This window comes from Vidua chalybeata, chromosome Z (genome assembly GCF_026979565.1).
Source record: "Vidua chalybeata isolate OUT-0048 chromosome Z, bVidCha1 merged haplotype, whole genome shotgun sequence".
Lineage (NCBI taxonomy): Eukaryota > Metazoa > Chordata > Aves > Passeriformes > Viduidae > Vidua > Vidua chalybeata.
Window position 1 is genome coordinate 25,418,215 of NC_071570.1, and position 71,927 is coordinate 25,490,141.

Consider the following 71,927-nt stretch of genomic DNA (forward strand, 5'->3'; position numbering starts at 1 on the left):
GGCCTTTATGTTCATTACAAATTTTTATTTATCTTAGCGGCTTTTTTTCTGACAAAGATTAGATAAACAGGGTTAGGCTGACAGATGAGTAGATGGGTTCAAGCCAGAGATGAGCAAGTCAGACAATCTGCTGGAGACCATGTGAACTTCATCACAATGTTCATCATCCCGTGCTGAAAGGAGCCCTCAAGGCCACAGTCCACAAGTTATGGAGATGGCTGCCTGACATCATGTTGGTTGTGGTTTTCAGGCTTTATTCCATTTGTTGCCATGCTGATAGAAATCTTGAATAACTCCAGTTGGAATGTTACTGGGATAGCCTAGATTTGCATCTCTGGAAAGTGAGCTCGGCTCCTGTTCCATGGGGAACTTGCTAGACAGTGAGGGAGCATGTTCAGACTCCTCATCTATTTACTGTCTGCTCCTGATAAAAAAGTAGTAACTAGTGAACTACACATAGAAAAAGCAAGATTTTTAAAAATAATTAATAAAATTGTTTGCATAAGAAATTATTACACCCAAAAATCAAACTCAAAACTTCTGAGAAGAAAAGTATTTATTAAGAGTTTGGAGTTTTGATGGATTTTTGTTAGTATTACAGCCACATAATAAAACATCTAAATTCTTATCAACTCTATATGTTTTTGTTTGCTTCATAGTATTTTTTTAAGCATGTCTCACAAACTATTTGAAGAGAATTAAGTTTTTTGTATCCATAATTTGACGGTAAAACTGCTTTGGAGTTTCTGTGCAATATCCTAGACCGGTAAAACTGCTTTGGGGTTTCTGTGTGATATCCTAGACTGCTTTTCTGAGGAGAAATATAATGGATTTTGTTCATTGATAATCCACCTGGTGATTTATCATTTATGATTATAGGTCATAATACATTTTTGTTGCAAGTATCAGGCATTTCAAAATGCACGAATGCCATCAAGGCAGCTTAAGCACCAAAGGACATAGAGGTACCATGGTGTTAAAATCCTAGTTTAGGTTCAAGATGAATTCATGCTGTTCAAATTGGATAAAAAATCAGAAATTAACAGATGAATCTCATTGGAATCACAAAGACAGAGGAACAACATGGAAATGAAACAGCACTGAAGGAAGATTAGATGTGTTTTAAAAAGAAGGACAAGTACAGGGCCTTGTCTCTTCCTGAAACTAAAAATAATCCACAATAAATTCAAGCTTATCTGAATCAGGGAACTAGACTAAGGGAAAGAAAGCGAGAAGGGGCAAAGACCACATAAGCATATGGATAAATCTAGACAATATGTTCAGAAAGAAGGAAGGAAAGAAGAAGTAGAAAAGAAAGAAAAAAGAAGAGAATGAAAGAGAAAAAGAGAGATGTGTGTCTGTAGGATTTCAAATGTCTGGGAGACTGAGAAAAAGATGGTGAGTAAGGTTTTTCTCCCAGGGAACAAGATAAATTTTATAGGAATGTTTTGTCCAAAGGGATAGGAAGCATGCCTTAGTTTTTGCATAGCATTTTGCTCAGAACTTATAGCATCTCCCACAAAGTCCTGCAGATATTTCTAAAATCTCAGAGTTCTATTTGTTCTCTGGGCTTATCTAAACTTTGAACTTTGCCCAGGCTAATCACTAGGGTGCCACTTGCAGGTTATGCCTCATAGGTATCATTCCATGAGCAGCTGGTGTGTGACTATGAAACCTTTGCCGTGATACATCAAAATTCTATCACACTCAGTGACAGAAAGACTGAGAGTTCAAAATGTCACTCCCAGTCAATGCTACAAGCAGCAGCTCTCAAGATACTGAGGTGCTTAAAATAATTGTAGATGTAAGACCAGCTGCCAGATGTTGTGCTTTGAATTATAATTTTATACTGAAAGTGTTCATACCAAGCTATATATTATTCATAATTTGAAATATTTGTTTTACAGATTTGTATGGTTAGTTTTTTTTCTGTCTTTCAAAGGAAGCCTGAAAGGCTCATTTTTATATCTGAAAATGTACCCAAAACTTGTGAAAGAAGTCCCTGTCTTCAGGCAATATAGTGTTGTCTTCTCTCCCATTTTCCACAGTGGTTCAGTCTTTTCTTTTTGATGTGGTCTCTGGCACCTGAAAAGCAAGTAAGCCCAGACCAAATGTGCCAGCATTTTAATACCTCCAGCCACCATCTTAGTACCTACAGCTGAAAGCTGGGGCTGGAGAATAGGCAGAGGAGTGTGAGGGACATCCTGAATTACATTCCTACACATCCTGACTTGCAATTCTGAAACCAACAACACGGCAGTTAACCAGAAATCTTTACCACCCGAGTCAAATAACATCCAAAAAACTAGGATTTATGCACATGTCAGAGACTGATTGCAGCTTGTCAGACACTCCAGGCTAAGTGATTTTAGAGCAATTTCTTCAATTACCAGTCTTTTTGTTTGTGTGGACCACCATGGGGAGACACTTAGAAATCTCATTACTCCAGTAAGGACTTGGCAAACCATACATACTTACATATATACATATATGAGCAGGCACACACATGCACAAGAGAAAAAGGACTGTAATGCTTGAAATTTCCTACTTTATTGCCTGAATTACTTTTTTCATACTGGTTAAGCAGACACTGTGCTGGGTGGTTAGTGATTATCATTTTTCTGCAGTGTTAGGGTACTTGACATTTTAATTCCCCAGAGACTTCAGTTAAAAACAAATAGGTCTACCTGCAGTCCACATCTGATTGCCAGATGGTCTTCTTGCCTATGGAGCTCCCATCTCCAAGTGAATTCAAATGACCTCACGCATACATCTTCAAACACTGCTATCTGACCACAAAAATGTATGGAAAACGCAACATCTGTACGTGTCCACATCTTAAATTCCTGTTGTTTTAGAAAATATATTGCTTGTCACCCTAAAGTCTAAAGCCTGTTAATGATCTTCAGGAGGAGATGTAAATGGTAGCCTATGAATTTAGTGGTTGTTTGTTGTATTAAACTGTTTAATTTCAACTAAAGGTCAAAAGATAGAAAGCTATTCATATGAGTCCACTGAAGCAAACAAATATATCCCCATTAAGTACTTCAAATGGTCCCCAATGCACAGCATTGTCACTGTATGTCTTTACATTGTGCGTACTATTATTCAGCTGATGTGTCCAAACACTTAAAATAAACTTGAGATATTATAAAGCCATCACTAAAAGTTCAGAGCTGTTTTTACCTGTGTAACAAAGGTTTATCAAGCCACACAACCTGTAAGATTCGGATTGGTTCAAGGGGATACCTTGTCATATCAACATCATTGTACACATAAACCCAATGAGAGGGTAAACACAGGTCCACTCAAATGACTGGATGAAAAAACAGATGGAATATCACAAACATTTTCCAAACTGCAACAGACTTCTAGGCCAATTAAATATGGTTAGCTTTGAATAGGAGAGGAAATAGTTTTCTTTGCTGTTAAATGTCAAAAAAAAAAAAAATCCTTGGGGCATAAAAACCCAGTTCATTTTTGGAAACTAGCTAAAATTAATCAACCCTGTGTGAACTTTTAACCAAAACAAAACAACAGATTAAAAAATAGAAATATATAGAAGAATATCAGAAAACGGAAGTTGGACAAAAGAGATTTTGAGTTATGTGGTACTTACATTAGTAAGAGCTTTTTCTCAAGATGACTTAACAAATCAGTATGGGAAAACATTTGCACTTTTTGCTTAGCAGAATATGAAGTTGAGGATAAAAAGGGTCGTTTTATTATTGCTACACTCTTTTAAGCTTAAATACAGTCATGCAAAGCCAGGCTGAGATATTTTTTCATTACAATAGCCAGTGTGCAGCATTTAGATTTTCAATTTTTTTTTTTTGGTTGAGTTTTTTGTTTGTTTGTTTACAAAGCAAACTTAAATTTTGGCACCTGAAAACTGTAATTTGCCTTCTGTGAAATTCATTAAGATGACTGGTTACCAAGGAGAAGATGCCAGTTTAAATTGTTTGTGCCTTCTACTCTAGTGGGACTAAATTTTAAAAGGGAAGAAATCACATTTGAAATCCTTCAAATAGCAAACCACCCCAAGCTCAGGCATCCCAAGTTTCCAGCACTGATACATATTTAGCTCCTTTGAAGGAGAGCCTTCATCACACAGCAAAGTCAACAGTGGCCATCAGGACATAAAGAAAACATTGGAGAAATTTAGTTAATCTATCCTAGTAGACGAGGTCATGACAGGACCACGTGCATAAATAGCAGAAGTATTATTTTCAGATGTAGATGTTCTAATCAGCAATGGACCAGCTGGGAAAAGATTTCCTTCTAAGTCCCCCAAATAAATGACCGTTTTTGGCTAGGGAGAGTGTGAGCTGGGATATCATCCTTTTCTATCACTGTCAGCTCAAGGGAAAGTGGGAGCAAATTTCATACCGAAGACACAAAGAAAATCTCTTCTACTATAGCTGAGGGGCAGTAGTGCATAATGGCAGAAAGAAATTAGAGAAACTGCTTTTGTACTTGCATTTGTTTTCATTCTTACTCACTTTTTTGCCCTGAAGGTGACATATTGAATATTCAGCCTGCAGTTTGCAGTGTGGCTTTGTGATACTGAACTTAGATGGGTTCCTTCAGCCTGTGCAAATGAGAACTGCCCATTTGTCCTGCACTTTAAATCCTTGATAGTGTAGAGATTAACCACTTACTCTCTAAGTAATAAATGCAGTCAGACTAATGTCCCAGAGGGTTTTTCAGTTATTCTGTGTCATCTGACATTTAAAAGTGATTTGGCTTACATTCCCTTCATATTCTGGACTTGTAGCAGTAACCCACAACCCACAAAACATTTCCGTTCCCTTGAAGCCACTATTGCAAACACTTTTTGCACCGCTTTTCAGATGTGAAAAGAGGATGATATAATTGAGCCTGTTTTTAAAAAAAATCAAACTGACATAATATTGCTAGTAACTTGACAGCTTTATATAAAGCCTTCCCTTGAAAACCCAAGCTGATCACACTGTTGAAGACAAGCAAAGGTTAGGGAGAAGGTTTAGGCTCTAGGACTCCTAGACTCAGCCTTTCAGAGGTTTGGTCATATTTAGCTTGTCCTTTGACATGACCCAGGCTTAAACAATAGCTTTGTGGATATCCTAAATGGCCACATCTTGCCAGTTGCTGCCAAATTAATGAGCCCATGTCATTTTTAGTTTACAGTTCAGTCATAAAGCAGCCAAGTGGAAAATGAGGCAGGGACCATTAAGGAGTGTCACGCAAATTTTCAAAGGGTATAGTCCCTAAGTCCTCACTGACCCTTTCAGAAGTCTCTAATCATTGTTCACTCTTCTCCCCTTGATTTCTTCAGATCCTCTAAAGATCCCCCTCACTGGACAAAAGAGGCTGGTCAGAGAAACTAGGTACTGGTGACTCCATGCAGAAGACCTGAGGAGAAGTAAAATGCAACCTGCACTTATGATTTGCACAAAAGTTTAAGCAATCTGAGTGGTCACCTGAATTCACCAGCTCCCACCAGGGGCATACATACATGACTGTTGCATAGTTATGCTGAGCATAAGTGTTTAATAGCTTGAAGGGACAGAAGCAAAAGGAAGCTTTCATGTTTAAAGATATTGTTTCAAAAATGCCAGAAAAATGCTTGGAGAAAAGAAAAAAAACATAATAACCATAATTTTCTACTGTCTTACATTATTTACAGGCAGGAAAATTTGAATCAATGAAACCTAGCATCTCATCTGCACCTCTAAAACTCTTTTTTATTCTGTGGCTTAATCAAAAACGCAAAACTCAGTTCAGAATTGCAAAGCTTTCTGTTTCAATCCTACAAGGATGCATATGTTGTACAAGTGGTTTTACATGCTTTCAACCTGAAACCACACAAATCTTGCCAGCTTTCTGGAGTGACTTAGGAATTTTGAGCAGCTCTTCCCTGTCTCACTCAGCTCCTACCTGTGGTTTACCTCCTCATGACAGCTGTAACTGGCAAATTTCCTCATTCTTAATCCATCGTCTTCCATATCTTTTGTCCCCGTTTCTCATCAGCTGTGGACTTCATTCTTCTATTCCACGGCCTGGGCTTCTACCTTGGAAATGTCTCAGCTTCTCAAAGCTCAACTGTTGTATTTTCTTGTGTGTGGCCTCGCCTGGATGCACAGGATTGTCTCCTTTGCAATTGTCAGGGATCAACGTTCACATTATCCCCGGGCAGCCTCCATGGTTCCCTATTCAACTCAAATTTGTCCTTGTTGTTTTTAAATCCTGCCTCAGACATGCCTCAGGCTCTCTCATACAATTTGTCTCCCTCTGTTCCCCTTCTTGCTCTTCCTGATTGTCTAGCACTTGGTTTCCTGTGTCCCTCCAGGAGCTATGTCTATTCCTTGAAATTTTTACTAGGACTATTCAACTGAAGAAAAAATGGTTTGGTTTCATGCTGCATTCACACCCTTTTGGCTCAAGTATAGAGGGTGAATTTGCTAGCAGGAGTATTTGCAGATGCAGCAAACTTGAAGAATATAGATCAGAATATTCTTGGAATATGAATACAAGTATTTGCAAAGAAAGTCAGTTCTAGGAGGTATGTTCTTCCAATTGGGAAGCAGAGCGATTGTCACATGACCTCTGTGCCCATCCAAAATTTGAAACACATTTCACATTTTAAAGACAGAATTTTCTCACGGAACCTCTTGCAAACCATTTACAGACCCTTGGTTAGATTGTGGTGCTGCACCACATGCCCTAAATAGAGAGCAGTTCAAGGCCACACAGGAAGAGCCAAAGAGATTGAGCCTGTCTAAGAAATAATTCTTCCATAGGGTTGCTCTCTGTGTGTGGAGGTGAATAGTTGATATTAGCTTGTAGGAACAGAAATATTTAGGAATACAGAAATCAGTCCTCAGAATACCCCTAGTTGGGGTCTTGGGGTACATTTCAGGTCATCCTTTTCTCAACCTGAGCAAGCTTCTCCCAAAAGCAGGTATGGTCTTGCTCTCCTGCTCCAGCCAGAAGCCTATTCCAGCACCACACCCATCTTAATTTAAGGAAACCTCTTCAAGTTCCCAAGCTAGCCTTGTTCCTAGCTATTTCAGGTACTTGCGTGTTTCTGATAACACCATTAAGCTGTCATTAAGCTGTTTTTTCCTTCTTAAATACCAGCCTATGTGGTTGCTTAAGCAGCATGCAGAGCCTGTCTCAGACTGTGTCATTGGACTAAATGCTGCTGAGCAATTTTAGTTTTCTCTTGTAAAATCAGCTCTTGTTCCCCTAAACGCATTCCAGATCAGCCCTTCTTGGCCTCTGCTCCTATTTGAATCCTTCTTTCTGAAACATAGGTGTTCAGATAGGCACATTTTATTTCAAGAGCCTCATAAGTGTCTGAGAGATCAGCATACACTGTTACCACACTAAAGTTATTCATTTTTATACCATGACCATATCTATTTTGTATTCCTGCTATTTTCAAATTAAATTTTTTTATAGCAAAATCCATGCTACATAGCAGTAAATGCATGATCTTAAAACTTGCACTAATGACTGTTAATTTCTATTACTTCAAACCCAATGTAATTCAGGTTTTCATTTATAATTCTGGCTCGCTGCCATCCTCTCTCCTTTTGTGCTGATAACAAAACATTTCTATGCTTTCTACGAAGTCACTTTCTCTACCATTAATTAAATCCTTAAAAAAATTTAGCTCTAGATTAATTATTTAAGAGCTCTTTCCATAAGCCTTAGCCAATGAAATGCTCCTTCAGTTGTCTTGTTGATCTTCCACAAGTTCCAATATCTTCTTTATATAAACTGTTAATTTCTCATGTAAGACTATGTGATATGTTTTACCAAAGCTGATATAAGAGAGATCATTCTTATTTCTTTGTTTAACAATGTAGTTAACAAGGAAAAAGTAATTATTTTAGTCTTGCTTGTTTCACCTTTTTCTAACTCAAATCCTATTTTTCACTAACTTTCATGTGTGTAACTATATTTGTCCTAGAACTGGCATACTGCTGAGGTCATACTAAAAGGACTAGTTTTCCAGCTTGCCACTTTCCTATTTCCTGAAACAGTATGTACAACATTTGCTGTCCTCTAAGCAAATCTACCAGATTTGATTTAACTCATTTATTCAGGATCCCACAAATTGCAGTCTCATCTTTTAATTCATAAAGGACTCAGGAAAAAGTTATCCCTTTCCAAACACATTGTGCTCTCTATATCATGCTTCTTCTCAGATATTGCAAGCTTCCATGCCCATTCCCTCATTCTTAATTGTCTGCCCTGTTCCTCTGTCAAGAAAAAGGTCCCACAGAAATAGAGGGAAAACTCTTAGTTTCTCAGACCCCATTTGGAGGATCCACACCCCTTACTCCTTAGCCATACATGGTCATCTTTTTTTTTCTTTCTCATCTTACTTCCTCCCCTTTCACTTCCTTTTACCTGGTCATTGACGTCAGCTGTTTTTATCCACCCCTGTACTTCTGGTGCTGGTACTTGCCTCCTCACTGCCTCTTTAAAGCTGGCACAGGACCTGAGCACAATGTGCCAACCTCATTCAACAAAATGTGTCCCAATACCTGTGACCAGGCACCATCTCATCATCTTCCTGGTTTATCCAACCCTTTCAGAAACTCTGGTAAAGTAGAGCACAACTCCTGCAAGCAGGTGCTCTTCAAGGAAGACGATCTCTGCTGATTCAACACTATTGCACAACTGTGAAGACAATCACAATCTTCCTTCCATATGGCTGCCTTCAAAACATACCATGAGCAATAGAAAAAGTTGAGACAAATTAGATTGTCTGCATGAGCTATATCCTGAGAGAAAAAAAGAGACAAATAATTTGTATGAATAAAACAATAGTTAAAGTTACTCACTCTGGTGTGCGAAAGGTCTTTTTCTCCCTTTCTCTTTACCTTTCTTTCTTTTTCTTCTTTCTGGCTTTATTTTTCTTCAGCTCCACATTTTCCCATGACTATTACTGTTCCCTATATTTCCCTACAGCTGTTAAAAAGCATCTTAGAACACCATCTCAGATGCTTCATTCTGAAGTCATGAAGCCGTAAGGCTCTGCCACTTGCTGCAAGATACCAGTCCAAAGTCACTACAGAAAAGTTCTGGTACTGGTTTCACTTAACCTCTCCAGTGAGGTGCAGGGAATAGTGATCTCACTTGAATCCTTCACAGCAGTTATTTCTCCAGACCTATCATAGTCCATAGAGAGAAATGGGGGCAAGGAAGATCAGAGTTGGGCTGCTCAGAAAGCAGACAAACTGGCTTTAGAAAGGTGTCCAGGACCAACAAAAGAGATACTGAGGTACTGCAATAGTATCTACCCCAAATAATTTTGATTTTATTTGGAGCAGGGAAATTTAGATTACTACTGAGGTACCAGCTTTCTGTGTACTGCTACTGCTATCGTGTCCTACAGAGAAACCCTCTCTCATCAGTGGCTTAACTTGTCAAAGGGATGAGCACATGTTCTGTTGGCTCTTCCTGCACCACAGCAGAATGAGCAGTGGAGAGCTGTAACTCCTTAAACAGCTTGAGTGGCCAGAAGAGGAAAAGAAAAGCACAAACCCAAAAATACAACCATATCTATGTTACAAAATCCTTGGTGAAAGACTGACCTTTGCTTCATTTGAAGCCATAGACATCACTCCTACTAAAGACATCATTCACAATACAGGCCTGTAACCCTGACCAAACATTTCTATCAGTGTAGGTGAATTTTTAGATTATGCCCATATCCAACAGGATGCAAATCTTGGTTTAGGCAGTTATAGATGAATTATTTGAAAGGCAGATGCATTTCTAATGGCAAAAGCTCACATGCGAAGTCACTGAAGAACTGTTTATTATATTCTAATCTCTCATTTAGTGGGTCTTTTATCCCTCACCTTCTGACCTTGAGCACTCTGCACAGCAGTTCTGAAGCAGCCCCAATTAGTTACTTAGAACATAGGCTGACATGGTCAAATGGCTTGGCATTTACAGACATTCAGCCATAACCTGAGCAGCTAGATTTGCTTTAATCCCATAAAAAGTAGTCAGGAATACAACTGTGCCAGATTATCAGCTGAGACAAACTAGCTCAGTTACTACTGTGTTACTGGGCTCAATGATGCTGTGCTCATTGAATCCACTGAAGCATTTGTCCTCAATATATCCTAGAGAAACAGTTTTTCATAAAAATAATCAATGCAAAACAGTGTTGTCATTGGAAAGTCTGGAACTGACGCAGATTAGAATTACTCAAGTTCTTTGAGTATATATATAATACCAGTGTTTGAATGCCAGGGAACTACAGGCCAAAGAAACTGTTTCAAGTTGTATTTGGTAAGCATGGGATTTTTCTTTAAAGTACATTAGTCAGAAAAGTTCAGTCAAAAGTAATATGTAAGATTATTAGCTCTTGTGCAGGGATTTTCTCATTTGTGTTGGCTCTTCAAACGCTTTGGGAGCAGTATTGAGCCAAACACTGAACAGCTGAAGATGGTTGTGCTGGAGGCAGGGTTTTTTCCATGCCTTCTTCACTGTGCATCCGCTTGCTATTGGAATCCCACAAGAAACAAATTCCATTCTTACAATCATAGTTTTGGGAAAGCAGTTCTGCAAAAGGGAGGGGAAAATATTATGATGAAGCCTCCTTTTTCCAGCTTTCTTAGTATTAGAGACAATGGACCCTGTGGTGTCTCATATGGTTAAACAAGGGAAGGGACACAGCAGTAATGAATAGCATTGTCATGCTAAAATAATGTTTCTAATGCTCAAATTCCAAGTTGTGAAATGGTCACAGCCTTAAGTTTGCCTCTTGAATATATTGTGAGAAAGCCCCCAATTCCCTGCTTATTAATCCTGTCACTGAAACACATTCATTAATGCATGAAAACATTATTAAAGCAAAAAAATATCAGTATGTGAGGCCCCATAGATGGCCCTTACAAAACTAATATCTTGGGCTTATATAAGTGTGAGCAACCTGCAGGGGCCAGACAGCTCAGGGACCAGCAGAGGTTCTTCAACATCATCCTGAGACTCCCAGTGACCAAAGGACCCACAGCACTAGAAAGGTCTAGAGCAACCATGAAATTCAGAACTAGCTGGACTGCTTGTAAAAACCACAGAGACTGGACGACCTTTTGAACACAGAGCAACCTGTGTAGCCTAACAGCTGAGATATCTAGTTGAGTGCCTCACAGATGAGTCTGATTCACATTAGGTCCTCCACAAATAACCTGGTAGCTGGAGCTTCACATTTAAGTATCGTTTTGTTCCCATATCCTTCCCTAAGAATGAGTTGCAAGATACAAAACTGTGCGGACACTTTACTCTGACTGGGTAAACCTTGTGTTTTGTGTTCTCATGACTTTATCAGACAGATGGGTTGGAGCCTAACTTACTTCAAGTATAACAGGCACACTAGGAAAGACAAGCTATGGCAGACATGTCTTTCCAGGCAGTGAAAGCAAAATAGCTAAATTCATCTTCCTGCCTCTGATACTATGCTCTTTCCATTTCATTTTCATACCTCATATCCCAAGTAACTTTGAAATCAAATTCATGCTCACATATGACAAATATATTTTATTGATCTTTCCTCTAGACTGACCCAAGGCCAAACTGCTATTCATAAGCAATACTGTCAGCACTTCAACAAATGGGAAGAGGCAACAAGTACCTCTTAGTTTGAGCTCCCTCTCCTTCCTTCTGGCAGTCCACTTTCAGTTCTACTGGCAGTCAGCTTTAAGCTTCATTGACCTCCTGAATGGTCTGTAGATGTCTTTCAGAAGGAAGCCCAAGCAACCACCTTGAACATGGTTTAGGCATAGCAACCTCTGTGAATTTATTCTGTACCATGGTCTCCGTTAGAAACATTATTTGGCTTTAAACACAAAAGAACTTGGAAGTTACTTTCGTCATATTAATTTTATTTCAAATCATGTAGCTCTAGAACTGGATTTATGCCTCCTGTACATCAATGTCTCTCGAAGTACAGCTGAAGCCAAAGCTACACTTCAAAGCAAAGTTAAAGGTGCATGTGAATGCATAAAAATGTGTGTGTTTTGCCTTTTTCCCCCAACTTTCTCAGCTTACTGTGATGACGACACTAGCACCCCAGTGGCAGGTCAGCATGCTGCAGAGCAGTGGTTCAGAGCAGATCTTCTCACCAGGTGTGCAGTGGGGTTGTACCATCCAGTTGCAATATCTGCAGCAAATTATCCTCCAATTCTGAGCAGGGAGCTACATCCTCCTTCAGTACCTTCAGTCTGTGGCTTAGACCTCTGGCTTGCCTTGTTATATTTTTTAACCTACTCTCTAGCCTGCTGATGAATGAATGAGTTTCCCAATGAATATTGGAAAATTCTGAGCAAGCTGCCTTATGTCATGATTTCACAAACTGCTGGCCAGTCTAACACAGAAATGGAGACTGGAAGTGAAACTGCTGGAGTAAGAGCCTATAAGAAATACAGAGAGAAAGAGAGAGAGAGGGAGACAGAGGGAGAAAGAGTAGGTCCTCTCTCCCTGTTTTACTAAGGTCTTCTTTTCCTTTCTTTTCATGGATTAATGAGAAAGAGCAGCTGAAGGGAGTTGCTAAAAATTTGTGTTCTATAAACATTAAAAAAAAATCCCTTTTTTACTGCACTCCTTCTCTGTAGTGACCAGTCCTAGTTACAGATCTGAAATTACTGGACTTGCACAAATGCACAATGCACAAATAAGACTGTCAGTGTATTCTGAGGAAAGTTAATGATTATCATGTTTATAGCTTGAGTTAAAATGAGAAAGCCATAAAGACAAACTTCTGATAAGGTAGTACCCATATCTGGTGAACTGTGAGTTTTCTACTGGGCACCAAGGTCTCCAGTCTCATTACTGAATCACTTGCACAAACTGCTTATGATGTTGTTTAACCTAGCAGGACTACATATGAAAAGTGTCTGTAGGAACACTAGCATAACTCCTTGCTTTGTTCAGCTGCTAATGTGCTAGACCTCCTCTTGGGTGTAACTCTAAAGGAGTGTTATTTTTTCCTTTTTTTCACTTTGAAAATCCAACTGAGTCTATACAACAAGAAGGCAGCATCTCTAAATTGCACTATGCAGCAATGTATACACACTGGTGCAAAACAAGTGTTTACTTTGGCTGTTGGAATATATGGTCTTTCACGAACAGCATGAGAAATGGAAGAACCTGCCATAAGCCAAAAGGGACCTTTGTCTTCAGATCCCAGACCTTCAGCAGTAACCTGTGCCATTGACTCTACAACTGCAGTTGCAGTACCCATCTGTTTTGTACTGTGTTGCCACAGGTGTAGACTGCTGTTGTTTCTGACCTTTTACATATGCTTATCTAAACAACTGGACAATTATCTTTTTGTTTCAATAATGTTGTCAAGCCTGCTATTTACCCTGCAGATAGAGCTTCATATAGCAAGAAACTCATGTGAAGCATTTCTGAAGTATCAACAAGGTTATCCAAAACTTAGCATGATCACTCTTGCAGTCACTGGAATTGGATTGGAACTCAAGCCTTGAAACACAGAAGACATTGGAGAGGTAAGATCCATTTTGCCGGCAAGAAAGAGAAACAACAGTCAGCTGGACAGTATCTCCTCTATTGCCCTAAAAATTATGGCTAACTCATATAGGATGAATGGTTACAGACAGTAAAAGAAAAGAGTGAGGAATAGATGCGAAGTTCAGATAAAAGGTGTAATTGCATCACGCTTCAGGCAGAAATTAAACCCTGTGGTATTTTTGCAAACATTGGCCTGTGTACAGCAAAAGGATGAAAGCTCTAAACTCCAATTTAGATACTTGAGAGGTCTCAGATACTGCCAATAGTCAAGAGTTGCTGGTGGAATATTCAGTCTATTTCTGTGTGTTAAATCTGGAAAGGAAAATATCTCAAGTAACATGGAGATAAAATGGAATAAGCAAGCATTACTTCATTCAGTAAAGCTCTGGAAAACAAAAGGACTGCCTTGGGAGATTGTGGGTAAGGAGATATATTAAGCTTTTACATTTTATAAGATAATAAAACAACTATAAAAATATTTTCTAGTGCTGCTTATACTATCATAGTTCTGAGAAAAAATAATATCTTGATTGCATGGGCACCGTATGGAATTGTGTATAGAGCTTGTGCTTTGCTGGTCAACGCATTGCAATGAATGTCTGGGTTTAATTACTTTGTTCATGTGTTTTTTTGATATTAATCTACAAGTAAGGATTGCACTTTAAAATAGGTTTCACACAAAAACTGAGTAGAACTGCATCTATAATTGGAGGATTCACAATGGTTTTGTATTTTTTTGCTTTTGGCGCAGCTGGGAACTAAAAGTATCTTAATTGGCAGAAGTATCTTAAGTCTCTCCAAATGTGGAAGGGTTTATTACCAATTACTATTTTTCAGTTTCTAACCAACTAGTGACTCTCCAAAAGTAATCAGAAAGACAAATGCTGTCCCCATATTACAAAATCAGCAGAAGTAGAAAGAACAAGCCCTGGACTCAACAAACAAGTATTTTTCTCGTGATTTGATGAGTAAAACATGACATCAAGCAGCAGTCCAACAAATTCCAAGCATGTGACTTCCAGCCACCTGCTAGGAGCTGGTGTGGGGCTAGTGAATATGCAGTTCTTGCTATCTTTTGTGTTTTGGATTGCCATCACTGCAGAGATAAATTTGGAGCTCTACAGAATCCTGTCTCTTGGGCATTGCTAACACTCAGAAGTGGAAAGGGCTTTGAGAAGTGGAGTCACCAGAGTGGTTAAATATCACAAAGAAAGGCCTGTCATAGGGAGAATAGGAAAGTCTGCAAGGTAGGCATGAGACGTGCATAGTAACCAAATTAGCCAATCCTAAAGCAGCAAATTAAGAAACAAAGAAAAATAAATTGCAAGAAAACATGCTGTGATGGTGCATCCTCCCCCCACAGCCCCCAGCCCATCCCAGTGCCACATTATGATCTGAGAAATGTTCATTAGACTTTAGCCTTGATGAACAGTGCCTGGGCTCAGGTTCTCTTGAGCTTATTAGAAACACTGTTCCCAGAAACTTGTGTTTTCTAACAAGCTTCTGATTTTTTAATGAATAGTCTTGGACACTTATTTTTTCTTGCCTGAATAACAACCCAAGTGGAATAATGTTTTTGTTATCAAACTTTCAAAGTTACCAACCTGAATTGTAGGCAGGATGGAAAATTACTCTGACTAAACCTCACTGTCTTGCAACGCTATAAACAGCAGTCCAACATGAGACCTCTTGAGCTTTTCTGGACCACAGCAGATTGCAGAGCAGGGCCTCTCAGAGACAGCAAACTCTTAACTTTGCCATACTCAGAGGACTGCTGAATGACAACGATGGATGACACCAGGATGCCTCAGGATAACCTTCAGAAAAATGTGAACATGGGGCAGAAAGACTCTCCAGGGAAAGTTTTGGTATTATGCTCTGCAAGGGATGCTCTCAGAACCTTTTGATGACCTACCTTGCGTCACCTCTTCTTTTCAGTTATTTTCTAAATTGTGACATATTTCTGTTGCTTTACAACTCATAATGGAAGGTAGCTAGCTTGCTGGCAGTAATTTCAGAGAAAATGAGTTCTAACATCAGTGGCATTAACACTGCGTAGTCTTCTGATCTCAATAAATTTGGCTCCTTTTGATATGTCTTGTTGCCAGGAAGTTGACCCATCACAGTTCCAAATTTATAAATCTTATTACCAAGATATTCTAGTAAATATATATTCATACTTATACATGCAATTATATATTTTTAATTTATATATTTAAAAATACATAAAGTTAGCATAAGCTCATATATACAGCAAAGCACAATATACAGCAACACTCAGCCACAGGCATTTTTTAAAGACCTGTGCTGTCTGAACTAATCTCTCTCTCTACATTGCTGTTTCTCTGCCTATGGAGCTAGAGACTTTCTGAAGGAATTATGGAAGACCCCTGTAATACAAATAATTATCAAAGTAATCTGGCTGAGCAAAACTGTTTAAAGGATGGCAAGCTGCTTCACACTGTGCTACATTATGCTTTACCAATCAAATGCCTCGGTAGTTAATTCATTGAGCTCCACATGGATTAAACAGGCTAGAGTGCACTTATCCTCTCCTTATGAAAAGGGAGAAGACTTGATTCAAATGTTGATTTGCAACATGTCAAGAAATGTTTTCTTCAATTAAATAATCTCATATTAAAAAGAGTTCCATGCCAGAAAAACAAACAGCGCAACTTTTCTACACATACACAGCAGTTACATGCAGGATACAATCTTATGATTTCTGTGAGGCAGCTCTTGAAAGCCAGGAATTAATATTTAAATCAGAATCACAGGTACAGAAGTATTAGGCAAATTTTGGGTTCAATTACAATTGACTATACATTATAGTCAATTCCTTTCTAGTGGATCTACACAAGTTTAGTAATCGTAATTGAGAGAAAACATGTCTTTCAAATTGATGCACCTTAGTGAAGAAGAATTAATCCACACACTTTGCTCCACACAAACTTCAGTATTAATACTCCTTTTATACAGCTGAATTCCTCACAAAAGTTTTTTTTCCCTCTGGTCTGAAACTAATTTATTGGAATAAAAATCAGTAATTACTACTAAAAATAAGAGGCATGTGTTCTCTGGTCATTACTACTAAGGAGATCAGAGATACAAAGATAATGACACTCCTAAAATGGATCAAACAAAGTGAGAACTCCATCATTGTCAGACAAAAGAAAGGTACAGAAGAATAAATGTACTATACGGTTTTATCTCATCTTCAAACCAAATAACTAGGGGCTGAGTACACACATCCTGAAGTCTATGTAGTTACGGCAGAGGTGATTTTTGGCCTTCTGACAGGGAGTTTGCATTAGATAAGCTAGACCTCAGGAATATATTTTCACAGGGCTTTGTGATGGCATAGCTGAATTATGAATAATTACTGACATCTCATCTGAGATCCTAAGCAGCACACCATTATGCAACTCATTGGATCTCCTGGGAAATTGGCACTAAGTAGCTTTGCTTCTCTCTGCAGTTTTGCTCACCCAGCTGCAGTAGCTGGCATGCAGTGGTAGAAGGCTGGGCTCCTTACTCTGCTATGACACATGCAGCAGTGGAACAGAGCCCCAGGAGTGTGACCTAGAGGTGAGAGGACCCAGGCAACTGGGGAAGCCCATACATGGTCCAGGTTGTCATTTGGTCCCTTCATCAAGCTTTTAGAGAGCACAAGCTATGGTGGGGTTGCTGGATTTTTTTACCGGGAGGAGGAGGAATTTTTATTTTTGTGGGGACACATTTACAACTTGAGATAGTGAGTCAGCACCTTGTTTCACATTTTTTCAAGAAATAAAACCATCTATGATTTTCTGTTACTTATAATGAAAAGAACAAAATAATTGTTCAAAATGTAGACAACCTAAATATCAACTATACCTATTGATTTGCCCTCAATGTCAAATCAGGGGAAAAACATGCCAGAAAAACTGGAAATCTGCCAGGTACTAGATACCCCACCAACCAAATCTAATAAACTCTGTTAGAAGCTTTAGAAGATGGTAGTCTGACTCACACCCTATTGCTCTGAGCAGAAACTCAAAGGTGATGCTGTCCTTTGCAGAGTCAGTGACAAAGGTCTGTGATACACTGTGATTCACTGCTGCTAGCCTTACACCACCTCATCCGTGGTGTGATCCCACTGAGTCCAGATGTCCTGACAGAATATTATGCACCTGCTGATCTGATTAGAGCCTTCATTCATACCCACTCAGTAAACACAGCCTAGGAAACAGGCTCAGACATGGTCTGAGCATGCATTGACACCAGCTTTGCAGATGTGTTCTAGCACACAGGCAATGTCCTCTAGGAAAAAGCCTGATGGTGATGCCCATATGGAGGATGAGATATTGTGACCAGCACTGACATGCTGTAGAAATTGACACTTTACTCCCATATTCACCAGTTCTGGAGTTTGTACTGATGTTTAAACATGGATGGGTAATAAAAGACCTTGGACATGGAGGAAACTTGAATTCAAGTGCAGGAAGAGGCTTACATTCACTTGACAAGCTAGAAGTAGTGAAGTGGCCAGGCCATTCTACAGCAATGAACACAAGTATTAGTGAGAGCATCTAATCAATTAAATTATTGCATAATAAAAAAAATTACTTGATTACAAAATTACAATGGATTTTTAAATTTGGGTTAAAAATTATTTTTAAAAGTTTTAGATTTTCCTGGCACTGTGAAATTTTTCTGTTTTAAAAAGGGCTAGAAACTTCTTAATGAGAGAAAAACAAATCCCTGCTGGTGACTGGATTCAAGTAGGTACCACTGTCTTGCACAGGTAATATGTCTGAAGTAACATCTCTTCTTGATTCTGCTTTGCCTCCTATCAGAGGAGGCTTAGCAAAGTCAGTAGGTTTTCTTCTTGTCATTGATTCGCTGGGGATAAATCTTTACTTTACCTTCTGTGCACAGGCTTTAATTAGCTCCAACCTTTGCCACAGAGATGCTGCAAGGACTAAATGCAGCATCACATGTAAGATCTAAATAGTATCCCATTAACCAACTGGCAGAGAACAGGGCAGGCAGTAATGAGTAAGCTCTTTCACATTAAATTCCTGCTTCATTGCAGATGAGCTGTTGGGTGCAGTAGGTACAGTCCTGTGAAGTTCACCACATGTGCATGCATACACTTTCCATTTCATTTGCAATGCTGACACCCTGTTCCTACAGTTTGCAGAGATTGGGATTTGTTTCAATGGTTTTAACTGGGCCACTGCTTGTTCTCAGTTTCCTGTTGCTTTGATCATGGTTTTCCAGCTCTCTTCACATAAGTTCTATCCTCCAAGGTGGATTTTCTCCTTTCCTGTGCTGGGCCAAAGCATCTAAGTGACCTTTGATTTTTTTTCTTCTTCCCTCTTTTTTTTTTCTGCTTTGGCTTTTTTTTTTGTTTTGTTTCTGACTCGCCATATGTGAGATGATTGTGCCCACAGGAATTCCTTTCAGAGTACCTAAGCACAAAAGAAAAACACCCAGCCAGTTCTTTTTCTAGAGCAGTAAAAACATTTCCTTAAACCTAAGTGTCTCAGGAGGGGCATTGACAGAAGGCTCCTTTCACCCAGAAAACTCGCTCTGCACTGAGCTGCCGGTGAACCCTCAGCCGCCTCCTGCATTTTGATGTCACTGATGGAGCAAAACTTTTGCCAATAAAAGCAGTCAAGTTCTTTGATTCCAACTTTATGACAATGGAAAGGAGGCCAGGGCCAATCCTGCTGTGGTGGGGTTTATTAATGGAAAAGGGCAGTGGGAGCCAGTAACTCTTTGGCAACTTCGTTCCTTTGACTACTGTCCCTCTGCCTTGCACTTGATGGATGGAAAGCTGCATGCTCTCCTCTTCAGTGATAGCTTTCCCATGCTAATGTCTCCCCAGTAAGATGGCCTGGACTAACAATAGGAACTTGCACAGCTTGGGAGGGGCAAAGCAGATCTTAAAACCACCCATGTGATTTGATGGTTGCAAGGAACCACGCTAAGAAAATATCCCTGTACTCTGAACTCATCTTATTAAGGGAATAAATCTGATTTCTTCTTTGAGCTCTCCTCCTCTGTGGTCTGAACTGCTAACCCCTTCGTTTTAATAGATGAGTTATGTCCCTAGACAATGACACAAAAATTTTAGTCCTATTTTCAGCATATCCAAATAAAATGAATTGTGATCTCTCCTCAGAACTATTTCAGAATGCTTCCGTCTGTCACTGCACTAACAAAAGATGAGGTTGACAGTTTGCTCATCAGGGGCTCATTTTTCCCAGGTTCAGCATGGTTGTGTGCTGAGGAAAGGGATTCTGTCCCTAAGTCCCAATTTGTGGAAAGCACAGATAGACATTGCTTTCCCCCCCTTCCCTGCTCTGTCACTAAAATTGCCAGTAAGTGCCTGGAACTTGTCCTCCAAAGCAGGAACAATCCCCATTCCAAGGACCACTGAAGAACAACAGAGACAGGGGGACATCTGCTTTAGTGGCCAAGCCAGCTTCAGGGAGGACAAAAGTCAAAGTAAGAAGCAAGAGAGGCCAGAGCTTGGCTAGAAGGTAAGAAAGGAGGGAGAAATGCCGCTTCACTGGAAAGAAGCTGATAGGAGGCCTAAGTGCCTCTTTCTTGCTTCACCAACCACATCACAGAACAAGGTACAGCACGGAAGTTTTAGGAGTTCCCTTCCTCTCCACTTTTTGATCCAAAGAACTTTCAGTGCAGTCAGAAGTCACCCAGTCTGGATGGTTATTCATGGACCTTTGCTGGGCACCAACAAGGAATCAAGAACATAAATTACATCCTGAGCAGTACCCGCCTGAACACACCTCCCAGGGAAGCAATAGCCACAGAGGATATGAAGTTCCTGGCAGAAGAATAATGCAGCACAGTCTAAGATAGTGTCAATTAAAATTCTGAAAGAGCACAACTCCATAGGAGCCCATGCTTTAGGGCATACTTTGGGTGTGATGATTTTATTGCTGTTTGTAGGGGAAATAAAAAAAAAAAAAAAGGATGTATTTAATTTGAGCTAAACCTCTCCAACATGTGTAGTTGTAGAATATAGATTTCAGAACAATCCTTGCTAAGAGACTTTACAGATAAGAACACAAACATTTATTCCTCTCTTTGTCTGACAACTAACAAAACTTCTCTTTCCCCAAAAGTGTATAACTTTAGATAACTAAGTCTCCTCAAAAGTGCATAGAAAATAAAAAAAAAACCTGCTTTGAAATACGATTTATTAATTGGCAATTGTGAGGAGTGAGGATACTAAGTGTCTAGAGATTTGGAATTTTAATGACATGGACCCAGATTCATAAGAAAAGTTTGATATATGTAGGTTGGGGCAGGGGGGTTTACAAAACATGTGAGTGCTAGTGTTCACAATATGCTGTCCAAGTTTTTAATAGTAACTTGAAACCAGAATTTATAGAGTGCTATTAAAATGTCTTGGTTGTATGTGTTAGACCTTGATAGCAGCTGGATTAGCCTTAAATTCTGTAATTTTTATAGTACGAAGAAGAAGATGGCTGTGCATCCCAGCATGTGAGCGAGTTTATCAAATACAAATCAGCAGCCAGAACAACAGGAAATTGCATAAGAAAGCCCAACTCCTGGTTTGCAGAAGCACATTGACCTCTCCTTCATGTCACTGGGTTTAATACTCCAACTTCGCTGTAAAAGCTTCTTCCCCGAGTCTGGGTTCATGAACGTGTTAGTGGTCCTTGATGTTTCCAGCAGAGGACAGTAAGGAAAACACAACCCTGAATAGCTCACATTGATTGCAGCAAATACAGAGCAGGAGGGTCAGAACCATCTCCCAGCCCAGAGTCAGCGCTGTAGAACTGAGCAGCTATTCATAGCCACTGGATCCTCTCCAAGCCGTGAGTGTAGACTTTCTTGTATCATCTTTGCAGACAGGAATTGTAGTCCCCAATGCCTCTCGCTTGATTTGGATAGACGGTTTATTTGTTTAGTCCTGTAATGATATTATCCACAGGGCTAGAGCCACACTGGGAGGATTAGGAATTCCTGGGGGAGAAGCCGTGTGTTTATTGCCCTGACAGCCCTGTGTGACACAAGCCAACAGTTATTTGTAGTTGTTCTTCCCCTCTGAAAACTTGGAGCATGCAGCCGTGGGGCGAAGGTGTGGATCGATCTCGCAAAGGCACAAGGTGAAGAGGCTGCCACAGGGAAAGTGGTAGGATTAGAATGCTAAAAAGTCCTTGCTCGACTACCTACAAACAGCTCTGCTTCTGGATGTTTTTAAATGTAAATGACGGCAGGGGGGACACCAGAGGCCGGAGTCTTTCAAACATCCCCGATGATAACACCCCCAAACCTGTGCATATTACTTGCCTTTTAAGAGCATTTATTAAGCCATGAAACTCAGATTGTAGCAGGCTTTTTTTTTTTTTTTTTTTTTTTTTTTTTTTTAAGCCCTGCGTTTTTTAAACAAATAAAAAAAGCACCGGCACAAAAAGCTCTTGCAAGTATGTGCATAAACCCAGGGAAAAGAGAAGAGGGGCCAAGGGAAGAAGGTTGTTGGTTTGGTTCTTTAAAAAAAATCGTTTCCTATTTTAATAAATATTTAATCATGGAAAGGGAGGGGAAAGGCCAAAAGTAACAAAGAACTGTAGGTTGTTTAGATTGCTTGGGAACTCCCTCTTTGCAGCTGACCATTGCTACATGTAGGTTAATTTCCACATGGAGCTGGAGAAACTCTATCCCCGGTTTGTGAAGTATAGGTCAGCCGAAGCATGTTAATCTCTTTAGCATGTGTGCTTCGTGGAGGTGCCAGACCACCGCCGTGCAAGAGCAGAAGCAGCAGCAACCATAGTCCTTAGGGGTAGTTAATAAAGACTTAAAGGGGAGCAAGTTTATAAAGGTTTCAGTTCGTGCACTGTGCCAGCTTTGGACATTACAGGCGTCCAGCCCTGAGGATCAGAAAGCTGAGAAATCCCTGGGCTATTTATCGCAGCCCTAGAAGGCAAAGCGCCCGGTGACGCAGCCTGTGCAGGGGAAGAGCGGGAAGAGGCGTGGTGCTACTTCTCCCTGTGAAAAGGGGGCACCAGCTGAGTCTCCCCAACCCTCTAGGGGCACCCCGAGCTCCCGTAGCCTCGCACACAAGTGAATCTTCACTGCTTTGGTTAGATAGAGATGGTCTCGGAACCTCTGTTTTAATAGGCGCCCTTCCCGATGCAGAGCCTCACATCCAGCTGGAGACTTGGAGAGTCGTACGAGCCACTGAATGAGATAATAGCAAATAAAGCTCCATAGGCTTATTCCTACAACCCCTCACAATGCAAACTAATCAACGTCTCGTCTCTCGCTCGGGGATGAGCTGCGAGACATGTGGCGCTCGGGCTGACATGCTGCTTCTCTCTCATCATTTTTTTTTTTAATTTTCCTTTGAAATTCTAGACATTTATTAAAGCATTTTTAAATAATCAAAATATTTGCTGATGAGTATTTATTTTGACAAGGATTTTGGTTTGGCTTACGACTTTCTGTTCAACTATCTAGACTGCAGTATTAATTTACTGTAAAACCAAATGTGGTTGAGATTATTCTGCCTCGACGCTGGATTTCAGTCATTCGGGCGAAGTTTTTCTAGTAGATGAAATGAGCAGTCACAAATAGATCTCGTTCCATTTTCCAGCGTGCTTTGCCATGTGTTCTTCAGAGCCAAAGGAAGTCGAGTACTGATCGACAGGAAAAATATCCCGTGAACGCATACCATGGTCGTATCCTGGAAACAAGGGCGTTCATGCAGTCCCGTGGTGTCGCTGTCCTCGCCGTATTTAAAACGGCCGAGTGGGCGCTGCACGCCGAAGATCAGAAGAAGCCACGAACTGGGACGGGGTTAGTCCCAGTAATCCGGTACTGAATTACTCCACCCCGGAGGAGTTCTGGAGGATGCCCTTTCACTGCTGGGTACTCGGACCCCAGCTGGGGGAAGGAACTCCCTGTTTGGACAATCTCCGCCCGACAAGGCGTTTTTTTGTCTCCAGGCCTTGAGCGCTCGTTTCTGTTGCATAATGCATTGACGGCGATAAGATCACAAATAAGGGGACAGAGTCAGAAGCAGCTGCGATATAAATGTAGCTGCCTGCAGAAGCCTCTGCCCGCTCTCCCGCTGCCTGGCAGACCGGCTCCCAGCCTTCCCTTCAGTAATAATACGCACGTGCACCATTTCCCTTGTTTTCTTCTTCACTGGGAACAGTGGCAGTGGTCACCCTCTGGTGTCTGCTGCCACCGGGTCATCATCGGGTTGGGGTCGGGCTCCTCTCAGCGGATCCATCTCCCTCCAAGAGACGAAGCTCAGCGCCAAAAGAGCCTTCTGTTAGGTTTCCTGGCCTTTCCTGGTCTTCAATAGTTTACTTTTCCCTGAAAGGTGGGGTTTTTTTACTTTCACATTTTGGCGGTTTTGTTGGTTGGTTGGTGTGCGGGCATTGTTTGTTGTTTTACAGCCTTGCACGCATGTTTGTCATTACGTCTTTTATTAATGCTGAAAAAATTGGTCGAAATCTACCTCTTCTATGCTGGCACTCCTTGCCCTCACTGTTACTTGTACTGACAGAAGACACTTACGGTCACTTTCACGGGCAGCAGCTCCATGGCTTGACGTCACTTCTGAAACCAACCTAACACGTCAGTAAAACACACTGACACCGACATCGAGCATCCTTAGGCTGACGGTGCAGCGGTAAAGTGTCAACTATTTCAGAACAGGACATCCCTCACAGTTAGTTCTTGTGGAGTGAACACACGCACACACAGAGATGTTTTAAATTTTTTTCTGGGGAAAAAAACCCTGTGTTCTCTGCTTTCCCCCTGAAATCTTTTACAATATGTTATTTGCTTGAGGAGCGCCAGGGGTGGGGAGGGGGGCTGGGGGCGAGAAGGGGAGTAGTACTCCTGGATTAGCACTGTCGATTAATGTGAGAAGCCCTTCTCTGCTTAGGGCATTTAATGCTCTGAAGCCCTGTCCTCCTCGAGGGGAAGCAGAGATCTCCCCTCAACTATTGCTGCTTGTCCTGGGCAGGCCTGTTCTGGGTCCTCCAACTGGGCACGGAGCACGTGAGGAGATTACACTGTCATTTCAAGCCACTAAAATCCTTCTTATTGCTCTAATGACCTACTACCTATTTTCTTTCTCTAAAGGATCCAGTAAGGCCTATTCTGTTTGAAGCAGTCACTACACATTCTGATCACAGGCCAAGTAAGAGTCCTGCCAGAGGAAGTTTAACAATGAGTTTCAGAGAAATGTGTATTTTGTGCTTGATATATGCTCCTGGTCAGAAACCCAGGCGTTCCTCGCACGGCAGCTCTGCTCCCGGTCATCTCTGCTTCTTTTGAAGCAAGAAACTATCACTTTCACTTCGGTCAGTAATGCCAAACCAGGAAAATGAGCCTGCAGTGGCTCATGAATAATCGCGATAATTTAATGGCATCTGACTCACAGACCTGTTACATCCAGTAACGGCATCCAGTCGGTCTTTTCAGAGACCAGAAGCATGGCATAATTATGTGCAGATACCAGGCTGGCTTTCCAGTAATAAGGAAAGCTCAGCAGCCTTCGAGCCTGCAGCGCCGCAGTCGCAGCGGCAGCGGGGGTGGGACTGTGTGGACCGGGAAAGTCCACATTCAAAGCCGGAAGGGACAGGCAAAGAGCGACGACGGCTTCTTCGTGCAGAGTGCGTGCTAGGTCGGGGGAGCTCCCCAGACTCGACGCCAGGAGGCCCGGCGCACCCCTCACGCCGACGCGAGGGTGCTGTGGGCACAGCCACCCACTCGCGGAGAGCGAGAGGAGAGGGGGGCGGAGCCACTTAGCGTTGAAAAGAGTAATTCCGCGGCTGTGAATCTGGCGGGGAGGATTTATGCATTTTAGAGGGGAGGCAGAAGTGCCAGTGCTAGGAGATCCTTCTCCGCCCCTGCCTAGACGAGAGGACGAGCCAAAGCCAGGGGATACCCTGATCTCTGGGCTTTCGGAACAGCCCGGCAACACTGAAATGTCAAGTGGGAGCACCCGCACGGTGACCATCCCGCTGGGACACCCTGGCCAACAAGGCTGAAGAAAAAACAAAGAAACAGCAACAAAACAAACAAAAAATCTGCACAACCCAAAACAGCTATACAAAAAACGCACCAAAAAAGCCCCGCCAAATAACCCACCTACCTCAAGATCAGGACGTGAAATTAGGATTTCACAGGAGGCAGAGCAGGCTCGCATCAATTTCCTGATCGGCCGGGGGCCGATGCAACCTTCCCGAGCAGCTCCAAAGCCACCGCCCGCGGGGCTTTTTGCCGGCTGGCTTCGCACGGGCGCTACAGGGGGGTCCCACCTCCTCAACTTTGCCCGCCGGGGGCAGAGGATTTCCGTGGCAGGACGTCGCTGACCCTGTTCCCTCGGCCGGCACGGTGGTGGGGCACGCATGGACCCTGTGTACACGCGTGGGAGCAGGCGATGCTCTCCCGCTGCACTGCCGGCACCAGGCCCACTTGCTGCGGTTTCTGCGCGTCTCGGGCTGAATGGCATTACAAAATGCAGTACCGCGGACCAATAAATTCCCCCAGCTCGACGAAGAGCAGGCTTCCCCCTTTAGAAGCTCTCCACGTGTAAAGAGGTATTTGGGTTGTCTCCGAAATAATAAATCCTAACAGCAGACAATAAAATTTACTATCACAGGAGTAACAGAAGCCTAAAATATTCAGAACATATTCCCTGAACAAATAACATAATCCCTGGCACACTAGAACACATGGTTTGCTTTAAACATGTTTCATTTTGTCATCGCATTGAGTGTACAGTATTTCTCTTTGGGTGCAAGAGTGATTGATATCTTTGGAAGAATTGTTTGCAAGAACATGAAAGTTGCCAAAGCAAACACGTTGGAGGGAAGTGTGCAGAAGGAGGAGCAGAAGTATTTGTAGTAGATTTGGATTTGGGGAGTTCACACAGAGGTGAGACAGCTAGAACTAGAACAAATAAAAACATTCTGCACACTTCATCTAAATAAATTATATACAAAAATTGCCCTTTTGTAGCCGGCAACAGCACAGTTACCACACTTCCCTCATGCCCCTATAGAATGTGGGCTGGAAGCCAACTTTCTTCAGCTAATGATTTGTAACTTTTGCTGCACTTGAATAAGTCTATTAATATTTAGGTCTCTCCAATTCTGCTCCATACAAGCTGTCAGTATCGTTAAACAAAATAATCTATTTACCTTCTGTTGTACGGGTCTAGCAGTGGCTTGCATGGCTCCATGTTGTACAGTAATATGTTTTTCTTATGCTCCACTGCTCTGGCCAAAGGCAGAACTTCACATATTCTGTCTTGTCTTTTTAAGAAATAATGTTTGACAAAACTCCTTAGACAGCGCAAATTTTGGGGTGTTAATTTAATAACTTCCATTCCTGAAGGATAAATATTTATCTCAGTTCTCTTTTTATCTCTTTCTGCCATCAACATCTGGGGAAAGCTATTGTTCTGACTGGTTGAGATGGCCAGATCACAAAGATACTTTGACGGGAGATGGCGAGGAGCGCGTGTTTTCAGACATACATATCGCTGTCCCTCTGAAATCTCTCTCAGTAAAGCCCCTGACCCTTCGCGCCCCATCATCACCGCGGCAGCAGCCTCCGGGGCCCTGGGAAAGGCCGTCCCCCAGCGGGGCGGGGTGGTGTGGGGCCCCTTGCATCAACCTGCTTCTACCCGAAGCACCCTGTAGGAAAAAAAAGAAAAAAGAAAGGAAGGAAGGAAAAAAAATTTAAAAAAAAAGAGAGACGGAAAAAACGTCCACATCTTCCCCTCCCCCGCGGGGCGGCTAAGACTCTGTACCCCTTCCTGTGTGGAATTTTCACTGAGTTCTGGATTTCAAAGGAGCCTAATCCATCTTCTACCCTCAGCCTTCCCTTCTCTCTTCCTCGCTCCCCCCCTCAAAAACATCTGATCTCCCATCATTTGCCTTCTTGACCAGCCTGGGGTGAATGGCACGACTGCACAAAACATATCCGAGGCAAAGGCATAGAGCCCAAAGTAGAAGGAATAGAGGACTGGATCAGTGTCAGGGCACAGGTTTCAGCTAAACCTCTCATCCCAGAGCTCTGCCTCTCTGCTGCTTGCAGAAATTCCACACGTGAATTTATTAAAAAAACAAACAAAAAAAAAAAGAAAAAAAGAAAAACAGAAAAAAAGAAAAAAGAGAGAAAATCCCAGGGCTAACAAGGAAACTTGCTGTATAACGCCCACGAGGAAAGTAATATGAAACATGTAAAGTGTAGACAAACAGCTCAGCCACCTGCTGATTGCAATGGATACCAGGCACACAGCTGCAGCTGCCCTGGGCTCGGACACGAAGCTCTGTTCTCATCTTTTGTTTTCCAAAAGAGAGAGGTCACCATCATCCTTGGGCTCTAGAAATGCAGAGAGTGGTCCTGAGAAGATCCTGTACGCTAAAATTAAGAAACTCTGAAACTCAGTAAAACTCAGCAAATTCTCAACTACCTGTCATGCAGTTCTTTGACCCTTGAAGTCCAGGCACTCCTCCTGACTGTATCTTGGGCACCTCTGGAGTTGCATTTCGTGATTAAATTCCCCTAGATACTGTGCGTGCTGGAGGGGTGTAGGCAGGGGCACAGCACAAGAGCAGGGGCAAGAGACAAGCCTGCCTTTTGGAGGGAGTGTGTGTGTGCTCTCTCTTACATCCTCAGTAAGGGGCCAGCGCGGCCCAGCAGCCATGAGAAAGTCTCCTGGTCGTCCCCCAGGGGCAAATTCCTTCCTCTGACGGGAGGCTCTTCCCTCTCAATCCCGCAGGTGGGTCCCAAGGGAGTGTCTCAACCCGCGGTCCCCAGTGGAGCACGGGTGGGGTCTTCCGAGAATATTTTATAAAGAGATGCGCTCTCTGCAGCCGAAAAAAATCTGTCCTCTGAGCTGGACTCATTTTGGAGGGGAAAATAAATAAATAAATAAATAAATAAATAAAGTAGATTCTATGTCCCCAAGGGAAGTATTTGATCGGTTTTGTCCTTGGGACTCGTCCTGTTGAGTTCACTGGAATTAGACATGATACAGTGTGAACAGCTCCCCCGTATGTTCCTAAGGGAAATATTTGATCGGTTTTGTCCTTGGGACTCGTCCTGCTGAGTTCACTGGGATTAGACATGATACAGCGTAAGCAGCCCCCCGCCTGGCCGAGGAAGAGCGCGGCAGAGCCGGGACACTGCGGGAACTACTTCGCTTCCCACCTGCCGGCTCATCCGGGTCTCGAGCTAGTCCTTCCCCCGCTAGTAACGTCACCTAACTACCGGGACGAAGAGGGGCAGAGTCTCTCAATTCTCTTCTGTTCCCCTCCCCTGCAGAGGGTTTCAGGATAAGGTGACTCTGGAGGCTTGAAAGAAAAAGAAGATGTCAACTTGCCTGCCACCCCCGCACATCTTTCTCTCAGGAGGTCCCACCTGCCAGAGGCTCAGAGGGCCCTCTCCCGGGGCAATACGAGGAGAATGGGATGCGGTTATGTTTCCCGGGTAGATTGGACAGTTTATCCAGAACGCCCACCGCATCATTCTTAACAACAAGAAGAAGAACAACATAATAATAATTAAAAAATAAATTAAATCCCAAGTTTATTCTCCTCTGCGAATACTTGGTGCGCTGTAATCACCAAAGGCCAAGGGGTGATATCCACAAGACCAACCCCCTACCGACCCGATGGTACCGACGGGGCCGCCGCTGCATCCTTGTTTGCGTCCACAAGGATGGTGAGCTCCCGCGGGTCAGAGCCGGCTGTCGCGGGCTCGTCGCTTGCCGAGTCATGAGTGTGAGCTCTTTCTAGGCACTTTTGGTCATATCTATCCCGTAAATTAAGTCATCTGTGTAACAGGCTTATGTTAATTAAGAGAACATTTTCCTCATTCCTTCCCCCGCCAGCGCCAATCGTTGACTCGTCTTTATGACAAAATGTATCTCTGCCGCACGGGGAAGAAACGGCGCCGCAAATTCGCGAGGTGCCCGACACTAAAGTGCTCGGCTGAGGCTGACTTTCCCGGGAACGGGGCGACCCGAGAGCTGTCCGTTTGTCCGCGCCCCTCCACACACCCCGCGGGCGCATAGAAATGTGTGCATGCGTACTTAGGTGAGCGGCGGCGTTCTCAGATTAGAGACGGAGGCAAAAGGTACCCTAGGGAGGGATTTCCAACCAGCCCTCCTTCACGCAGCCCGGCGGCCTGCTGGAAACTGCTGCTCTGCGTTAGGCTTCCTGCAAGCAATGTTTGGGGGACAGGAGCCGTCAGTACCGTGGGTGACTTTTCCCCACCCTCCATCCTCCCCTTTTTTACTGCACTGTTTTTAATGGACAAGGTCGGCGGGGCACAGCTAGGAGTGCAGCAAGGGCAAGAAGGGAGCCGGGCTACAAGCTCCGCGCTTGTGCGTGCGAGGGGAGGAATACGACGGCCTTTCCCCTTCCCCAAGACTGACTGGTTTGCAGGAGGCAGCGGAGAAGGAGCTGCCCAACCGTAACCTATCCCGACCGCTGAAGAGGAATCCAGGAAGAAGAGCCTGTGCCTGCCGTCAGGAAATCCGGGACCAAACAAAACACTTGGGGAGAAAGATTTTGGCCTAGCGCCATTTCTCTACCCCCTTTTTTATAGCTCCGTTATCTTCTTCTCTCCCTTCCAACCCGCCCCCCCCCTTCTTTCTCTTTTGGAGGTGGGGGCGGGGTTGTGAGGAGAGAAGAAATTCTGCTTCAGAAAAAAAAAAAAAAAAAAAAAAAAAAAAAACCAGAAAAACCAAGCCCGGGAAGGAGTTCCCTTTGACTGCTCAGGGTGATCTATCCATGCCCTCTAATTAGAGAGGGATCCAGGGTGGCATTAGTTTCCAAACATATTAATCGAGCTTTAACAGAGCTCTTTTCAATAGCAGGAGATAAATGTAGCAACTGTTACCGTACCCCTGAATGGCCACCTCCCATGGTGGGCATTCAGCTTTCCTTTCAGAAACCCTCAGCAGTTTAGTCTATGGACCCAGCAACACTCCGCATATCTTCTAATTAGTCTAATTAGAAAGGTGGATTGCTAGATACAAGGAAGACACAGTTAAGTTAGGAAGATGCTCAATGCTAGCAGTCTGTGCTGAGGAGACGCCTGTTCTCAGTGCGTGGAAAAAAGAGATAAAGGGGGGAAATAGAAAAAAAAATTAAGCAAGAGAGGGACAGAAAGAAGAAAGAAGGAAGAAAGGAGAAAGAAGAAAGAAGAAAGAAGAAAGAAGAAAGAAGAAAGAAGAAAGAAGAAAGAAGAAAGAAGAAAGAAGAAAGAAGAAAAAGAAAGAAGAAAGAAGAAAGAAGAAGAAAGAAGAAAGAAGACAAAATCCTGGAGAGTGACAGGAAGAACAAGTCCAGAGAAATCCGACGGGAAGGAGTTGCTGCCTCTTAATTGAAGGGGAGCCATAACTGAGGTGCTTCCTCTGGCTGAGTTTTCCCCCGATATGGGTTGGAAACATGCCTCGCTGCACGGCAGAGCCCCGGGCCGGGACACGCCATTGGACACCAATCCAGCCCCCGCCGTTTTTTCCTGGGACACGGGGCCCTGGGTTCACACAGATACGGAGGGGAAGGAAGAGAAACAGAAGGGGCCGAAAAAAGGCCACCTCGACCCATCACCTCCCGTGCTGTCGCCGAGGAGACGTCACCCGCGGAGACCCGTCGAGGGGAGGCTCGAGGAAGGCTGAACCTTTAATTGGGCGATAAATCAGTGAGAGGAGCATGAGGCAGTGCGCGCAGGTGTCAAAACAGAGGAAAAGTCGGCCGGTCAGCATGACAGGGCAGGGCCCCCTCGCTCCCTCCCCCATTAGTGTCTCCGCGTTAACTCTCCTGCCCTCAGACGGGAGGGGAAGAGGAGGAGAAAGGGACAAAGCAGAGCCCGTGGATCTTGAGTCATCTCGGGCCAAGATGGGGAACGGGGCCGCACGTGTTGTAGTCTACGCTCTATGCTCCGAGCAGGCTTGTGCACCTGTGGGCCTTCTCTTTCTCTGTCTTCTGCCAGACCGGCACAAAAGCCAGCAAGCGAAGCTTAGGAAATGTCCCCACCTCTCATTTCGCCATTCTGTGGCACTCCTCTCCGTCCGGCTCTCCTTGCTCCTTCTTCCCCTACCTGCCTTTCTCTGCGCTTGCTCGATTTCTGGGAGAATGACATTACGGAGCAAATTACGAACAATTTCAAATTCAATACTTATCTCGGGAAAAGGGTGTGTGTGTGTGTCTGTGATTGCGATCCAGCCTGTCCAAGTCCCTAATCAAACTGCTGGCGATAGGGGATTCGTAGACAAAAGGAAACAATGGAAGTCTCGTTAGATCATTTTTCTGGGCATTGTTTATGGTCTGGAAGGGATCAATCGTTTCAAAATGTTACGAGTAAAAATGATCCTGTGTGGAATGTAGCTAATCCTTTTAAGTTCCTGTCAACTGTTTCCACTCAAAGAATCCGATTTTCCAAATCAAAGGTGCAGAACACAATTGCCGAGGGATTTATAGCGTCGGCACCGGGCTCCCCTCACCCCACACGCCCCCGCGCGCCCCACGGTGGGTGTCGACGGCAGGACAGGACTGGGCTGAAGGTTGTCCTCGTCGAGGGGAATTATGAACCCAGAGTGCTTCGTCAACGGCAGCAGTGGACTGCCCTACCGGCGGGCGGCCGAGATAGCCCTGTTAGGACGGCAGCGTACCTGGGGCCAGGAAGAGGTACAGAGCACGGGCCCTCCTGCCGGTCTGTCGGCGCCCCCGGCTCCGCCCCTGCACGGCCGCGGGGGTTTGAGCCGCTTAACCGGGCGAACCACGCCGTCTTGCAGCCGCAGCAGCATCTCCGGGACAGGACTCAAAATCTCTTGTGGAAACGCTACGTTTGGCTTGCCCATGTGTGGTAGCAAGTTGTTGCGGTCTCCTTCTGGGTAGGGAGGAGGCTGGAGAGGAAGAGAGTCTTTTTAAAACCAAAAACATCCACTCCACACCTCTTGTCGGCAGCCCCGCTCCGGTTCGCGGGACCCGGCATTTGCCTCAGAGGCGGACCGGCGGAACTGGGGATTCCACCGAAAATCATGTCCTGGCTGGCAGATGTCTGAGCACCAGGAGGAAAGACATCGAGATGGAAGTAGTGCTGAAAACGATTTAAAGCGGTTAATTTTCAGAGAAAGGCCACCCCTTGGCTTCTCATAGAGAAGCGAAAAGCAGAGAGGAAGAGGTCTGCAGTGTTGGGTTAGCGGGGCCTCCGGCTGCCTAGCGCTTGCAGAGCAATGCGAGGGTACACACTTGCGCGCGCTGCCCCATAGGCAGCGCCGTCTGCACGGAGAAAGACGGGTTAAGGACTTCAATGAAGGAGGAAGGGATGTTTGATAGAGCCCACCGAGCACCCCTAGACGGCATTTTGTGCAATCAGAGGCAGGCGGGAAAGAAAGTATAAATTATTTTTTCTATGGTCTGTAATTTCCGATCCCTCCACTTATGAGCAAAGTCACCCGATATATCTCCTCCTCCTCGCTCGGCACTGGACATATTTTCTCCTTTTTAATTTTTTTTTTTTTCACCAATGATTCTTTTAATCGTCTATTTATTCGAAGAGGCTGCTCTTCTCTGCCCCCCTCCCGCCCCGCACCGCCCTTGTGCAGCCGACAGGTGGAATTTCACTGTAGACTCGTATATTAGAAAGCTATCTGTTTCGGCTGGTTGTTGCTGAATAAGCAGATGTGACAGTGTTTATTCAACGAAAAGAAAACCCAGGGAAGTCACCTAATTAATCTTCACTGTGTGTATTTAATGTATCTCGTGTATACAGGTGTGTATGTACTTTTCTGCAATGAAACTAGAGAAGCAGTCCTATGACCACTGTGGTACGAAGAGACATTCACAGGTTTTAAAAGGACTTGCCAGAGCCTGGGCATTAGCAGGAGCGATGACCGCAGTGCTACAGTTGTGAGGGCACTGGATGGCACTGGATGGTGCGAGACAAACACTCCTAAATGTTCCCACTCGTTTCGATGCACTCACGTGGTTTTCCATTGCACTCAGGGGACAGAAATACCTTCGGATTGGCCGTAGAAAAGGCTTCCCCAGTCTTAAGAAACGAATTAATGCAACAACGGAATTATCCAATTATCCTTTTGCTTCTAACATAAATCACATAATCTATCATGTAAATATGGGGCCCGCAGATTTCTGCATGCCGTTTTACAGCATCAGCGAAAGGGAAACAATCAATTCAACAGGTCTCCTGTGGTTTAGAGGAAGGGAAAGTTTAATTATTTTGATTAGAAAGATAAAAACCATACAACCACAAAATTCCTTCTGAATTTCAGTTCAACTGAAGATTTCTGAAATTGACGAGGCACCGCGCTAAAGAAAAAAAAAACAAAACAAAACAAAAAAAAAACCAAAAAACCAAAACCAAAACCAAAAACAAAAACCAAAAAAAACCCACAAAAAAAAAACAAAAAAAAACCCAAAAAAAACAAAAAAAAAAAACAAAAAAAAACCACCCACCCTTTCGTCCAGTCCAGTAGTCCATATGTTTTTGTACATTTGGGCACTACGGTGCCTAGCCGATAGGTTTCTCCATGACGCAGAGCGCAGCGGGTGCCTCTGTGTCTCTCACTGCGACAGCTGGTAGAGTAGGAGCGCTGCACTAAGGGCACATCTTCATACGCTGTGCATCTTCCTTGGGCTTCCTGCGGTGATTCCCGCCGAGACGCCGCCGGTTGCCTCCCTGCTCCCACGTGCGGGCTCGGCGGAGCACCGCTGCGGCCGCGGACAATCTGCCCCGCTGTGCACAGCCTCAGTGTCACCCGCGCTGCGGCAGACGGGCTGGTCGCGAGTTTGGCCGAGGGACTCCCCGTGCGTTCCTTCCCAACCCCACAGCCTTTGCCTTTGCTGCTTTCCGTCGTGCCGGTAGCTGAGTGGCGAGTCGAGCCAGACGGCTGAGAAGGGGCCGGCGTGTTTCCAGGGCCAGCTGCCCGCAGTACACCTCCAGGCGGGGACTGGCTGCGGGGAACAGAGTTCTTCCTCGAGTGAAAAACAAGAGGAAGAGGCTTACCTACTTAGAACTCGCGTTCATTTCTCCGTCTCTCCCCAAAATCGGCGGGTACCCATCTACGCAATGAGGTACCGAGCACGGTTGTGGCCACAGCGGGGATCCGGCAGCAGCTTGTTACCTTCTTAAGTGCCGTTCTCCTGCACACACGTACACACATTTCTGCGTAAATGCCTCCTCCAATCTTGGTCGTGCTTTGCAGCGCAGGAAGGAGCAGCGAACAGAGGCCCAACGGCCACTGATCGACGCGAGGTGAGGGTTGCAAAGGAGAAAGGACTTTTGGAGAAGGGTGGAGAGGCCTTGCAGCAGGTTACTGCGACTTGGAGGTGAGAAACGGTGGAGGCGGACACCTACTTGGTCAGGATATGCCCAGCTGCGGCCCCAGGGCAGCAGGTCCCCGCCGGTGCTCGGGTTCCGATGGCGTGTGTGGCCGGGCGTCGCCAAGGGAAGCAGGGGAAATACCACTGCAGGTGGGGGAGCCACTGTGAACAAGCTGAAAAATGGATCTGCATTGGTTAGCAAGTCCCAGAGTAGAGAGGGCTTGGCCAAGATCATAATTTCAGTTATTTCTGTCAAATACAATATTATCAGAGACTATAGCAGTACTTACTGTAAGTACTGAGGGAAAGTATTACATACGGAGTGGAGTCTTCCGGGCCATGCCTAGGGACAGTTAAACCAGATCCACTTTCACACAGATCCCCCGAACAGGCCTCAGTCTTTACGGGGGCAATCGTGCACTCTGCCCTCGCCACTAGCGCTGCAAGAAAGGGAGTAGCTGAGAGCAGGTGAGGGCCTCGCTCCCTCTTTCATCTTCCAGACTTGGTGATGGGGCCGGCCCTGGGTATTTGAAACCAGCCTGCAAGCACAGGATGTGCACCCCGCTGACCCCAGGAGTGCTTCTCACTGCACCTAAAATACAAACCAGATCGAAGGTATGGTCCAAAGGAGGTGCGTGTGGGGATAGTTTGGGTTGAGAGCAGCTTCAGGGCCGGGGAGCTGTGCACGGGAGCCACGGAGCTCGGCTGGACCTTCGGGCTGCGCAGCCGTCGCAGCCCACGGCGGTGTTGACAGAGCGGGCATGATGTCCGGCTCCTCCACACAAGGCAGCAGGAGCGCTCCAGCGGGAAGGGCACAGTGTGTGGATGTGCAAACGAATCATATTCGAAACCAGGGAGGGAAGGGAAAACCTCTTTTATAGGGGATGTGGGAAGGGACCTAACACAGTCCTGCTTAAGAGAAACGTTATACAAGATACTTGAAAAGAAATCATTTTTAAAAAACCTAATTAAAAGTATATAAATCACCCATCAGAAACAAAGAACTATGTGGAAGGAAACGTTTCTGGATAGAGACACTGTGTGTGGCATAAAAGACGATTGAATACATAAGGGCTTAATTAAATTCCCAATAGATAACATTTGGCTAAATCTATCCCTAGATTAAAACTCCGCATAATAGCACCATAAACGAAAAAGTTTCTTTTTGTGTGGTCCTTCAGGATGAACTGATTGAAACATTAGCCCCCTCATAGAGCAATCCTCTCCCAATTCAGATCCAGTAATTCGTCTCTCAGCCCTACGGGGATATGATGAGCAAGGAGACGGGTTAATGAATCCACACTTTGTCTCTGGGAGGAGAAGGAGGCGACACTATACTGCATGTCTTACCAGATTGTTTATTAGGGCCCAGACTATTTTAGAAGAATTGTTCGTCCGGGCTCGGTCCTTGCGAGGACTATACTGTTAGCTTCTCTGTTAGTCTTGGAAGCCGCGGAGAGCACGGCGTGCCATTAGCATGCGAATGAGGCACTGCGCCCCGGCGGTGCTGCGAGCTCATCAAAGGGTTGTGGGGTCGGCTCCTTTTCTGGTAGCACCTGCTCTGGGGCAGCAGTGGGGAAACAGGGACCCTCGGGACCGGGACCAAGGCTAGTCGGCTTCCCTGCGGACTCGAGGAGAGCAGGCAAAAAGGTCCTTCACCAGGACCCTAGACCTCTTACTCTACCCCTTTTTACTTACAGGGAAAAAAAAAAAAAAAAAAAAAAGAAATTAAAAGAAAAAAAGAAATCTATATCACCTACTGCAATTTGCTCCTGTAACCTTCCCTAGAAACTCCCAAAGGAAGATCTTGTCCGCACGGATGGAGGCAACCGGTGAGAAACGTGGAAGGAACAAGTGGCCAAGCAGTTTGCTTGCTATATACCTATGAGGAGACCTGAGGGACGGGCAGTTCGCACACTCAGACCCCACTGTTCACCGGCGTGGGCCGGGCTAGATTCTGCGTGGGGGAGGTCGCCAGGCTCCCCGGGATCTACTGTGGAGAAGGCAAGAGAAACAAACACAGGGTGGATCGCCTTCTCATGTAACTGCTCGTGGAGATCTCTAAGACTCGAGCAGACAGAACCCAAACTGAGGGCAAGCAGCATCCCTTCTCGGGGAGCCTCGCACCGCCACAAGGCCACAGCTGCCTTCTCTCCCGCAAAACATTTCCCTGCTTGATTTTATCTGTCTCTTCGAGGGGGGCCTCAGCTTAGCTCGGTACTCCGCGCTGCACCGGCCCGTGTCGGCCCGGCACATCCCCTGGCCAGACCGGGGGAAAGTGAATTAATCGGTCTCTCGTGAAAAATATTCACTATCTCCGGAGAATACGTACACGGTGCCTCGGGGGTATTTTCCCTTTTGTTTTAGAAATTAGAACGGACTTTACTTCTTTTTCTGATAAGAAACCAGGAATATCCAAAGAGGCCTTTCAGCTCCAGAGTTCAAATGGAGCCCAGCAGAGATCTTATGTCCACTCTTTCTGCTTTTTGAAGCCCACTATTTTAACACAGCATTGCTAAAAAACAAAACAAAACAAAACAAAAAAAAAAAAAAAAAAAAAAAAAAAAAAAAAACAAACCAAAAACGGAGAAGCACCACTTTTCCATTTATGAGAATATTTAAAACCCAGGCGATGAAATAATTCTACATGTAAAACCCCTCCTCATTCCAAAGAGCACTAAAAGGCATCCCTCCCTCATTATTATTTTTTTATTATGAAAATTCACATATTTGATCCCCGAGTCTCCTAAATTGTTATAAATACATTCGTAGTTGAAAAGCGCCTCCCTGGTTTGAAAAATGCGTATTTCTAGCCCACAACATTCACACGCCTACTCTTAAAACATGCGATTCTCTTTTCCATATAAAAGGTCTGAATATTTGAGGCGGGATTTTTTTACCCTTTAAAATAGATATCTATGGACCTTATGCTGTTAAAAACGAGTGTTTGGAATGAGAAAAACTGCTTTCATGGTTTGTTTTGTACATTTAAATATCCTTACTTCGACAGCTTATAAACTTAATCAACTCATCACACGATGATATTACGAAGTGCATTTTATATTTTATGTATTGAAAAGTAGAAACACATGCCACTATTATCATCACAGAAACATAAGTGTCTAGAACAAATCTCTCTTAAGTTCAATGTATGCCCTTTATTGAGTGGTATTTTCCTTTGGGCCTCTTGGAAACCAAACTATGATGCAGTCGTGATTTAAAACACACCTAAAAGTATAAAAATAGTTTTAAACCGGCTTCTTAATCAATCCCCTGATTGGTGCCTTACAGAACTGGGCTTTACTCACTCCAGAGAGACCTATTTCTATTTATCCCCTCTTTCGTTCCTGTTGTTTTTGTAGAGTGTTTTTGTGTTTTGTTGGAGGTTTATTGTTGGTGTTGTGTGGGGTTTTTTGTTTTGGGTTTTTTTTATTGTTTCGTTTGTTTGGGTTTTTTGTTATTCTTTATCTGCTACGGTTAACAATGCATTGACTGCAAAGATCGTATTTTTATTTTCTTCTTTGCGGTCAAATCTGTGCATAATAAATTTCAAGCTAGAATATTCCTTGACTATTGTGCTATTAATCCCAAAGAAAAAAATATCAGTGTCTCAAAGAAAGGAGAAATGCTAAGGAGGGAAGGATCCAAAGCCAATTGTTTGGCTGGGCTCCTTTGGTCTTTGGGTTTGGTTTTGATTTTTTTTTTTTTTTTTTTTTTTTTTTTTTTTTTTGAAAATGATAAATTTTATTTTTGAAATGTGTAAAAAATTTACATTAAAATGGTACAATAATACTTGCCAGTAATTTTAACAATATTCCTTGTAAAGAATACGCATAAAGTACAAAATAAAAAACTCCGTAAGTCTATTATAATACAAAACACAGGTTAAAATAAGAAATGATAATCTTGAATTTCTTCTGTGTAAACACGTTAATCTTTTCTTTTATAAAAGTACATGAGACAAGTGTACTAAATGAAAAAGTATTGCTCTGCTGTCCTCCCTCAAGCCTTTTTTTTCTCCTGTACATTACTGTTTTCAAACTTCTAGACCTGAGAATCTCTGAACTTTAGCGGTTTAGAGACATTATTTATCACCATGTTTGTTTTTTTAAGGAGTAGCGAGTAACTTTCCGATGTAGTGACCGCCTGCCCGTGCAGTATCTAGATCTACACCTGGCTTTGCACTAGTGAAGGTCACGGGAGGTCCGTCGCGTGCGGCGGACGGCCCCCGAGCCCCGTCACAATTATCCCCACGCAAAGACAGGCAGCCCCTACGGGCAGCGTCCGCCGGGCGTCCGAGCGGCGGAGAAAGGAGATACCCCAGATCCTACCTTCGGAAAGACTCCCAAACACTTAACAGTTAGAGATCCGTGCCGCGAAGCCGGGGGTGGCGGGCAGGGCGGTGGGGGGCAGGCCACTCCCGGCGCTCCCCAGCGAGCGGGCCAGCCCCGGCGCCGCGGTCGACTGCGAGGCACAGCTGCTGCCCGCGCCGGGGCCGGGGCTTCCCCCGATGATGCTCTCGATGGAGAAGGGCGAGCGGGCCAGCGCCGCGCCGCTGCCGGGCTTGGCGGAGTGCAGCGAGGCCGCCAGCGCCGGGCCCAGCGGGTGAGCGTAGCCGAAGGGCGTCCGTGCCAGCTCCGCCGCCGACAGCAAGGGGCCCGGCGGCGCGGCGGCGGCGGGGGGCAGCGCCGCACCGGGGGCGCTGCCGGGGGCGGCAGGGGGCTGGCGAGGCGGCGGAGAGGGGTGGTGGAAGGCGAAGAGGGCGGAGTGGGGGTGGTAAGCCTGGAGCTGGAGACCGTAGCCGCAGCCGTAGGGTCCGTAGGCGCAGGGCGGCTGCTGCGGGGGCTGCGGCGGAGGCTGCGGGAGGAAGGCGGCGGGGTCCACGGCGCGCAGCAGAAGCTCGGGCGCCGGGAGCTGCTGCCGCTTGAAGCGCTTTCGGCGGCGCAGGAAGCTCCCGTTGTCGAACATGTCGGCGGATTCGGGGTCAAGCGTCCAGTAGTTACCCTTGCCAGGATTGCCGGGCTCCCGGGGGATCTTGACGAAGCAGTCGTTGAGAGAGAGGTTGTGGCGGATACTATTCTGCCACGCAGGGAACTTCTCCCGGTAGTAGGGAAAGCGCCCACTGATGAACTCGCAGATCTCGCTTAGCGTCAGCCTCTTCTTGGGGCTCTGCAGGATGGCCATGGTAATGAGAGCGATGTAGGAGTAGGGCGGCTTCACCAGGCTGTTCTTGCCGCCGCCGCTGCCCGCCCCGCCGCCGCCGCCACCTCCTGCCCCGCCACCGCCCGCTGTCGCCTTCTGCGGGCCACCTCGCGAGGGGGGCCGAGAGCCACCGGCAGCGTCCCCGCCGCCCGCCCCGCCGCCGCCGCCAACTACGCCTTCGCCGCGCACGGGCGACCGCGGCAGCAGGGCGGCGGCGTGGAGGTCGCCCACATCCTCCTCGTCCTCTTCCTCGTCGTCGTCCTCGTCCTCCTCCTCGTCCTCGGCGTAGGAGCGGCGGCGGCGGATCCGTGGCTCCTCGTCGTCCTCCTGGTCGTCTTCATCGCCCACCACATCGATGTCGGTCTCTTCAGCCAACGTCGATGCCTCGGACATCTCCGAGCTAAGGGTCATGGCGCGGCGGCGAGGCAGCGCATCGGTGGCGGCCGGCGCGGCGCGGCGGGCGAGCGGGAGCTTTGCCCGCCGCCGCCAGGCCTCCGCGCCGCTCCGCGGAGAGCCGCCCCGCCGCCGCCACGGGCAGGCGGGCCGGTCCGAGCCGCGCCGATCCCCAGCGCCGCTGCCGCGCCTCCGGAGCGCTCCCGCCGCCCGCTCGGAGGCGGCGGCTGGTCAGGGTTTTGTTTCGGGGTATTTTTTGCTGCCGTTTGGATTTCTCTCTTTTTTTTTTCCCTTCCCTTCCCCCCTTCTGGGGATCTTTTTCGTTGTTTTTTTTTTTTTTTTTTCGGTTGGGATCGGTTATTGTGGGCGCAGGGAGGTTGTGCCGTCTCTCGTGGAAGTCGTTTTCTCCTTCTTTCTCCTCTCCTCAGCCCCCAGACATTAATGGATGCGGGGCAGGAGAGAGCGCGCCTAGTCCTGGGAGGAGGAGAGGGGAGGAGGCTGGCGAGGAGGGAGGGAGTAGGGGATGGCTTGCTGGGCCTTAGGAAATACAGTGAAAAGGCTGGGGCTTAGTCCCAGGGAGGGCAGCTTTCCTCCCCGCCTTATAGCGAGGGGGCCATCACATGGCTCCCAGCGTCAGAACCTGGCGAGTCTTTCCCCCCACCCCCCCAAGAAGGGTGCCTCGCCACCGTCCAAGCCCTTCCGGCCTCACCCCATCCAGAAGGGGTACTGGAAGGGCCGCGGGGAGACTGGTGCCATATTTAGTGGAAAAGGGGGAAAATAAAGATAACACTTGATACCCCTGTGGGGGGGGGAAAAAAAAAAAGTGCAAGTCTGTTGCAAAGTGTAGGAGCATCTTCCCAGAAACCCTCTGGAGGATCTAGGAGCTTCGCATCTTCCGGGGTTGCCCTCAGAGACGGGGTGCTGCTTCCCGTGGGAAGGACGGGGGAAAAAAAACGGAGATGGTGAGTTAATAAACTTCAGACTTCTGTCCGCAAGATGGTTGAGATACATCCTTCCCTACCTCTCCCCCATCACCCTCCAGAGTTTAATTTACTTTAGAATGAAATAAAATATCTCTTGCTGTCGACCTCACAAACTCTAAAAGAATAGCCTCTAAAACACACCACTATTCTCAGTTTAATTATAAGGCCATGGTTATTAAAGAGAGAGAAGCAGCTCCCTCCATTATGAGAAACACTAACAGAGAATTAGCGTCGCCTCCTTTGTATGTAAAGGAAATAAATTCACTGACCTTTAGAATGGGACCTTCGCTTGAAGTAGGAGCAACACCCCTGAGAAAGCGACAGAGGATTGCTCGCTAATTCAGTGCCATTCTTCCCCTTTTCAGGTGATCTATGATACGACAGAAGACCGGGGCCCCCTTTATGTAAGGGCTGGCAGGGAAAAAAAGAAGAGACAAAAACTCCACCAAAGAACCCAAACAAAATAAAACCCCTACAAATTTGGACAGAAATGTAATTACCATGGTCTTAAAAAGAAAGGCTTTGAAAAATCCCATCGCTCCCAGTTCTGCAGGACAAACTGCAATCAGGATCCGACCGGGATAGGAGTAAAGGAAAGGAGTAAAGGATTCGTTCTTAGGCAGAAATCGTCGTGAGAAGGGCAGACTCATGCATAAAGTCTCACTGATCAAATAAATTTGCAAACAACCTCCACACCCAATTTCTTGAAATACGTTTTCGATATACTGTCCTAACCCAAAGCTACAAGCCACCCTGTTTCAAACCCATTTCCGTGGATTTACAACATAATCCTTTCTACTATTTCCAAATAATCCTATTTACATTTTGTTCACTATTAAGGCGCCTGCAAGACAATACCATCAAAAGTTACAAAACAGGAAAAAAAAAAAAGAAAAAGAAAAAAACCTTTAGACCCAGCAAATTACTGGGTCTAAATTTTTTTTCTGTAGAAAAATAGATATCACTCAGATTTACAGTTCCTACAGTTCATAAAATCTCTCTTCGAATTAGTTTTAAGGTTCTCGGGAAGCTACTAATAGACAGGTAGACAGGATTTTTTGTCTTCAAGAGGTTTCTCGTCTTTACTTGTAGAGTTAGTATTTTAGTTTTCTGCTTCCTTTTCCCCTCCTTTTATTCTTTCTCTTCTCCCAATCCTGAACGTTTAAAACCATCTTTAAAAAATCATGCTCTTAAGTATTAAGAACGGTGAAGTTTAAAAATGCACGGGGAAGAGCCACTGTAGTGACAAACCAAAAGAGCCAGGGTCTGCCCTCGATCCTCCTCTAGCAGAACGCGCGGGTGTTTCACTGAGCGTGTGATACCGGCGGCTCTTCGACAGCACCGAGTTCCCGGGACCCTCGGCTGGCTTTGCCCTGTCCCCCACCTCGCGGTCAGTCCCGCACCATGCCGCTCCGCTCCGGGCATTGTTCTGTGCGGACGGGGGATGCCATCTACCGGCAAGGAGCGCCGACGGTGGGCGGCCGTGTGCGGGGGCAGGGGGCCCGGCGTGACCTCACTGCCCAAAGCAGCCCCCGAGAAAGGCAGGGTCGGGCAAGAATCCCCCGCTCAGCGACTGAGACCCTAAAGAAAAGCAGAGTTTGAAGCCACTCCGCGAAACGGCTGGAACTTCCTGGACCACCTTACCACCTCCGTGACGAGGCGAGGCTCTCTGCCCACGCACCCAACTACCAAATGACCACCCTTGACCCAGGATCTCGAGGGCTGTCTTCTAGGATTTCCTGCTTGTTGTGAATGACCTGATATATCATGTACCTAAAACCACAGTTGCACAGAAGTAGGATAAGGAATACAGTTACCCAGAGAGGGTTTATTTTTGTTTGGGCATATTAAAATTAATAATAAATTTTAAATTATTATGGATTGTAATTTTTTGGTTATATATTATACACACAATTCACAATTCCTGCATGCATATACAGAGCATCCACATTTTATCAGTGCAGCCCAGGCCTTTACTAAAAATTGAAGATTACCCTGGGCACTATGCAGGGCATTTTCAAGCAGCCACAGTGGCACACTGGTTGAAGTGCTCTGAGTTTTCTGGAGCTGCAGAACTGGACTTTCTCTTAATGTATAGAACAATTTATTGAATAATTTACATTTTCTGTGAATGTTGCGTCTTGGGTCAAAGATTGGATGGAATTCTGAGCTGCCTGTGTCATAGACTGAATAAATGCTCCAGCAATGACCTTGCAAAAGGATGGTGGTGTCCATGACAGAGATAATAACAGTGACAGTGACAGCTGTGGTCTTCTTTGCCCATTATAACAGTGACTGACTGCCATTTTATCTCCACTTTTTTGGGTGTTTATTTTCCTCTACTCTTGCCACGTAGTTTTGGGGAAGGTAATGTTACCTTTAAGCCTTCTGCAGAGGCTGGGATTACAATGCCTGTATGATCACAATGCATTGGAGAAGGTTGGCAGCAGTCACCTGGAAAACTGAAGAAAAATCTGGGGTTCCAGCCAAGTCTACTGCTGAAAAAGGGTTTACCATCCTTGGAGGTGATCACCCCTCTACTCTTGTGAAACATTTTTTTTTCTTGACCAAGCTGGTTTGGCTTATTTGGTTGGGTTGGATTTTGTTGGGATTTTGTTTTGTTTGTTGGTTTGGTTGGTTTGGATTTTTTTTTTTCCTCCTTGTTCTGTAATTCTTGTGTAGCATGTACATTTATTCTAACAAGTGAAAGTCACTTCTTTAAGGCCCTTTGGGCTTTTAATTTCAGTAAAATGTGATTTAATGTTCTCATGATGTTCTGATCTTAAGAAGCATTTTTACTAGGTTAGACCAAGACCCATCTAGCAGCATAAACTGACCAGATGTTTAGGGAAGAATATAGGAAAAAAACAAGTGTGTAAAATTGATTCCTAGCTGTCAGAAATCTAGGTTTCAAACTATCTGTTTGTTTGTTTGTTTGTTTGTTTGTTTTAAAGCAGAGATAATATCTGAATTTAATAGCTTGTGAGCGAATTTATTCCATGAATTTGTCCAGTCGTTTTTTGAAATCATGTGCATTTACACCACTAAACATATTCTGTGGTAAAATGCTCCTAAGCTTTAACCATGAGTGGTAAGAAGTGTCTCTTCTGAGTGGTAAGAAGAGCAAGTCACCTGCTCATTTAAATATTATGTGCTCTCATTTTTCTAATGGAAGAGACAAGGAACATGTGTTGTTAAACACTTTCTTCCTGCTGTTCATAACTCCGTAGATTCTATGACAAATTTTTTCATTGGTTACCCTTTTTACATGCTGAGGAGTTCTTCAGAATCACTGGAGTAGCACAGAGCACGGAAGTACTTATGTATTTCTGACAGTCTTTGTCATTCTCTCCACCTTTTTCCTTGTTCATCTCACCCCTATTATTTTCTTAATAGTCCTTCAAAACAGTATGAGATCCTTAAATTTGCTTTACCAGTTTTAATTTTAATTTATTATTTCTACCCTTGAAAGCCAGTAACTATTTCCAGTGTTTGTGGAAGGATATCAGATATACAAAATGAAGCACTGGCTGCCAGAGCTGATTTGGCAGAGTACTTTTCACATGAACACATCAAGCTTGTTTAGATTACCTTTAATTTCATAACTTCACCAACTACTGAAAACCTTTCTACCATTTTCCACATAAGCCCTTATTTTTTTTTTGTTGTAAACAAGCTTTAGCAAACCAGGAGGGAGATCCCATAATTAGTGTCTCAAATATTTGTGATATTTTCCATTTCATTCTCTAGAAATGGAAGGAAGCCCCTGAGGAGTACAAACTCATTCATAAATGCAGTGAATATTGGCAGGTATATTTGTTCAATTAGAAATCCTTGGAGATAAGCTGTGTTGTGATCAAAGACAAAGAAGATCAGTTTTTCCATCTAGAACTTAGTGGGTAATGGGTTCCTGCCAGGACTTGAGCAGAAATAGCAGCTAGCTGCTGCAGAAAGAGGAAGGCCCTTGACTTGTTGAGCCTTTCCATGTTTTGCCATGTATGCTCACCGCTTACTTCCTGCCGAGCACCAGCTGGACCAGGAGGTCTAGAAAATCAAAGAAGTCAAATCCAGAATGAATAAAAATTTTGCAGCTGCCAAGGCATTAGTCAAAGGTAGCATGATGGCACCTACACTTCTAAAGTGGGCCAAATTTAGTCCTGATTCATCCTGGACTAAACGTGACACATTACACATTTACATGTTGATGTTGGGTCATGTTGTCTCAACAATGTTTTGACTTGTGTTCATTGTTTAAAGACAATACAAAGACTACTGTCTTAGCAGATGTCAAAATACTTCTGTGATCATGGCTTGAAGGATTCAAGTCCTCTTGAATTCTGTGTATAGGATGCCTTTAGGAATAAACAGTTTGTCTAAATCCCTAACATCCATGCATAAATTTAAGGTATCACCTTTTTCACACATAGCCAGTAAGGGATATAGTGACTTCTACCTCTTACTTATTTTCTAGCAAGGTATTTGTTATTGACTAAGACTAATAGGCAAGCCTTTCTTGGTGAGCTTTTAGCAGTCTTATTAACTCAAATTCCCAAACATCCTGCAAAGCCTGTTTGAGCCATGTACAGTGAAGGCAGGAGATTCTTGATGTAGCACTTCTCCAACTACTCTCCAGTGGGACTCTGCAGGGTGTTACAGAGAGAGCCATCCTGGAGGTCATAAAAAGCTTGTGATATGGCTTGAAGCCCAGGTATTTTGGGTTGCTGAGTTTAAAAGCTACAGTCATGGTGAGAAAAGGACACTGTTAATTGGGCAGCAATATCTCTTCCTTGACACAAAAGTCAAGAAGAGATCAACTCTGTGGCACATGATACAACATGGTAGTACATGAGATGAAAACAGCACCAGACTCAGGTTGAATCTTTCTGGGCTCTTATCTGACGCTGTTGAGCAGGACGGGAACAGAGAACTCCAGATCAGAAGGCTAAGAAAATGAACTCTGATTTATTTCAAATGTACCGCTCTATATATAGAGAACATCGAGAAGACTAATTTCATTGGTCTTAGAGTGAAAACATCCCACACCATTGGTGTGCAGTGAATGACGCACAGTAGCAGAACATATCTATAAACAATGTGAATAACAAGATAGATTAGAGAATTATTTACATTCTTCCCCAACTGTTTCCCAGGCTCTTGCTTGGTTAGAAAACCTTTCTCTTTCTCTCTGACTGAGCTGAGAATATCCACACCTATCAAAGTTTATATATTTTATATACCTTAAAAAGTTTCTAATTCTTCAGTGAGTCTAATGTCTAGATATCTGGAGATGGTTTATTTTCCATTCATCTCTCTCTCTCTCAACATTTTTGGTTCTATACTCCATAATGCTGCTATTTTCCTCCATTAAATTGCTAACACACATAGGTATTTTCAAAATTACTTAGTGCTTTTCCCCTTATGTCCTGCAGTTAAATACAGCATTCTTCTGAATAAATGTTTCCAAATGAAATTTTAACTATCAGATTTCCTTCACTGCCTAAAACCATGTTTTTTTTCCTTTGTTGTTTCTGATAATCAAGACAAATATTACTTCACTATAGCTTGATCACTTATGTCTATGATCTGTGATCAGTTCCCTCAATATGATACTAGAACCTCGCCTCAACATGTCCTGTTATTACTTATGCAGCACTGGCCATGATTTTCAGGAGAGCTTTTCCACTGCCATTTCTGCCTTTAAACTTCCATATAATTTAGGAAACAATTTTCCAAGTAACCATTTTAATGCTCTTCCTCCACTCCTATACTGTTTCTGTGTAGCTAATTAACTTTTCTTTAGCAATGTATATTCTTTGATGTTTTTGAGGTCGTGACTTTCACCCTTTTTCAGAACTGAAAAGGTGCTTACTGAGCTCAGGGTCCCTCTCACTGGTACAGCCCTTGGATCTGCTCCATTTCTCAGTAGGAGCTCTTTAGCTACAAAGAAATCCAGGTTTAGGTTTATGTTTCCCATTATGGAATTACAAACGAACAACTGAAGAAAACAAGTCAATACAGTATTTCAGCACGCTAAAATACTTTTTCTGAGATGTAAAGTTTGGTTTTTGAAGGTCTCCTGTTTGATCCATGAAATGTAACCAAATCTTAGAGGCCCTTGAACTACCACTCTTGAATCACTTCAGCTGAGTCCTGATACAACTTGGTGATGTGGTTTTCGTCATAGTTTGTCTTCAAAAATCTCACATGAGGGCATATGAGATCATATCTCTTGACCAGTTGAACCTAAAATGCAAGCTGTAACAGCATTTTCTATAGTTTCTATCTTGGAATAATCTTTCTGTGATTTATTTGCACTTCAGTATTTTAGTCTAATAAAATATTTTGCTTGCTTGTAATCATCATTTAGCCTAGCAATTCTAGAATATTTCACATATATTGAGGGCAGACTGTGATAAATCTGAAGCAGATTGATTTTTACTTTCAATAGCTTGCAGTGACTCAGATTTGTTCTGTGTTTTTTCATCTCAGCTCTCTTCACTTTTGCTGCAGGTACATTGGCAGTTTCATCCTGCAATAAATTTATAAGCTTTCTTTTTAGTTTCTAGGAAACTCTGTCTTCCCCAAACACCCTCTTCTTCTAAATCTGCTTTTTTCTTCTCCTTCTGAATTATATACTGGGGTTGCTAGTTCAGATAAATAATATGGGCTTCCCCTGCCATCTTTTCTCCACAAACTAATTGATTGTTCAAATTTTCCAGATACGATGGACCAAATTTTTGGAGGTTCCCCCACCATCTTTTACAGTTGTTTGATCATCCCCTAATTTTCATCTGTGATTCACCTGGTGGGAGGCACAGAGGCTGCTGCTCTTCAGCAGCGCCTGAGAATTTCTATCACCACCAGATGGAGTCATTTTGGGATTATCATTAATTTTCACTAATTACAAAGGCCTCGATTTTAACAGGATCAATATCTTTTGTACAAATTATCACTCAGCTCTGATGTAGTGAAAAGATAATGTAAGAGCAAACTAAATTTACAGACACAAAAAGTAATGCCTTGGCAAAACCTTGGCTCTGGGGATTACTAACAAGGGAGACAACGTTAATGAATAAAGAAGGATAGATTAATCATTTACATAGTCTTACAGAAACAAGACCAAAGAGAATAGTTAACTGAGGATATTCCAGAGAAGAACCAGTATAAAAGGCATTAAAAATACAGGGTGAGAAGGCAAGGTCAGCAGTATTTCTACTGGTGCCAGGAGGCTCATCAGGTTCAGTTAGGGTGGTGATTGGGACCATGGATCAACAAGGCTCCTCCTCTCTTGCATCACTCTGTGAGCACGTGTAGCACTGATGAGAATGTCAGGCTTCTTCCCCTACAAATCTGCTCCTGCCCTCTGCTGTGCAACACAGCTCCTGCAACGACTGCTTTGCCTCCTCTTGGAGCCAGAAGTGCGTGTTCCCCAGGGCTGTGAGATTAGTCACACTCGTCAGAGTAAACTCAAACACATTGGCAAACTTGTGGGGGACTGAAAGTGTAGACTGTGAATGATCTCTGCCTCAGAAATGCAAACTGAGGAACAAGGTTTATATATACCCAAAGGCAGCAGCAACTGCGAGAGTTAGGGTCTGGGAGGTGTGTGTGTTTGGCTCTCAGAACAGAACTCTGTGGAAAACACAAAGACTGGCAATACATAAAAAGAGTAGATTAAGGCCTCAGTGAGGGAAAACATGGCTACAGGGGAACATCAAGGGAGGGATCCAGCAAGGGCACACAGACGGTATCCAGTGACCAGCAGCAAGCAGCTGCATGTGGGTAGCTTATAAATTACAATAACATAGCAGAGGAGGAAAAGGCACAGTGAAAAACACACAAGGTGGAAGAAATAAAAAGAACAAAGACTGTTACACAGGCAGTGGTGTAACAGTAGTTTGGGTGGGCAGGGGCAGCTGGGGGCATTGGGGGTTGGTTCACGTAAGGGGCCCCACCACAGAGCTCTGCACTGGCCATCTGGGAGGAAGGAGGTGAGTTGCTGGGGACAGCAGGGAGAAGCACAGGCATGGGCTTTGAGAGGGGGCCTGCACTACAAAAGGGAGAAAGAAACATAATGCTCACATGTTTTCTAGCATGAAAAATAATAAACACATAATTAGTGAGGCCACATCTGGAGCACCATGTCCAGTTCTGGACTCCTCAGTACAAGAAAGACAAGGAACTACTGGAGGGGGTCCAGCCACACAAGCACAATTGCTGGGGCATCTCTCTTATGACAGACTGTGGGAGCTGGGCCTGTTTAATCTAGAGAAGACTAAGAAGGGATCTTGTCAATATGTATAAATAATTGAAAGGCAGGTGTCAAGAGGATGCTGCCAGACTCTTTTTAGTCATGAGCAGTGACAGGATGAAGAGCAATGGCCATAAGTTGAAACACAAGAAATTCCACCCCAACATGAGGGATAACTTTACGTTGAGGGTGGGTGAGCACTGGAACAGGCTGCCCAGTGAGGTTGTGGAGTGTCTCTCTGGAACTGTCCAAAACCCACCTGGATATGTTTCTGTGTCACCTGCTCTGGGCAACCCTGACTTAGCAGGGGCATTGGACTGGATGATCTCCCAAGGTGCCTTCCAACCCCAATGGTTCTGTGACTCTGATGCCAGACCATGGATGTCACGCCTGTGGTGGGGAACTTTCCTGGCAAGGCTGCAGATATCAGGGTGGGTAAGACAGCAGCAAACTGAGAAAGGCATGGTAATCTGAGCTGTGGTGAGGGCAGGCATGGTGAATGCTGGGTCCTACCCTTCACCGCAACAACCCCGGGCAGTGCCACAGGCTGGGGCAGAGTGGCTGCAAAGCTGCCCACAGGAAAAGGACCTGGGGGTGCTGATCCAAACCTGAGCCAGCATTTGTCCACATGGCCAAGAAGGCCAATGGCATCCTGGCCTGGATCAGCAATAATGCGGCCAGCAGGGCCAGGACAGTGATTGTCCCCTTGTACTTGACACTGGTGAGGCTACATCTCCAGTGCTGTGTCCAATCCTTGGCCCTTTATAGGAGGAGGACATTGAGGAGCTGGCAGAAGACTAGAGGCAGCCAACAAAGCTGGTAAAGGGTCTGGAAACCAAGTCCTGTGGGCAACAGCTGAGGGAGCTGGGATTGTTTAGCCTGGAGGAGACTGAGGGGTGACCTTATCACTCTCTACAATTACCTGAAAGGAGGTACAGCAAGGGGAGGGTCGACATCAAGAGGAATTTCTTCACAGAAAGGGTAACAAGATATTGAAGGGGGTTCCCCAGGGAGATGCTAGAGTCACTATCCCTGAAGTTGTCTAAGGAAAGACTGGCCGTGGCACTGGGTGCCATGGTCTCGTTGACACGGTGACGTCTGCTGACGCGACGGACTCAGCAACACCGCAGGCCTTTCCCAAGCCAACAGACCCCGCATTCCGCCACCCGCCGGCCCGCCCGCCCCGACGCCGGTGGGGCGCCCGCCGCCGGGCGCGGCGCGGCGCACGCGCAGCCTGGCGCGCAGCTCCTTCCTTCCGGCCGCCATCTCGCTGCGCCCGCGTGCGGATCCCAGCCCCGCGTCCTGCCCACCGCCTGCGGCCGCGTTCGCGCCCCTCCGCTCGCCGAGGTACCGCGGGGGCGGCGGGGGGCGGCCGGGAGGAGAGCGTGACTCGGTCGGGGGCGGTGGGCGGCGGTGGTGGTTGGAGAAAGGGACGGTGGTTACGGGCTGGGCCTGAAGGGAGGCTCGGCGGCTCTGCCCGCGATTTGAGACCGTGGCGGCCCTGTGGCTGGACGGGGCTGCCCGGGTGCCGCGGAGGACGCGTGTGGATGTGTGTGAGGGGCGGCTGCAGAGCCCCCTGTGCCCACGTGCCCCCACCTGCGTTCCACACCCGCCTGCTCCGGGCGCTCTTGTTTCCGCAGATGAAGGAGACCATCATGAACCAGGAGAAGCTGGCCAAGCTTCAGGCCCAAGTGCGCATCGGTGGCAAGGTAGGAGCCGCCTCCCTGCGCTGCCGTCGGGATTGTGTGTCCCTGCCCGTATATTGGGCGTGGTACGAGAGGTCGTGGAAACGGGTGTGTGGAGCAGCCCCGAGTGCTCTCAGCTTTGCTGGACTGTCCTCAAGGGAATCTGTGCTCCTCCAGGGCCTTCTGAAGTCACTTTTGTAGGTGCAATATGTAGTAGCTGAATCTCCAGACGTTTTTGTCGGTGTACGTTTTGTTACAGCAGACTTAATATTCTGTATTAGGGTGAATGGGAACCTCATCATCAGCAAGGTAAGGTGCAAAGTACTGCAACTGGGTCAGGGCAACCCCTGGTACCAGCACAGGTTGGGGATGAAGAGATGGAGAGCAACCCTGCCCAGAAGGACTTGGGGTATTGGTGGGTGAGAGGCTGGACCTGACCCAGCCATGGCACTCACAGCCCAGAAAGCCACACGTGTCCTGGGCTGCATCCAGAGCAGTGTGGGCAGCAGGGCCAGGGAGGGGATTCTGCCCCTCTGCTCTGCTCTGCTGAGACCCCACCTGCAGTGCTGCATCAGCTCTGGGGTCCCAGCACAGGAAGGACATGGAGATATTGGAGCAAGTCCAGAGGAGGGACAGCAAGTTGATCAGAGGGCTGGAGCTCCTCTCTTGTTAGAGCAGTGTGAGAGAATTGGGACTGGTCAGCCTGCAAAAGAGGAGGCATTGGGGCCTAATTGTGGCCTTCTAGTACCTGAAGGGAGCGTACAGGAAAGATGCATCAAGACTACAACAGCATGTAGTAGCATGTCAAGGGGGAATGGGTTTAACTTGAAAGTAGGTTTAGATTGGATATTAGGAAAAAATTCTTTACTGTGAGGCTGGTCAGGCACTGGAACAGGTTGCCCAGAGAAGCTGTGGATGCCACATCCCTGGGAGTGTTAAGGGCTAGGTTGGATGGGACTCTTGAGTAACCTGGTCTAGTTAGAGGTGTCTCTGCCCATAGCAGGAGTGTTGGAAGTAGATGGTCGTTGTACTCCTCTTGCAGCTATCCCATGCTAATTATGTGGGCTGTTTTAGAAAATGTGTGGGATTTGAAGTGAGTATACCTTACAGCAGGTGAGGTTGGGTATAGTTTTCATAACGGATCTTAAGGATATTACGTTACTGACTTGTCAAAAATACTTAGGGGTGCTCAAGGCAGTTTTTTGCCTTTCTGCACAAAGTTGAAAATTCTCTACTTGTCATACTGCTGTAATTGCAGACTAATATAATCAGAAAAACTTTATTTTGTTACAACTGAATATATTTATTTGTGTTGTGTGTTTACTTTTAAGGTGAGAAATGTATGCTTAATATAGTCATATGACAGTAAAGATTTTAATTACAGTGTCAGTCTTAATTTGGGAATTTTTCAGAATCTTTCATACCTGAGGGAGTATACACAATGCTCTAGATTACAAGTTATTCAACAGAACTCCTGCTGACAGAATTTCCAGGAGCTTTCATTCCAGTGTTTGTTTGGTTTTTTTTCTTTTCTTTTTGCCAATTGCTGGAGACTTAGGCAGCCTTAAAACAGGGTTTATGTAGTAATTAACTACCTTGGTATTTTTTGCATATTCTTGGTATATGTTAATGGTTAATTAGAGAACTCCTGTATTATATTACTGATTGTATGCATGTAAACCAGTGTGTGTTTATCGACTCTAGAGGCTTTTAATGTCTATCATGTGAGAGCATGCATTCAGATTACAGTTCTTGCAGCTTGCTGGTCAATATTGGGCTTTTATAGACATTAAGCAAAGGTTAGAATGGTAATTTAATTTTAAAATTGGCCTGTGAAATAGTTGGAATGCCTGAATCTGCCATATTTTTCTTTTTTTGTAATGGGAAATTATTTGTGATATCTTCATTGCATTCTTGCCATGTATGTTGAGATGAGTGTGAAAGAGGTACATATTGCTCCATATTCCTTGATTCAAGACGTCATGTTCTGAAATGTACTGAGAATTTTATTGTCCAGAGGGACTTAGCATATGCCTTATATAGCTCAATTCTTGGGTAGACAAGGCACTAAAATAAAGCATTTCTGTTACTTTTAGTAGTTTCCAAACCACTGTGTGTGCTAACCCAACAGTAGCAGGGTGTGAATATCAAGTTTTCTAGACAAAAAACTAAATGTTTGAGTAGTAGTCTTCCAAGTGTTAGTTTCATATGAATTTCTCACTAATTTTCCTCATTTTTGGTAACAGAATTATGTTAGAGTTGTTCCTGTCCAGCTAACTTTGAAACTTCTGACAGTAAACTGAAAAGGAATTGCAGTTATTTATACGGCTAGGTAGCAACACATTCTCTTCTTATTTGCAGGTGGTAGATGAGCAGCTGGAATGAGAGGACTTAGATTAGTAGTTACATTATGTCAAAAAGTAGCTTAGTTTCACTTGTTCTCAGACATTTTATGTCAGATTTTCCTGAACACTTGTGTGAGCAACTGGAGAATGATATGAAAAAGCAGAAAATGTCAATAGATACATTCTAATGTGCGACATTTACTTCCCTGGAGAAATCTAGAACTTCAGATCTGTAGGACAACTTAACTTTGCTTGTTTGGTTTCTAAACAGGGTTGGTCTAGAACACCAGAAGTATTATTAAAAATGTATTTATGAAATATTTCAGAAAAGTAGGCACTCTTCAAATATGTAAGTTAATCAGATAAAATATGGCTATTTAGAATAAAAAAATGTAGTGTTTTGACATTTCTTATATTCATTTATTAATGATGTATTCATAGCCTTATGGCCTCTGACTTTTACCAAAATTTGGCTATAATTTAAGAAAGACAATCTAAGAAAAAACTAATAACTTTTGGAAATTGCCTGATCATTCTTCAGTTTTATGTCTTGTGATGACTTGGGTTAACAAGGGTAAATTTGCAACTTCCCTTTTCTAAGATATTGCAGTAAATCATGACATTTGTGGAATAAATATTCTCTGATGGCGTTGCTTCCTAAAACCTTATGTTTCTCCTACATGTGCAAATCTTGCCTTAGTGCAAGAAAAACACTGCTGTAGTGCAGTTGGGCAGCAGGGTTACATGCACTGAAACACTGGTGCAGTATTTGATTTGTAGAGATTGTAAAGTACTTACACAACCCTTAGAATTGGAGTTTGTGAGAACTACTTTAAGCTTTACCTTGCAAATTTTTTTTTTGCGAAGGGTACTGCCCGCAGAAAGAAGAAGGTTGTTCACAGAACAGCTACAGCAGATGATAAAAAACTTCAGTTTTCGTTGAAGAAACTGGGAGTCAACAATATTTCTGGAATTGAAGAGGTAATTGCTTTGAAGGAAAAAAAAAATTAAATAGAAATGTGTTTAAATCAATTTTCTGGTAAGTAACATAGGTCCTAAACTTGTCTGTAAATTATCAATAGGTCTTCCTAGAGCTTTAAGAATTTTAATTTCCTGTTAAATTGAAAAATCCTGTTAGACTGCTTCAAATACTGGATTTTTTTTTTTCTTGCAGGTAAACATGTTTACCAATCAAGGAACAGTCATTCACTTTAATAACCCAAAAGTTCAGGCATCTCTGGCTGCTAACACTTTCACTATCACCGGCCATGCTGAGACAAAACAGCTGACAGAAATGCTGCCTAGCATCCTAAACCAGCTTGGAGCTGACAGTCTGACCAGCCTCAGGAGATTGGCAGAAGCCCTACCCAAACAATGTAAGTTGAAAGTTGAATGTGTTTCATGCTGGCAGCTGACATGAGGCTCATTTCTATAGCAGCAGTGACATTCTGTGCACTCTGGTTTCTTTATAAGCATTTTATAACATGCTTGCAGACAACAAAACTCTTAAAATCAATTTTATTTATAGCTCAAACTCAATGGCAAGTATGACTCAGTAAAGCGAAGTCACCTGTTAGTGTGTCTTACAGCTTAGCACTAGAAAACTGTAGACAGACTTGATTTTCTGGTACTTCCCTTCTTGATGTGGCTGCCATGTTTTGACATATCTTGTTCATTATAGCTGGATGGATTAATTATTCTGTAAGTGTTAGGTTTTAAAGAAGGATAAGCTTGAGTATATCTCTTGACACTTTGAATGGAAATGTAAGTAATGGGGAGAGGGATATTACAGATATCTTGCAATTGCTTTTCTTCCTCACAGGTGTGATGAAGGTATTTCTCCATGGGCTTCTTGATAACTAGGAAGAAACTACAGGGTATTTATAAGGAAGTACATTATAATTTCAATATGTGTAAAGCAATGTAGAGAACAGGGCTGATACGAGCATTAAGCTAGATACACCAACTTCCTATTCCATACTTAAAATAGTAAAAAAGTATGAGCATTTGTTCCTTCTAAAACTAGGAAAAGTATAGGAGGGACTTATATATGTACTGTTTGATAAAGGTGCTGCTGCTACAGGATGAAAATCAGGAGTGAAAGACTTGTGAACAGGAGACTTGAAAATCAGGAGTGAAAGACTGGGAACATTCCTTGTGTCCTGTGTGAGCAGTTGTCCTACTCTCTGAAATATCTTAAGCACGTTCCTTTAAAGATATGGAACAGCCGAAACATAGGAAAAATGAGATCATTGTGTCTGGTCTTTGGCAGTTCTAATTTGATTGTTAATTTATTATTGTCCATCTGCTTTGTTGCCAACAAAGCAGCCTCTGTTTACATTCTTAAAATTGATGGTACCCTCCTGGCAATTTACCAATGAAAAGTGTTTTGCTAGAAGTAGTCCTCAAGATGTGGGGTAAAGTATTCTTCATCATGATCCTCAAATAGTTTCTTCTAATGTCACCTGTGTGACTTGTGATAGTAGTAGAGCTTGAAAGAAAAGAATATTTGGAAGAATTTAGAATGATTGCTGAAGTTCTGTTTTCTCATAACAATGAGAAGCTAGTTATAAGAGGTTATATTCTAAGCTTAATTGTGGAGTTTTAGAAAGAGGGAAACCTGTTTGAAGTGATTACTTTTTATGTTCTAGAAAATGGCTATTTCTTTCCACTAAGAGTGGATGCCAGATCTAGTTGCATAAAACTTTCTATTCAGCATTGTCAGCTAGATTTGGAAGCCTAACATCAATGAGTGAAGCATGTTTGATGATTGCAGACACTAAAGTAAACTTGGACTGGTCTTGGGGATGAGAGAGAATGCAGGTAATTTAGGATGAAATGACATGGTTTGCTTTTCAAATGTTGTTTTTAATGTTGAGATGCACTTAAGTTTTAACAACTTTCTGCTACTTAAAAAAACAAATGAAGATCAGTGATGTCCTTGTCCCAAGTCCTTTCAAAACAAAGTTTATTTATCAGTTCTGACTCTCTAGAAATTAATGTACTGATCTAGTAAGAACCCATCTTCTTCTTCACGCTTTTCTTAAAAACTGAGAAGGATTAATTGGAATAAAGCTAAGGTAGTAGAGAGTAAGAGACAACTTGACAGTACAACTAAGAATAGTTGTAGAGTAGTGGCCCTCTGCCCAGTTCAGCAGATGCTCACTGGTCTGCTACCATGGAGGTCGTTAAGTGTCACTACCTCTGTCAAATGCAACAGGAATGGTTAAAGAAATTACTGAGTCAGCAAACATGTGGCTCAGAACACTAGGTCACCTCAACTATCTAAGGAGTGTAAAACTGTGTGTCCAGTTCCATATTCCTCTGACTTTGCCAGGGAACAGTAATACCTTTTAAGTACTACTTCTAGTTGTGTCTGCCTGCAACTTCACAATTGCATCTCAGCTTTCTTTGGATGTGCAGGATAATAGGATCCTTTCTAGTCCCTAAAACTTGGTGATATAAAATATGTAAATTTAAGAGTCATGTGGTAGTCCATAAACTAACCTACTTTTAGGAAAAACTGGTAAAATCAATCTCCACTTGTATTTGGAGATTATTGTTGTGCAGAGCACTCAATATCTACATACAAGATGGTGACTAGTATGCTGTTTAGCATGCATCTTCTAATTTTACTACTGGTCTGTTTGAGCATTATCAGTAAAAAAGGGAATGTAAACTTCCTGCATTAGATAAAGAGTTTTATTTACAGAACTGGATAAAGCATTGTAGCTTAGCCCAGAATCTTTGATAATGTTTTCAAAAGCACAAAGCTACACAATAAATCAAAATACCTATGGTGAGCTTGAATTAAGCTTTTGAACTATTTGCTCTTGCAGCTGTAGATGGAAAAGCACCACTTGCTACTGGTGAAGATGATGACGATGAAGTTCCAGGTAAGAACAAATATGCAGTGGAGGAAAAGGAAGTGAATTTTTCTGAGAGATCTTACGCACAGTTTAAGACCAGACCAAGGATAGTAGGAATGATGTCTGGTGACCTGCTGTCACAGAATTTGTGTGGGGAGATTATTTAATTAATTTCAGATACCACGAGAGACTTCGCAGTTTGAGCTTGTATTTTGGTTCTATGTTGAAGTGATAGCTACAACTAAGATCATTATCTAATATTTCATGAGAAACTACCTTGTCAGAATCACTGCCCAGTCGTTATAGTGAAGTTAAATGCTTTTAGAATTGTGTTTTTTAATGAACTGTCCAAAATTTCTTTGGTTGAGCAATAATTGCTCTGTATTTTACAAGCTGAAAGTTTTTATGGTGTAAAAACTTGATACGAAGTAGGACTTAGGAAAAAAATTCAAACCCAAAATGTTTGGCAAAGGGGAAGTGGATCAAGCTTTAATTCCAACAATCTTTTTCTAGATCTTGTTGAAAACTTTGATGAAGCTTCGAAGAATGAGGCAAACTGAACTGTCACCTCCTGAATAAAATTAAAACTTGAAAAAGCTACATGGAGCTGCTATTTTATATTGTGACTGCCTTGATTTATTTCCTGATGAGAGCTCAAGATCTGTGATACTTGGAAACTCCTTGAATCTGCAGCTCCTTAGTTACTGCTTGTTCACTATTATTTTTGTGACCCGATTGAACAAACCTATGCTTTGAAATAACTCAGATTGCTAACAAATTTCTGCCTAGACACATTTTTTGAGTAACTTCTATACAAGCAAACACTCATCTTTAATGAACTTTGGCATACAATAAAAATATCAAACAAAGTTTCTGGTGTGATTTTTTGTCAGAAAATCAGGGACAAACATATTAAACAACAGGTCCTAAATATCAAACAATCTTAAAATATTTTGCTTTTCTTCAGAGCATCCTCCTTTTGCTGTATTAAAAAGCTGGCTCCTGAAAAAAGACTTTCTGTGTGTAATGAAAACTTTTGGACTTAATCGGTGAATTTCTGGTGTTGCAGGTTATAGCTAGGTAGGCTGTAAGTCACTTTGTAACCTACTGAACTTAAGAAATAGAATTGTCTTTCAGCAGTAGTTAATGGTGGCTTAATCTGACACAAAACATGCAAATTGAGGAAGAGTTTTTACTTGCCAGCTGCTTGCTGCTGTTCTTCATGACCTTGGGGAGCTACATGTGAGTGTTGAATTTTTATCTTCAGTGAGTGTTTAATAGATATTTGCATGGTGTAATTGTTTAATGGCTTAAACAATACCATTTTAATTCTACTTACCTGAAACCATCAGTTATATGGGGGAATGAAGCACGGAAAGGAGGAAAAGAAAAAAAATTAAGAAGAAAAAATTAATAAAATTGATAGTGGCTCTTAACTAAGTGTATTTACCAGCTTCAGATCTATTAACTAATAATTTGAATGTTTCAGGAATGTGTTGTTTTTATTACTTTTTGGGTTTTTTGTTGTGTTTCAGAGAAAAAGATAACTTTTTAGGGCACAACAAATTAATTTTAAATTCCATTCTGACCTCTGTATAGCTGGAGTTTTCCAGGGGTGAGAGCTAAATTTCATGTTTGTGAGTGATTGATATTAATGATACATTGCATGACAGAAGAGCACCCAGCTACTGGCTTCCTAAGGTTGTTTCTAGAGCAGATACTTCAGGAAGTGTAGATTTAACGTGACTTGTTGAGGATAAAATTCAGGGTAGGAGTTACTATACCCTTATAAAAGCTCTCCGTGTGCCTGGAAAAGGGTGGGTCTGTGTCTGACTTGCCAAGCTTGTTTGTCATGGTGTACATTGGGAAACAGTGGAGGAACTTGTTCAAGCCCTAAAACTCCTGTGGTTTGAAGTAAGACAGCAGATTAATGTGAGCATGACATGGCTGAAGTTGGGTGCAAGAGCTTTAAGTAACAATTTTAGAGCACTTGTCTTGGTTTACAAGTACTTGAACAGTGAACTGTGCTTGTACCATTGAATTAGCTTAAAAAGTGCATTCATTGAATTGCGGTGTTAAGGTAGAAAAACTAGGCCTGTGTGAATTTGAAATAAGGATGGCAAATGTAATTGATGTGTATAAGGGAAAAACCAAATCCTGTAGAGTAGCTTGCCAGAGTTCCTGTGACCTCTTGAATAAATAAATGACCCGCTGGGTTTTTATGAATGTGTTACCTGTTCTGTGATTCAGATATGCTAGTCCACATAAATTGCTTTAAGCCATTGTAGCCCTTATGAAATACTTTCTACTGATTTCTGTCTTAAGAAGTAACTTCGGGCCTTGCTTAGATGTTACAGACAGTGTTAGCCTGTTCCCCTCTAACAGACATACATTTAGCACTTAAAAAATACGATCCTTTCTAAAGCAGTGTCTTTGAAGTGCAGTGTAAATCTAATCTAGTGATCAACAGCCATGTGACATGCCTGTGGAAGTCTTTGTGCAAGGTATGCTCCCAGTATGCTCCCAGTCAGGAAATACTGGCATGATCTGCATCTTCAGACTCAGACTGAGGATAAAGGTATGTGCAAAATATGTTCTTGACTGTAGCAGAGTCTAAATGGAAGTAAAGTACCTATCTGGTAAGGTTATAGAATTCTTCATGTTTAACTTACTGTTCAGTCCTGGACTCAATGGCATGATTATTTTTCTCTTAGTAAGGAGTTTGGTTATGGTTTTCCTAATCTGTCATTAATTACTATAAACTGAGAATAGTTGTGCTGATGTTTCTCATCAGGTTGAACTTCTGGGTAACCATACTGTAATTTATGCTATTACGGATTCATATCTGTAGTTTTACTCAAGGAAAATGGCTCTCAATTCCAAATACTTTGGACAATGGAGAAATGAAAACAAATACCTGTGTTTCTACTGAGTTTTTTATTTTTAAAAGGCAAAAGGAATGTTCAGATTCTGTCACATTAAGCTCTGAAACAGCTTAGCTCAATGCAGTGGTGGATTCTAGTGAGGTTTTTCATAACGTTTGGAACAGATTTTTGGAAATATTTTCATAATTGTTACTCTTATGCTTTAAGGGCATTGCAATGTTTTAAAATTAGTGTATTCTAATATCAAAGCCCAAACAACAGAAACCTTTTGGAAGATGGTGAAGCTGTGTGTTTTATTAAGCTAGTGGTGTACATATGAAAAGCTTCTAACTATGGTTTTAAAGTTCTTGAAGCCACCTTGCGTTATTACATGTTTGTTCTTTTTGTTAAAGTCTTGTGAGTCTGTGGTTTTGCCACTTAGGAAAAGTAATCACTGAGAATTTAATGTAATTTGTAGTGCACATTTAACATACATGACAAAGGAAGAACATGTGGTTTAAAATGTTCACAGCTCAATACTTTAAATGCGAAATCAATGTTTGTGTATCTTCTTATATTGGTTTGCCTGGAGTGTGGGGGAAGTTAAGTATTGTTGCCACCTCTTTGAAATTTTGTGCTGATACTGTGTTTTGTGGGTGAAACATCATACAAATAATTTACTTCTTCTCCAGTTGTCGAGTTGCAGATACAGTAGTATCTGCTGACAACCTAAATGGATAATGGTTCAGTTGGAATAACAAGCTGTTCTCTCCTTTGAATGTGGGAATAGATTTGAAAAAGTTAGTAAACTGGAGAGTTAATATTCATCAGAGCTATAGGGAAGTCCATGTTGATGATGACTAGATTACAGCCCTAAGTGACTGGCAAGATGGTGGTATATGTAAAAAGGAGACATTGCTAAGCTATGTATTTTAAAATATTAATAAGTACTCAGCATATCTTGCACTTAACTAATACATGCAAAGTAGTTTCTAATTTTTCTGAACTATTCTTTCTTAATTTTCTATCATTTCAGCCATATCTGTGAGAGTTGCTGAAAATGTTTTCTGCTGGATATGATAGTTGTAAGATCCTGACCAGTAACAGAGATTGGACTCTGAGAGGAAGTCTTATTTTACAAAAAAAGTTGCTTACAGTGCAGCTGAGCCAAGCTTACTTAGCTTAGGTGAACTGTCTTTAGCATGAGGGAGTACTACCATTAGTTTGACTGTGAGTGAACTCAGTAACTAAAGATGGATGAAGAGTGGATGTATATGGAAGCTCTGAGAATCAGGAGTATAACTATTTTTGTGTATTCTAATTGACTTTAAGCTGTGATTTCTTGGTGACATGGTACCTACAGTTTCATCATGAAAGTTTTAACTGCTCTGCTAATACTCTTGTCTTCATGCATGGATTATCATTATAAAATAACATTACTGAATAGAAGGAAGACATGCTATTACTGTACTGTAATCTGTTTTTTTAATAAGAGATTTAACAGATGTAATTTACATTACATTTACATTGCACCTAAGGTATCCTGGTAGTGAAAAAAAGCCACTTGAACAATGTTTGTGTAATGCAGGGATTAGTAATAGGTTACAGCCCAATGTTTTGCATTGCTAGTGAATCCAAACAAATCAGAACAATTGCTGGCCAATTAGTGTTGTAATGATATAGGCACTAATGATTGTGGCCTATGTCTATAATCTCTTGCATGGGTGGAAGGCAGAATTCTAGGATATCGTGCTGCTATTCAGAGTGGTTGAAGCTCAGTTTGATCATGCAAAAACTCTTGGTTTTGATATGCAATAACCAAGATTTGCAACATGTCCTCACACGAGGATTTGATGTGCACTGCAGGTTACTGGCAGATAATCATGGAAGTGTCTCCTTGTTGGACGGTGCTCTTTTTTTTTTTTTTTTTTTTTTTTTTTTTTTTTTTTTTTTGTTTTTTGTTTTTTGTTTTTTGTCCCCTGGAAAAATATAGTAATGGGTTGTATCCTACTCCAAATTTTTCGGGCACACGTGAAGTTGAGTTAACAAACATTCTCTGAGTTAATAATGTCTATAAAGGATTATGCTGGAGTCTCAAAAACTTCAGCTCTGCACACCTGATAAGTATCCTGCTTCACAGCCGACATGTAACTTGTGGCAAGTGTTGGCACCTGCATATTACCACTGGTTTAAAATGATGCAATAAGATTAGGCAAGGTTTGAAGTTGTTGAGAGTATCAACTGAAACAGAGGGAGCTGCCTCTTCAGGGACTGTGACTAGTCCTGCTATTCTTTCCTGTTACTTCCAGTAACTACATCAGGCAAATGAAGATGTAACTGAGTGTAATCAGATCTCTCAATAGTAGCATCTTGTGAGCTGCTGTTTTGTGATGGATTTCTAATAACTGTGTGTAAGCAAGACTACTGCTACCTTTGAGAACCCAGTTGATGTACAAGGGCATCTTGCCCTCTTGTGCCTGTAAAAAGAAAGATGGTTGGGGGTGCCAAAATCTATGCTTGTGTGACATTGGTATTTGATATGAAGTCTGTGGTATTACACAGAGGCTGTCACTGGTAGTCACAGTAGAGTAGAATGGTGTTAAAATCTATGGGGTGATTAATATCTTCCTTGTCTCTTCAGTATTGTTGCCTCTGCAGAACTAGGAGGAATTAAAAGTAATAATGCCTCACTAGAACCACGTAGGTGAGTAACATAGCTAAGATGCACAGTGAGCAGACTTAAGTGGTTAGGAGCCATTTTTGTAATACTTATAATGAACAATTGCGTCTTAAAGACTTCTGCATTTGTGCTAATTTCTGAAATTGTTTGGCTTCACCTGTCCAGGTCAGTCAGCTCATTTTGTTGTGTTAGATTTGTGGCATTCACCTGCCCCCAACAAGCATGAGCCTTACATAAATATACAGTGAGGGATATGTGAACGTAAGTGTTTGAAGGATTCAAACCTAACTTAAAAATGAGATGAAGTTAAAAAATGGAACAATTGTGTCAGCAGAGTGGCAGGTTTATTTCAGATGTACATTACAAGTTTTTGTTCCAGAGACAGTTGGTATTCAAAGCACCAGGGAGCAGTTAATTTGACAATTCCTTTTTTTTCCCTTCCCAGCTGCTTTGCACCAGTTAGTGTTAAGAATCAGTAGTTAGTACAGTTCTTTCTGGTTTAAGGAAGCTCCTAAACACTGTGAAAGCAGCATAGCCAGCTCATGTAGCTGGGGTTTGCCTTTAGCATATGTTGGGGGCATCATTTGGGTAAACAATTCCCATGTACATCTGCAGCATTTCATGCTCCAGTAATTACTACCCGAGGGTGATGATCTTTAAGATTTTGGGGGGGGGGGGGGGGGGGGGGGTGGGGATGTTTTTTACTGTGTAGAAGCTGACTAGCTTACAGGTCTCAGGATTCACTGAGTCATCATCTTCCACCAGCATACAAAATTCAGACTTGCTCAGATGTGACCTTGTGCACGTATACGCTGGTGTCTACGCTGACCTCTATCAGGGTCTGTATTCTAGATGGATTGTCATTCTGCTTTAGTGCATCGGCCCCTACATTTGTACAACAGACCCTTTACTCATGTTATATTTGTTCCTCATATTTTAGCAATGTCCGATTTTAATAATTTGTACCTTGGAAATAGGTGATTATTTATTTCAAAACCTGGTGTTGTTTTTACTCCTGATTATGTTCCACCTTGGCTACTCTGTGGTTTCATCAGGATATACAGTATATTTGACTGACAAACTATGTAAGCAGGCTGTAAATTAAATTCCAGTGGGGATGCAAGGCTTCAAGGATGCACCGATACATTTTTCTGGGATGCTGTGGACCTTCTGGAAACAGTTCTGTGTGAACAGAAAATCATATTGCTTCTAAACAAAAGCCTTTTTGGAGATAATGGTGATGTTGTTATGCCTGTGATCTTACTATATTTGCCTGTGTCTATCTATATTTGGGATAGACATTATACCACATTTGCAGAGTAGATAAGCAAGCTATTTTTGTGATATATTTTCAGAAACAATTGTGTTGAATCCCTTGGATTGTAACATTTAAGACAGTCTAGATGCAGTCTAGTGGCTACAAAAGTGGGATGGGAGGATCTATGTGGTTTAGCTAAAGCTTGCCTTTTTTTCTGTGGTGCTAGAAGCCAAAATAAGTTCTGGCACATCAAATGTGCCCACAAACTACACATCATTCAGTGTCCTTTAGCGGACAATAATACACAAAGTTGAATCCAGCCATTGGATGATATGATAGGTCCTCCTAAAATGCTTGGCAATGGTATATACTAGAACTGGTGTGAAACTGATGCTGTTCTGTAAGCTTCATTTTCTATTTATGAAATAGAACTGCTGATGTGCTAGAAGATTTTGTAGGCTGTGAAAAGCATGTGATGTGATTGTATTTGCTATGCTTTGATTTCAGTGCTAAAGAACACGTACAGTTGATTTACATAATGAATTGAAACAATATCTCCCACAATGCAGGTCAGGATTTTTTTTCAGAGGATTATTTAGGGATTACTTAGGTTTATTCTTGCACGAAAAGAGCCATACAGTGCAGTCCCACAACTGTAATCCACCTTGTTGCTGTGTCCACTGTACATCTTCCTTTCTGTTGGGGTTTGCAACCTTCCCTGCTGATTTCTGCGTACATGGTTGGCCTCATCACTGCTCATCTGCAGAAGATGGACTGACATGCTTTACGGTCATGTATGCCTGGAGAGTTGCTAGCTTAATTTGGTGACAAATAACTCTCAACAGAAAGATCTATTCAGACATCATTCCTAGGACTATAATAATATATAACCCCTAACAATATCTTTGATCTTTAAAGTTCCAAGTGACTGGATTCCTAATTCACCCAGTTACACATTCATTGCCAGATGGAGCAGTGTACTTCCTGAAAGCATTATGTGCTGCACAGCAGGAGGTGCATGCAAGCGGAACTGCTATAACAATACTAATGATGATCATTTTAGTGATGGGCAGTGTCTGCACTCCAGCGATTTATACTGTTGTTGTAAAGGAAAAAGGTCTGGTCCACAGTGTTCAGGAAAAACTACTGGAATGCCCCTAACATTAGCTTACTAGTTAAAAATGCAGAACATATTTGAGTCTTTCAGTAAATACAGCCTGTCTTTTTTTTTTTTCCCTATCCCTCATTCCTTCCAGAGAATACGTAGTTACATCTGGTTGATGCTAGGTGTAGGCTAGAGTTGTGAATGTGAATTGCTTAGCCAAAACAAGTCACCTAGAATTAGGATAAACTTCCATGGTTGCTCTACTTCTGATATTTTTTGTTCCAAGTACTGTTATAAAACAGTTGTGGAAGATGAGTAATAGTTCTGGTATTAGTTTACAGCTGTTTCCTCAGGCTGTGCTAAGCATCATCAGGGTTTAAAGAATCAAGATTCAAGATTGCTTAAAGGTAGATTGTAGGACCAAGGCACAGTGAAGTTGCTCTGGAAATGCAAAACTGGTGCACGCTGTAAATAAAAGTTTGTCTCATGTTGTTTCTCAGCTAAGAGTAAGGTCCAGTGGCTGATTTTCATCTTGGAGTTGTGCAATGTTATTTCTTACTGCAGGAATACCATTGGGTTAACAACTTGGCAGGGTGGGGGGGAAGTGTCATGGGGCACTTCCATCATGGCCCTGGGACAGAGTTTTCCTCTAGTGCCACAGTGGGGAGCCAAGATCATCTCCCATGGATCATAGAAAAGGTGAAGAGCAGAGGCCCCATCTTCCATCACTTGGCTTCCTGCTGTGGGCACCTGCTCCCTGTGTGGCATGAGGAAGTCTATGATACAGACTCTTTTTTTTTTTTTTTTTTTTAATGCCAAGGAAAAACCCACAGGAGGGCTGAAGGGAGATTATGCTGTACCCTGGGAAGGTCTGGCAGGAGGTTGCTGCTTTCTGTAACTGTCTCAGAAATACAAGTGGGGAATTCAAAGTACAAGACAGATGAACAAAGAAGGCAACAGAGTGGAACTAGTAACAGCCCCAGGGAAAACCAGAGCAGACAGGGAAGAGTGTTACGAAGTGCTCATCAAATTTACATGCAAATAGTAATGCTAACATTGTACATGATTAACCAGAATACTCTGCAAAGTCAAACGGGAATGAATAAGACAAAGACTTTGTGCAGCTCTGAAGCATTTGGCTGTTACTGCTACATGAAACTGCTGGCAATCTGCTTTGTGAGCAGAGTTCATGGCATCTGTGTTTACATACTCCACATTGAATTTGGCAAAAAATAATTTAGTTAATCAGGAAAAGCAATTTATTGTAGATATATATAGATCTTAGTACTCTGAAAGAGTGCAAACTGTCATTCAAGTTCAAATGTAAAAGATGAACAATTACTGTAAGAAATTACATTGGCAAGAGCTTCTGGTAAAAACTTTGGAGAAAATCAACTTGAAATTAAGATTCTGTCTGCAGAATTTTCAAGCTCCTCTGGTCTTGTGACAAGGAAAAACTGCTGCCTTTGGACCCATGGGTGTGGTTCAAAGGTAAGTCTGTCTTAAGACAGTGTCTTCTCACTGCCATCAGAGGCTACAGAAATCATTCACTAGAACAAAATCAGAAGACTGACCTTTCAAAACATTTAACCAGTGCTGAAGTTTCCACCACTTACAATTTTTGCCACTATAAACAAAGAAAAATGAATACTGTGAAGTATTTACACCAAGAAAAACAAAAATTCATTGTTGTGCCTCAGAGAAACACAGAGTTTGTGGAGCGAAGCATGCTGTTAATATTGCATAATTACCAGTTGTCTAGGCTTTTTACATAGGGAGTTTTTTCCTGTGAGTAAAGCTTTTTCTTTGCATGGATTTTTTTTTTCTGCTGTTTGCTAACTTTTGACTAAATTTTCCTCAGGATGTCTGAATCATAGCTTATGAAATTGTGCTGGTGGGTCCCTGCAAAGTCCTCAGAAAACTTTAATTCCATGTTCCCGTAGCAGCATAATGTTATATAGTAGAAAGGGCATATGATGCAGGAAACAGCTTCTGAAAGATTACCATCTTCACCTTTGTACTCATGTGGGAGTTGTTGTGATGACTATCTGACAATTGCTTTAAATTCTGCAGCAAAAAGATGGAATAAATTTAAATTGTGTTGTCTTAATTGTTAAAAACGGGACTACACTCTAGGTACTAAAAGTGATTTCAGCATTACTGTAATAAATAAGAAAGGCCTAAAGCAAGGGGGCCCTCAGGCCCCATCGAGGATGCTGCAGCGCTGGGTCTTCTGAGCAGCGATGTCCTCAGTGGTCCAGGTGAAGCATCATGGGTTCAGTGGGTCAGAAGCCCCCTTTTTATCCTGTTTTTTGTCCGTTTGGATTGGTTTATTTTTTGATCCTTCATTTGCATGAAGGTTTAAGGCACTTGATTGGCTCGTTACAGTTCTCTCCAGGCTGTCTCCTTTCACTTGGGGGTGGTGCACTTTACTTAGGTGTAGTACTTAGGTGTATTTCTGACAACTACTCCTTTAAACCCTTTTTACCATAACCAAACTAACAGTACATACTTAACAACTATCAAGTATTTTACAATAGTTTCTAACCTATTTTTAACATTAATCTGCATTCCTCTATTCCAATGTCTTCACATGTAATTAAAAAATGCATTTTCTGGGATAGGTTTTGAGGCAATAGCTAAGAATTAGTCACTTTTATTTCCTATATGTTGAAAGTGCATTATTTAGAACAAGTACTTTCCTGTACCACAAATAATACACAAAAAGGAAATTCTGTTCTTTAAGCATACTGATGTAGTTTTGTCTATACATGAGATGTCTTGCAATTCAATAAAAAATGGCTGGGGTTATGATATCACAAGGAAATATCTCAAGTTATTTGCATTACTTTTCAACAAATGTGGAAATTGAGCATTTGTTTTTACAAATGATGTTAAATCTCAGTATTTTAATATGCAACTTTACAGCAATTGGCACCTCATCTTACTTTAAAATTACTTATAAGTGACTTTTTTTTTTATTTTGATTATGAAACATTTTTTCTCTCTTGCTTCCAAGGAATGTCAGATTTGTTGTTTCTTTAATCTGATTTATTCGTGCAGATTTAATAAAACTGGTGTAAATGCTATATAAGAATACAGGTATCGAAGCCTGGGGGACAGATAATGGAGCAAGGATTTCACCAACACCTGCAAAGGTCAGTTACATTTTTTTGCTTCACTTCCCCTAAGGCTGATTCCATTTCAGATTTCAGCATCGTGAAAGAAATGCATCTCTGCACTGGCTCTTGCACCACCTTTCAGAGGTTAATTCTGACCCACTGTACACATTCTACGTACCACAGATGTTTCAGTACATAGAGTCAGATGGAAATTTAGCCAGAAATCCAGGTTTAATCCATGGCGGTTTGGAATTTTTTTCTACATTTTCCCCTTTTGTATTTTCAGTCACTTTGTTATTTCAAGGTTAGCATTTTTAATTCATTATTTCTCTGGCTCTGACTCAGAGAACTTGGCTGAATTGTTCTCCAGCCTTGTAGTCCCATTCATCAGAATCACAGTGCATATTCTTTAAATAGTAGTCATTTTCTTTGTGTATGGATTTATTTTCAAAAAGAAAAAAAATTAGCATAGTAGAGATACTATACAAGAAATAAAGGAACTTGGAGCTTGGGCTCACTACCCATGGACTGGGGAAGAAAGGCAGGGATTAATGGTGTATGGATGTCAGTAGATGCTAGACCTCTAGTGGACACAGTGGAGAAATTCTTGGAACTGTGAACATTACATGGGGAAAACCCCTATGTACTGTTGGGTGAGAGCTGCTGAAAAGTCTCTTTCAAAAGCTTATCTATTATTTGTGCAAAACTGTTATGTCCCATCATTCATTGTTGCTTTGAATAAGTGCAGAAGTCCCAGAAAATCAGTTAACATTGTCTGATATTTTTCAACTAATTTCAAAATCTTAATTGCTGTTTTGACTGAACAGCTACAGTGGGCATCCCCCAGACTGGAGGACAAGAGGCTAGAGAGCAACCCTGGAAAAAGAGATGTGAGGATTTGGACTGGGGACAAGTTGAACCTGAGTCAGCAGTGCACTCCTCAACCAGGAGGGCCACCTTTGTTCTGGGGGGCATCACCAGTTGGGCAAGGGAGGGGATTGTCCTGCTCTGCTCTGCCCTGGGGCAGTCTCACCTCATGTGCTGGGGGCAGTTCTGGATACCACAGTGTGAGTGAGATATAAAACTATTGGAGAGTGTCCAAAGGAGGGCCACAAAGCTGGTGAAAGGCCTTGAGGGAAAAGCAGTATGAGGAGCAGCTGAGGTCACTTGGTCTGGTCAGTCTGGAGGAGACTAAGGTGACCTTACGGCAGCCTACAGCTTCCTTATGAGAGGAAGTGGAGAGGTAGGCACTGATCTTCCCCCTCTGGTAATCAGAGTTCAGACATAAGGAGATGGAATGAAACTGCATCAGGGAAAAGTTCAGAGTGAACATGAAGGAAAGGCTCTTTATTGAGAGAGTGGTTGGTCACTGAACAAGTTCCCAGAAAAATGATCTCCAAGCCTGTCAGCATTCAAGGAGCATATGGATGATGCTTAGGGATAGGGTTTAGTCTGAGGTAGTCACAGAATATCTCAAGTTGGAAGGGACCCATAGGGATCATGCTGCAAGGAGCAGGGAATGTGACTCAATGATCTGTATGGTCCCTTTCAACTTGAAATATTCTATGATCCAAAGAACTACAATGGCTGAAGAAGGCTGTAGTGCAGGAGGCTGTTGCTTTTCTTTCCATAAAGCTGATACCTGCTTTCAGCCACTGCATGAAGGATATTTAGGAGCTAGGAGTTCTGAGCTTGTAATTAGACTTTCTTGTACCAAGGAAATTTCAACCTACAATGTATTGGCCTAGTTGTTCCAGGACTAATGGTGGAAGGCAGGTGGAAAGAAGTCAGATATTGTCAGTGTTCCCACAGAAGCCATACACTGCCCATTGAGACTCCCTTATTCCTGTGGCAGACTAGAGAGAATTGGAGGCACACCAAGCTGTGTGATCAGCAAAACCCACTTCATGCAGCTTTGGTGGCATGACGTGTAGGAGTGACTAGCCCTTTGAACATCCATCCCAGCACTGGCAGTCAAGGTGCTAGAAGACTGTGAACATCAGTTTAACCAATGGACATCTAAATTGCAACAATCAAGTCTCGTCACTGGATTCATCATGGTAATACCTTTCTACTCTTATAATTTCTTTCTCATTCTTTTCCTTATATATTTTCTTAAGTGGTACTTTTATGCTTTTATATTATTACCATAGATAACAATAACCAAAATGGCTACATATATCCTCTCCATTGCAACCAAATTGTTCTAAGGCAAACTCTACACATACACACACACACACACACACACACACACACATATATATAAAACCACCAATCATTCAGTGTGCTTTCACACTGTTATAGATATATAGATATCTATATAGTTATAGATATATATAGATGTATATTGTAATAGATATTGTATAGGTATTATAGATATATAATGTTATAGATATATATTATAGATATATATTATGTTATAGATATATATTGTAATATTGGATTTTTGCAAATATTAAAATGTATTGTATATGTGTGGTGTTAAAGAAACTTTGTTATAAACATGCAGTTTTTATTTCTGTTGTTAATTAAGCCTAGACATAGTAGTGAAATAGCTGATGTTAAAAATAGGTTAGAAATGGTTGTAAAATAGTTGATAATTGTTAAGCATATACTGTTACTTTGGTTATTATATTGTAAAGGGGTTAAAAGGGTAGTTATAAGAAATACAGTACTCAACGTACCATATTACATCTAAATAAAGTACACCACCCCCAAAAGCAAAATGAGCCAGCCTGGACAGAACTGTAATGTGCAAATCAAGCACCTTAAACCTTCATGCAGATGAAAGGATCCAAACAGAAACCAATCCAGACACTCTAAAAACAGGATAAAAAGGGGGCATCTGACCCAGTGAATTTTGCCACTCCACCTGGAACATCGGGGACATCGCTGCTCAGAAGACCCAGCGCCGGCGCTGCAGCATCCTCGATGGGAACGCTCCTGCTCAGACGAGCCCCCTTGCTTTAGGCCTTTCTTTTTTTATTATAATAAATGATGAAATCACTTTTAGTACCTGGAGTGTGGTCCCATTTTTAACAGCTGATATAAGTATGCTTGTGTTAAAATGACTGCTTGGATGGCATAACAAATGAACGTATGAAGAGGACGCCTGCTACTGCTATGCCAACTATCAGCACTTACCATCTGGAGACAGTGTGGACCAAGGCCCAAAATATGGAGGTGATAAGAATGGACTGAAACCACAACCAAGGAATATGCATGCTCTAAAAAGGTGGACCCAAGAAGATTTG

At 42.9% G+C, this 71,927-nt stretch overlaps 2 protein-coding genes across 2 annotated transcripts; one reads left to right on the forward strand and one right to left on the reverse strand.

The window, feature by feature from the left end:
• Nucleotides 1-36,658: 36,658 nt before the first annotated feature.
• Nucleotides 36,659-40,529, reverse strand: FOXD1 (forkhead box D1). The gene has a single exon (XM_053931804.1). It carries the CDS (start codon nucleotides 40,527-40,529, stop codon nucleotides 39,270-39,272), a length of 1,260 nt encoding a protein of 419 aa, XP_053787779.1. The 3' UTR covers nucleotides 36,659-39,269.
• A 10,450-nt stretch (nucleotides 40,530-50,979) lies between these two features.
• Nucleotides 50,980-58,513, forward strand: BTF3 (basic transcription factor 3). The gene is made up of 6 exons (XM_053968761.1): nucleotides 50,980-51,092; nucleotides 51,386-51,454; nucleotides 54,643-54,756; nucleotides 54,950-55,151; nucleotides 57,615-57,671; nucleotides 58,158-58,513. Exons 2-6 carry the CDS (start codon nucleotides 51,386-51,388, stop codon nucleotides 58,202-58,204), a joined length of 489 nt encoding a protein of 162 aa, XP_053824736.1. The 5' UTR covers nucleotides 50,980-51,092; the 3' UTR covers nucleotides 58,205-58,513.
• The last annotated feature ends 13,414 nt before the right edge of the window (nucleotides 58,514-71,927 follow it).

What these genes read in the sequence shown, in the direction of transcription:
- FOXD1 (XM_053931804.1), bottom strand. Translation starts at nt 40,529, where the DNA reads ATGACCCTTAGCTCGGAGATGTCCGAGGCATCGACGTTGGCTGAAGAG.
- BTF3 (XM_053968761.1), top strand. Translation starts at nt 51,386, where the DNA reads ATGAAGGAGACCATCATGAACCAGGAGAAGCTGGCCAAGCTTCAGGCC. An exon ending in AAGTGCGCATCGGTGGCAAG is followed by an intron (nt 51,455 to 54,642) that starts GTAGGAGCCGCC and finishes TTTTTTGCGAAG; the next exon opens with GGTACTGCCCGCAGAAAGAA. An exon ending in AGAAGCCCTACCCAAACAAT is followed by an intron (nt 55,152 to 57,614) that starts GTAAGTTGAAAG and finishes TTGCTCTTGCAG; the next exon opens with CTGTAGATGGAAAAGCACCA.